General features: G+C 31.7%; 4 protein-coding genes and 1 long non-coding RNA gene across 5 annotated transcripts; 2 read left to right on the top strand and 3 right to left on the bottom strand.

Annotated features, from left to right (window-relative positions):
* The first annotated feature begins 14,395 nt into the window (after positions 1–14,395).
* LOC120079763 lies at positions 14,396–16,953 on the top strand. Its single transcript, XM_039034137.1, has 4 exons — positions 14,396–15,137; positions 15,229–15,343; positions 15,458–15,572; positions 15,747–16,953. Exons 1-4 carry the CDS (start codon positions 15,037–15,039, stop codon positions 16,685–16,687), a joined length of 1,272 nt encoding a protein of 423 aa, XP_038890065.1. The 5' UTR covers positions 14,396–15,036; the 3' UTR covers positions 16,688–16,953.
* Positions 16,954–17,107: 154 nt separating this feature from the next.
* On the bottom strand, positions 17,108–20,770 carry LOC120079764 (umecyanin-like). The gene is made up of 2 exons (XM_039034138.1): positions 20,552–20,770; positions 17,108–19,693 (listed from the first exon to the last, which is right to left on the bottom strand). Exons 1-2 carry the CDS (start codon positions 20,736–20,738, stop codon positions 19,380–19,382), a joined length of 501 nt encoding a protein of 166 aa, XP_038890066.1. The 5' UTR covers positions 20,739–20,770; the 3' UTR covers positions 17,108–19,379.
* On the top strand, positions 19,494–20,961 carry LOC120079765. Its single transcript, XR_005482346.1, has 2 exons — positions 19,494–19,629; positions 20,475–20,961. It is a non-coding gene; the product is annotated as an uncharacterized LOC120079765 (long non-coding RNA).
* A 24,643-nt stretch (positions 20,962–45,604) lies between these two features.
* On the bottom strand, positions 45,605–48,940 carry LOC120079516 (blue copper protein-like). The gene is made up of 3 exons (XM_039033724.1): positions 48,704–48,940; positions 47,159–47,647; positions 45,605–46,161 (listed from the first exon to the last, which is right to left on the bottom strand). The coding sequence occupies exons 1-3, from the start codon at positions 48,882–48,884 to the stop codon at positions 45,794–45,796; spliced, it is 1,038 nt and encodes a 345-aa protein (XP_038889652.1). The 5' UTR covers positions 48,885–48,940; the 3' UTR covers positions 45,605–45,793.
* Positions 48,941–56,740: 7,800 nt separating this feature from the next.
* On the bottom strand, positions 56,741–58,613 carry LOC120080394 (cucumber peeling cupredoxin-like). Its single transcript, XM_039035046.1, has 2 exons — positions 58,232–58,613; positions 56,741–57,344 (listed from the first exon to the last, which is right to left on the bottom strand). The coding sequence occupies exons 1-2, from the start codon at positions 58,410–58,412 to the stop codon at positions 56,884–56,886; spliced, it is 642 nt and encodes a 213-aa protein (XP_038890974.1). The 5' UTR covers positions 58,413–58,613; the 3' UTR covers positions 56,741–56,883.
* Between the last annotated feature and the right edge of the window lie 13,476 nt (positions 58,614–72,089).

Consider the following 72,089-nt stretch of genomic DNA (forward strand, 5'->3'; position numbering starts at 1 on the left):
GAACAAGCTGACAGATCAACAAGAGTTGTTGAGGTCGGAACGTCTAGTCAACCAGCTCAAGAGTTGAGACTGCCTCGGCGTAGTGGGAGGGTTATGAACCTACTGGAACGCTACATGGGTTTTACTGAAGCCCAAACCGTCATTACGAATGATGGGGTCGAGGATCCATTGTCTTTTAAGAAAGCAATAGAGGATGTTGACAAAGATGAATGGGTTAAGGCCATGAACCAAGAAATGAAGTCTATGTACTTCAATAACGTTTGGGAGCTTGTTGATCCACCTGATGGGATAAGACCTATTGGGTGTAAGTGGATCTATAAGCGAAAGAGAGGTGTAGATGGAAAGGTGTAAACCTTTAAGGCTAGACTCATGGCAAAGGGTTATACCCAGGTTGAAGGAGTTGACTATGAGGAAACTTTCTCACCTGTTGTCATGCTAAAGTCTATCAGGATTCTCCTGTCCATATCCACATTTTATGATTATGAAATATGGCAAATAGACATCAAAACTGCCTTTCTGAATGGTAATCTTGAGAAGACCATCTATATGACTCAATTAGAGGGGTTCATAGTTCCATATCAAGAGCAAAGAGTTTACAAGCTTAATAGGTCCATTTATAGGCTAAAATAAGCATCTCGATCTTGGAACATCAGATTTGACATTGCTATCAAGTCGTTTGGCTTTGACCAGAACGTTGATGAGCCTTGTGTTTACAAAAAAATCATCAACATCTCAATAGTTTTCCTGGTATTGTATGTGGATGATATCCTACTCATTGGGAATGATGTAGGATATCTTACTGACATTAAGAGTTGCTAGTTGTCCAATTCCAAATGAAAGATTTAGGTGAGGCACAGTATGTTCTCGGGATCCAGATCATTCGGGATAGTAAGAACAAATGGTTAGCCCTGTCTTAGGCATCGTAATTGATCAAATGTTGATCAGGTACAGGATGTAGGATTCCAATAGGGGTTTGTTACCTTTCAGGCATAAAATCGTTCTGTCTAAGGATCAATGTCCAAAGACACCTCAAGAAGTTGAGGAGATGAGACAGATTCCCTATGCTTCTACTGTAGGAAGCTTAATGTATGCAATGTTGTGTACTCGACCCGATATTTTCTATGCAGTAGGGATTGTCAGTCGATATCAGTCCAATCCAGGATTTGATCACTGGACGACGGTCAAAATGATCCTCAAGTATCTTCAGAGAACGAAAGACTACATGCTTGTGTATGGAGATAAGGATCTGATCCTTACTGAATACACGGACTCTAACTTTCAGACTGACCAAGATTCTCGCAAATCGACATCGAGATTAGTGTTTACTCTGAATGGAGGGACAGTAGTTTGGCGAAACATCAAACAAGGATGCATCGCGAACTCCACTATGGAAGCCGAATACGTAGGGGCTTGTGAAGAAGCTAAAGAGGCTGTTTGGCTGAGGAAGTTCCTTACAGATTTGAAAGTTGTTCCAAATATGGATTTTCCTATCACTCTTTATTGTGATAACAGTGGGGCTGTGGCAAATTCGAAGGAGTCTTGGAGTCATCGTCGGAGTAAACATATAGAACGGAAATATCACTTGATCAGGGAGATTGTGCGTCGCGGTGATGTGATAGTCGAGCAGATTGTATCGGAGCACAACGTTGCTGATCCCTTTATAAAATCCCTCACGACTAAAGTGTTTGAGGGTCACCTGGAGAGTCTGGGTCTGCGGGACATGTGGCATCTTATCTAGGGCAAGTGGGAGATAATACTGGGGTATGCCTGAGTTTATTGTATATTGTATTGTACATTAGTCTCCCGAGTCATTAGAAAAAGTGGGAGATTGTTGGGATTGGTGTCCTAATTCTCCCGGAGTCTTGTTGTTTTGTAAAGTTACACATTGTTCAACGAGTAAAATAAGTGTTATTTAATTCTGGCATTTACTCATATCCAATAAATAAAACTCCTTGGTTATCTTATGTGAACTTAAGCATGTATATGTGATATATAAGTGGATCATGCCTTAAGTGATAACCTAAATCGGTCTGTAGTATAAGGATTAAGGTGAGATACCTGATCCTAGTGACACTACGGATACGACTCTCTTTGTAGAGGTTTGTAGCTGTTGTAAACTACTACATATGTTAGATCCTGACCATTCGTGTGGAGGTGAAGCGGGGATGTCCTATACAAAGAGTTTGTATAAGACCTGGACCACGAGATGACTAGACTCTGTATATAACGCCGTTGATACTAGAGACTTGCATCTCACCTAAACAACCATAGTTGACACGACCTTAATCCTGAGTGTTTTGTGAACTCCTAACTTTGAGGACGGTCCTTTGATTAGTATGGGTGAGAGTGCCCAGATTGCCAACTCAACATGCCTACCTTTTTGGGGACTTGTCTGATCTGGGAGCTAGGAACTCAATTCACAATATGGAATTCACTCCTTTCCCGAAGCAGGGATAAGTAGAAAGATTGCTCCCTTAAGGGCTAATTCCAGGGCTTGAACATAGTGGCCACAACTTCTCTTTGGAAGAGAAGACTCAATCATAGTAGGACTATGATTTATGTTCATTAGAGGGATCGGTGGTACTTAAGGAGACATATGTAACTACAAGGGCACAACGGTTATTAGTCATGTTGTACTTACAAGGGATCTGTGAAGGGTTGTCGCGCTGCTGATTGGTTAAGATGGACATATAATATACTTGTAGTGAGGAGAGTTCAGCTATCGGTTTTTAGTGGAGTGCCTGGCAGTTAACGGATGGCGGATCCCGTGACTAAAGAGTTTAGTCAGTTATTCACGTACCGTTGAAGCTTCGGATCTACAGGTCCATGAGGTCCCCTTGGTAGCTTGGATTATGTCGAGGATCAGTTCTTGATGTTGATTTGAAATGTTCAAATTGGCAAGAGGTATTTTGATTATATGTGATATAATCGGTATGATGTATGAGATATATCTAGTGAAGGATTGATGTAAATGAGATTTACATTAAGTACCATGGAATAGAAAAAGAACTATGGTTTATATGTTTCATGAGATGAAATATTAAAATTATAGGTTATAAATAATAGATCAATTGATAAGTGGTAGCATTATATTATAATAATATTAATATTTAGATAATTAATACTTTTTCTTTTAATATAACCAAAATGAGTGGGGGTTATTGGATCATGGCAACGTGAGTATAAAGGAAAGCGTTCCTATTTTTTGAAAAAAAAAAAAAACGAAGAAAATTTTCACAAAAGTTTGAGAAAAGAATTTGAGTTTTCTCTCTTAGCGAAAAGAATAACTCAGTAAGTTCGTCAAGTAAACATACAGATTTACTAAACGACGGCTGGGCGAGTTAAACGATTCGATGACGGTGCTAGGCCTTAAATGATACAATGCAGTGTTTTACTAAACGATCGTTACGCAGCTGCCCAAGGTACAACGATCGTGATAGCAATCGACCGGATTAAACGGATTAAAGCTAAACGATCGCATAGCTTTTGGCTAGAAGATCGCATATTTTACTAAACGATTGTGGCATCATTATATGTGATAGTCTCCGACTTCTCCTACTTGCTATCGTAATTACGCGGATTTCATTGTTTCCTCCATTGGGTCTACCTCACACCAAGTCCGAACAGAGCCCACCCTCTTATTTCCCACACCAAGAATACGCAAGGTCGCCTTGGTTGGTAGTGTCAGACTCAACTCATCACCTTCGAGGTTTTCCGGAGGTCGTTCGTGGTGTTGTAGAGGCGTTCGCTATTGCGGAGGAGTTTGTGTTGTGGAGGAGATCGTGACCGAGGAGATCATTGAGGAGAGTGTGAAGTGTTCGTGCGGTGTTGCGGTCGTGTAGATTGGGCGCTCGTGGTTGCTGTGTTCGATCAGAATGTGCATTGGAGCGTGGAGACGCTTCTGCATATGTGTGTAGAGTTTCCCTCTGTACATTTGGTATTTGTTCATGCTGTAATTTCTCTGTATATTTGCATAACTGTTTGTTTTGAAGTCAACTGTAAATGTATTGTTGATTCATGATTGTAATTTGAAATAGTCTTGTTCCGCTGCTCATGGAAATCATCCCGATTTCGATTTCCTTCAATTCTTACCCTAAAAGGACTATAAGGAAGAATTTATATGGAGAAGGGATAACTCCTTTTCCAATTCTTTCCTAATTTACTCTTGTGCTCAGTTAATTAAATAACGTTTATTTAATTAATTAGCATATTAATTAAATAACAATCTATACATTAAATCCAATTTAACGTATATATTTAATTAACATAAATAAACATCGTATGCTAATACTATAAGTTATATGAGAGAATTATAAACTATAAGTTTTATTATATGTGATATAATAAATCATAGGTTATATATTATATAGGATACAATATATAGTTTAATTATATTAATTAGTTAATATAATTAAATTAAAATTGATTTTTGATTTTTGAATTCTAAATCAATAACTTTTAGGAGTTATTAATTAAATGGATTGGTGGAGGGAGTTAAAATAGCTCCCTCACTCATATTCTCTCATGTATGATGGTTTTTGGAAAAATGGAAGGGAGTGATACATTTTTTTTTTGGTTTTGTTGTTGAAGAGTTGTGCACTAAATCTCTTTCTCTTCAACTTCCTCCTTCCCTTTGTGAGACACATTCTCCCAAACAAAAATTCATTACCTTCAGCAAAATTAACTCGGAAGCTCACTCAACTTTCCTGTGATTCTCACCCTAAGAATAACAAGGAAGACTTCTTGTGATAGTGTCCAAGAAGTTTCGTATTGCTGTGTTCGTGACAAAGAAGAATTTCACCAATCATGATCTCACCGAAGAGGTAACGAGAAGAAGAGTTTTTCAAGGGTAAGTATTCAATCACCCTTTTCCTCTCTAAAATTACAGTAGATGCATGCTTAAGGAGGTATGCTTATCACATGTTTCCATTTCTTCTGTTTGACTAAGTTTTTGTAAAATGAATTTCTAAGACACCAGCGTTCATACGCTTCCGTTGTGGGAATTCCAATTCCTTCAGAACTAAGTTCACCTTGACACCTATTATAGTAAGTTTGAAGAAGAAAAGAGATATATATAAGAATATTTAGTAGTTTTTTTTTTCCTTTAGAAGTATAAATAGTTTTATGAATTATGCTAGAATTAAAGAGAGATTCCTATCGAAGAGAATTACATTTACAATTCTAGATAGAATTCACTTATTCAAACTAACAATATTGGACCAACATAAATACACATGTGTTTTTAGTAAATATATTTCAAAACATTATAAAAATAGGAAAATATTAAAAAAAAACTTGTTGGATCCATTAAAAATGGTCACATGGTAATTATATTTCTTAAAATAATTATTAAAAAATTATCTTTTTGTAGGCAGAGAAAAGAAGAGTATGAACTTAAATGCAGCCTTAAACTTTTTTTTTTCCCTAATACTTTTCACATTTACAAAAGAAGTTCATCTTCACTTTTATCTCTTGCTTTTTCAATTTATCAAGTATTTTCATCTTACTTTTTTAATCTATTTTTTGCAATTATCGAGGAACTCAATATTATAACTTTACACCCTAATTACAAACTTAGTAACGGCAACATATTAACATTACTAAGGTGACCAAATGCTCTACTAATTTAAAATTTTAAAAACAAATAATTTTTTCAAAACCACACCATCCGAAAAAAGTGATATTTTTGCAAATAGTTTAAAGAATGGTAATTTATTACAATTATTTTTATGAGAACTCATTAAACACGTAATCCCCTTTTATGGGTTAGGAGTTTCTATTGGTGGTGCATCCCACCAATTGATTCCATTCCAGTATTTTAGTATACACTATCGATGAACATTCTCATTCTTTGATTTTCATTTCATATTAAGGTATTGATACTTTTCTTTTAATAGTACTAGTTAGAGTTACGTGCATTGCACGTGTTTCATAATGTTGAAAATGAAATTTACATTTGTAAATTGAAATAAGAGTCTTATAGATTTAAAATGTAATAAAATAAACTTGAGTATTTAATGAGAAAAAAATTCAAGAAAACTATCCAATGTTGTCTTCCAAAAAGATAAATAATTTTTTTTTTATCAATTTAAATACTTGATATTAAGGGAATAAACAAACTTCCTTAAAAAAAACTAACTAACTAATAATGTTTGTATTTATAATTAAAAAATCTTTAAAATGAAACACATTTCTACTATATCTATATCTACTATTTGAGTTCACTGTTTTTTCTTAATAAAAAAAAACTATTTAATCTAAATCTCCTTCCCCTAGGTAGTTGATGGTTACCCTTGTTAAAAGAAAAAAAAAAACTGATAAGGTAAGAATTTTAGTCAACGATAATAGAAAAATTAGTTTAACAAGTGGCAAGAAAATGTAAAAAAAAAAAAAAAAAAAACATACATAGGGACTGATGCACCATAAATATAAAAAATGGAGAAAAAGGTCTACTATAGAGGTAGAAAGAAAAGATAAGAGAGTCGTTAATGAAATACTAAAAAAAACGTTTCTATGAAATCAGATTGGTGTAGGTATCTCAAACAGAACAAAAATGACATGGAGCTGGAAAAAGAAAATATGATAATGAAATATCAAAATAAGAAAATGAGATATTTAGAAAATCATGAGCAAAATTTAGTTAATTTATAATGTAAATTTAGATTCAAATTTAATTTGATTTAATTTTAATCAATCTCAAAATTATTAAAATATAATGATATTTTAAATATATATATATATAAATGTTATGCATTTAATTTGAATATAATGAGATTATTTAAAAATATTAGATAAAATGAGATTTTTTTTAAAAAAAAAATTAACGTGAATTAAATTATTTTTTAGTTAACATGAGATTTTTTTTTTTTTTTTTTTTTTTTTAAAAAAAAAGAAATCTTTTTCTTTTAGTGTAAATTTTAGATAAAAATATGTGTTTTCTGAAAAAAAAAAAAATCCTAATGTGAATTTGAGATAAATGGGTTTTTTTTCTTATCTAAAAATCTACTATCATTTACTGTGAATGATAGGTTTTTAGATACCATGAGAATTTTTTTTCTTTAAAAAAAAAAAGAAAATTATTTTAATGTGAATTTGAGATAGGATTTATTTTAATGTGATTTGAGTTATATTTTAGATAAGATATATATTTTTATTTTAAAGTAAGATATTTTTTAAAGATTAAAAACAATAAATAATTATAAAAATTTAGAACTTAATAATAAGTCTATAGTATAGTAATCAAAACGAGGATAAAAAAGATTATTTTGATTTTTTTATTACCCAATTAAATTTATTGGTGTGCATTTGTATTTATAATATGTGAGAATTAAGAGAATCAACAAAGCTATTTTCTCTATGCTCTTCATTATGTGAGAATTAGTAGTGGTCGTTTCTCCACGTACTTCATTATGTGAGAATCAGTAATAATTTTTTTTCCACCCTCTTCAATATGTGAGAATAAGTCATTGCAACAAAAGTGGGTTTTCATGACATAAGGGTACAATCAAATTGGGGGAGAATGAAAAAAAAAGTGTCATTAAATGAAAATAAACGAGTTTTTAGCAGAAAAAATGGAGTTCTCGAATTTTTGTTTTTCTGTGACAATCTTTAAATGTCATTGATTTATTAAATGTCACTAATTAAGTTTAATTATTTACTTTTTAAAAAATAAAATAAATGAAAAAAATGAACCTTATCGCCCGAGGCTACGATTAAAAACGGAGATCTCCTTAGATTCGACTTCAGCACCCTTCCATTTAGGGTTTCATTCCATCCTTACTTCGAATCTCTTTTGTCGTCAAAGTTTTAGCTCTGTCGATCGAGATTTCTTCTTCATCGCCACTGTCTCCTTCAGCGCTACCATTCTCCTTCATTATTCTTCAACAACCATTCTTTCTTCTTAAGTTGCAAGTGCGTTCTCCTTCATCACGATTCTCTGTTCGTTTATAGCGCTTCCTTCCACCATTTGTCTTCAACGCCGTCAGATGGTCATTCTGCTTCAAGCTGCTGTTAAACGTTTAGCATCGTCATGTATTCTGTTCGGAAAAACCTTCCACTTCTACTGCAAGTAGAAAATAACAGAGAAATTAAAAGGAAGTAATAAAATTGAAAACAAAGAATTTACTAAAAAGAAATCTATTTTGTGAAAAAATGTTACAATTACACAGAACAATTCTCTCTCTTGATCTCAATTATAATGGCGCTCACTTAAAGTTTTTGACTACTTACACCTTTTTTTCTACTCTTAAACTAGAAAACACAAAAAGAATTTAATTAGAGTTAGCATACTAAACTTAAATGTTTCTAACTAGACTGAGAATCAGAGACATGAACTCCTTTTATAGGCTTGGAGCCCATGACTTTCTTAAACATTTTTTATGGATAAACCCATAACTTTCCTAAACCTTTTCAATGCAGGGAAGACCAATGACTCTCTAAATCTTTTTTATTTATTTGAGACAACTGTACTTCTAATATTTTGCCAAAAACCTAACAAATTTTGCCTTGTCAAGATAATTAAAGAATCCACAACTTCTGCAACATTCATTGTCTTCATCAACAATGATAATTTTCAACTCAAAGAACTATAACTCAGTTCACCATAAAGAGTAGACCACTTGGAAAACCACCTCCTAAGATTTTCTTTTTTCATCACATATCCATAAACCTTCTAATATTTATGGTGTAACTTCCACCTACTTGGCTCACCTGGAAGTCCTTCAATCATCGACATTGAAGGAACTCTTATCAAAGAGAACCCATGAGCGGAAGTAAGATCGTTCCAAATTCATTGTGACAGAATTACAAGCATTCACAAACATACAAACTAGTTATGCATTTCAGAACAAATTACGACATGCTTTCAAACATAGATGCAAAGGAACGAGAGACATACCTTTTGAAGAACTCTTCTTGTAATTTTCTCTCGTTCTCGTAGATTCTTGGACCAACACCTTTTGTTGTCGCTGCAATCGTCTACCCAAAACTCTCGTTGTCGCTTAGCACACGAACAATCTTCTCCACGAACAAGTAGCCTTACGGACATCACCACTCAGTAATCTTGTTTAGAGGCTGAATATGATGATTGTTCCCTTTTTTTTTTTTTTCAGTATAACATTTAGCATTCAGGTAGAAGTAAATTTAACATGAATCTCAACAAATCCTTGTTGGACTACTGTAAATCCTTAAATTTATACCATTAATAAGACTAGAACGTCACAAAGTTGTAGAAATTTCACCCTCTCCAATTTACAATTAGTTAGAAATTTGTTAAAGATTCTTAAAATTTAGAAGGTAGCCAATCCGAATCCGAATCCGACGAATGTAATGAAACTTGTGAGGGCACAATAGACTGGTATTGCTAAAATCACACTTGATGAGGAGATAAGTCTTATTGAAGGTAAATAAATTAGAAGGAAGGCAATAGTGCTACCTGACCCTTGGTTCTCATGGTAGGATCAACACTGGAAAATACTTTCCCTATCATACGATCACTTTTAAGTTAAATATCTTACTTAGCTTTTTGGAGACATTTTTCAAAGTGTTTGTTCTTTGCACTCACACCTTCTTATTTTGGGATGTGGTGGTTAAAATACTTATAAAAATTTTAGCTCCACCCCTCTTGCGTACAAGTCTAAACATTATTCAAAAGAAAAGGCCTACCATATGACTTCTTCGGTTTTTAAGTATTAATATATTAAAGTATGTTAAGTTGATTTATTTATTGAATTTGATAAATTTGTTTAGTTGCTTGTGTTGTATGTTTATGTTTATGTATTTTGTTCAATGTATTCGATTGCTACTAGTCTTTTCTCTTCACTTTAATATGATTTAGTTGCTCGGGTTGGCAAGGTGTTTGTATGGTTTCAATTGAGTTCGCTTTAATTTATGGTTTTTTTTTTACCTTGTTGAATGAACAAAGTGGGATCACCTTGGGAAGACCATGCAGATTGTTTGTGCTAGTGTGTGTGTTGGGAGGAGGGGGAAAGCTAAGTAGATTTTGTTATGTGAGCAGTTATTTGATATGTTGGAAGTATGAATTGTTTTGGAATTGTTTTTAAGTGTCAAGACTTACATGCTTTGAGTCGAACTATAAAATGAATGTAGTGTTTTTACTAGAATTTGCATGAATCTACTGAAGTGGTTGACGTTTGGTTAGTGACAAAACTTGTTGTAATATAGTTACTCGTGGCAATACCTTGTTATATTTAGTTTCTTTGTAAAACTTTTTACTAAGTTTGGTTATTAGTTTGCTTGTATTTATCCCTTTGAGGACATTTGATCGTATCCTTGTATTTAGTTTCTTTGTTAAAAAAGTTATCATCTTTATTCTTATACATGAAAGATTTTATTTATATTTGTACTGATTTTATGTTAAAATATGATTAGTCGATAACAAAAACCATGTGTGTAATGACAAGGTTAAAGAAATAATAAACTTCCAAAACATGTATTTTATTGACAATATAAATGTGTCGTAATATAAAATTTTGTGACAATAAAAAATGTGACGTAATAGAACATTTGTTGATATAAAATATTTGTCATGGTTCAAATGTTTTTAACAATAAACTGTCATGATTTAGATATTCTTGATAAGAAAAAATGTCATTATATATTCTTTTTTAATATTTTATAGCTATCATTAATACTCAAAACGCTACAATAATTAGCAACTTTTCAGTCAATTGATGACAATGATAACATGTCATAGTAAACTTGGCATATTTACTGTCATTAAAAATCCAATTATGACATTTTTAAAAAAACTGTTATTGATGCTCATACTTTTGCAGAGGATACCATGATAAAAAATAATTGTCACAAATTTTAATTGTGATAATTTCTAAATGTTATGGAGTCACAGTTTATTGTAGTGAATAGCCTAATCCATGTTACCATAATTATGAAAAAGCTGAGTAGATTTTGTTATGTGGGTAATTGTTTGATATGTTGCGATATTGTATACAACTAAAGTATGAATTGTTTTTAGGTGATAAGAATTACATGAATGATTATTGTTGACATTGATGCTTTGAGTTGAACCCTAAAATGAATGTTGTGTTTTTACTAAGACTTGCGCGAATCTACTAAAGAGGTGAAGTTACCAAGCAAGTGGTTGATGTTTGTTTAGTGATAAAACTTGTAATATAGTTACTCGTGGCAATACCTTGTATTTAGTTTCTTTGTAAAAATTTTACGAAGTTTGGTTATTAGTTTGCTTGTATTTGTCCCTTTGGGGACATTTGATAGTAACCTAGTATTTAGTTTCTTTGTACAAAAAAAAAAAAAAAAAAGAATTATCAACTTTATTCTTATATATAAAAGTTCTTATCTATGTTTATGTCAATTTTGTGTTAAAATATGATTAGTTGATGATAAAAATTATGTTTATAATGACAAGGTTAAAGAAATAATAAAGTATCAAGACATGTATTTTATTAACAATATAAATGTGTCATAAATACGAAATTTTGTGAGAATAAAAATGTGTGTCGATATAAATATTTGTCATAATTTAAATATTCTTAACAATGAACTGTCATAGTTTAGATATTCTTGACAAAAAAAATGTCATTATATATTCTTTTTTTGATATTTTATAACTGTCGTCAATACTCAAAATACTATAATAATTAGCAAATTTTGTGTCAAGTAATAATGATCAATGACAGTTTATCATTCTCAGTATTCATTAATGACAATTATTTATTGTCTTCAATCATGACATTTTAAAAAAATTGTCATTAATGCTCATACCTTTGCAAGAGATACCATGCAGAAAATAATTGTCACGAATTTTAATTGTGATAATTTTTAAATGTCATGAAATGATAGTTGTATTGTAGTGAATAGCCTAATCCATGTTACAATAATTATGAAAAGATAGAAAAAACCTACCAAAGCATTTTAAAAAAAAAAAAAAAAATTGCATTAGATCACTTTACTTGTAGACCTTTAATACATATATTGCTTAACCTCGAGAATGATCGAGAAGAAAATTTGAAAAGAAAAAGAGAATGATCGAGAGGAAGATTTAAGACTTGAAAGATTGAAAAAGGGTAGGCTTATATAGACATAAAAAAAGATTATTTAACGTGAAAATTAAACATATAATAAAAAATGGGCTGCTTTTAAATATATAAAAATAAACTAAAATATTTATAAGATATAGCAAAATTTTAGAATTATCAATGATAGACACTGATAGACATGGTGTCTATCAATGATAATTCTAAAATTTTGCTATATTTTGTAAATATTTTCAACAGTTTTACCATTTGAAATAATTTCCCATAAAAAATCTTAAAATCAAAGACAAATAATTTATTTTGAATCAAACCTTTTGAATTAGTTTGTGATGGTTGGTTTTTTGTTTTTGAAAAAAACAACTATGTGAAGATTAAATAGAGAATTTTTTTGTTTAATGATTTTCATGTAAAATTACCTTATTTAACCCTAAATCAATTACTAAAAGGGACAAAATAGAAAATCAAATGTTTCTCCCTATAGCCCCTTTTAGATAGTGTAGGTTATTGTTCTTTTAAATTTAAAGTTAAAGATTCAAATTTCTTAATTTTCACTGAGTTTGATCCTTATACTACTTAAATTAGGGTTATTGCAACGTGTAACACTTTTAAGGCTAATAATTTAGTGTAAAATATTTTTAAAGAATTACAAATATAGCAAAATCTATCGGTGATAAACTCCAAACTATCTGAATTTTGCTATATCTGCAAATTCTTTTCATTGTGCTATATTTGCTAATACATTAGGTCTTAAATTTTGTTATATTTGCAAATACCTCTTAATAAGGACATACGTAGTGCCCTAGGTCCAAGATTCGAAATCCAAATTCGACACCTGATGGCTTTGACATTCTACGACCTGATAACGTCATCGTTGCTTATCTTGAACTATTTCTAAGAGAAAAGACTATCTCCACAACCAATACGAGTCTTTTCCGCATGTCTTATTTGCAGTTGCTATCAATTCTTAAATGTCTTTGTTAACTAAGCAGATCTTGGTTCATTCATATACATTGTTGGAGGAAATGATATATAAGAACTGAATATACTAGCAAATAGATTACACCTCAACTCAATACCTAATCGAGTCACGCTTCTGATAAACGTTGCCTTGAAGACAATTATTTGCTCTGAACGAGTTGCAAACAAACTACAATGATCTTCTCAACAGAATACAACGATAACTCTAGTAGAACTACAACCTCGAACTACTTGGATCTAGTAGAACTCTTGGATACTTGCTCTCAACTCAACTCAAGAACAAAAGAAAGAAAGAAAGAAAGAAAGAAAGGGAGAACTCTTCAATTTGGAATGAGATACAACAAATGAAGAAACAAATTGCTATTTATAGGCTAGCAACTTAGTAACTCTCTAAAATACAAAATGAAATCAAATAAATACAAAAATTGAAACATTTGTCAAATTTAACTAAATTGAGTTGTTATTGGACAAAAATCAAACATAACTCATTCAAATTGAAAAACTATAAATTTAACTTTCTTACATGTTAAATTTGTACATGGAACATTATCTTAATTTGAAGTTTCAATCCTATTTGAAAGTTTCTAAACAATGAATTTAATCTATACAATTAAATCCATTTTTATGTTTCAATATTTAATTGTTTCACTCTATATATATCCAATATATATTACATAAACTTGAACGTTACAACATATACCTCACTTAGCTTTTGTTCAACTATGCTCATGTTAACAATTTGTAAGAGTTAAAAGAGATACTTTAAAAATGAAATATTGTGCATATCCAAAACAAAGACGTTTCATTCTTGATTATCCAAAACCAATTAGCAAACATGCCTACTTTCAAGGTTCCCCAAGTTGAAAAAGGGCAAAGGGGACAGACAACATTCATAGAGAAAGAGGATGAGTTTGCCACTTGGGCAGTTTGAGCTCCCTGTAGATATGGACTTGTCATGAAAATGGGAGAAAAAGATAGGAATAGGAAGAAGAATGGCCGAAATGCAGAGGAAAAGGAAGAGTAAAAGAAATGAAAAACGAAAAATACTTAAATGCATCCTAAAGTAACATATATATTTATACATTCTATTAAATTGTTCAATCATAATTTGTTATATGATAAATTCTTCTCTCTTATTTTTTTTAATATATTTTATTTTTTTTTAACCATTATGAGAGTGAAATGCACAAAAATGGAAGGAAAAAAAAAAGGGTTTCGAGGGTCATTCATTGTGGTAGCTTTTTCGAAGTGGGGACATGAAATGAGACATGAGAGAGTGGGTATGGCATGCAATGTCAGGGCTGTGTCATTAGCCACTGCCACCACTCACAAAACACACAACACAACACAAAATTCCTCTTCATTCTTCAAAAACCAAAACCCATTACTTGTTTTGAAGCCAAGGTTGTGAATTGGGTGAAAATAGAGAGACCCAGAAGGGAAAAAAGTGATTTTTTTGAATGGGAAGTTAGAAAAATGGATTGAGATTTTGAAATTTGGTTTGGTTATTTAGAAGATAGATTCAAAGTTTGTGTATGAGATGATGGGAGGTCGCTGTTTCTGGGGGTGGTGTGGCCCATAGCACAAGGTAATTGATGTGCCAATTGCTGAATGTTGTGGCAGGGAGATTTTACAGAAGCACTTTTTGAAGCCCACCCCCACCCCCTCCACTCTATTTTCCCCAATAGGTGACACTCCTTATACACAAAAACAACTAGATTGAACATCAAACATTGGGGGTAAACTATCTTAAATTATTGAAGAAGACAAGGAATGGAGAAAGAAAGCTACCCTTTTTCTCTCCCTTTTCTCCAAAACCCAGCAAGAACTGTCCCATTGCTAACTGGGGAATGAAAATGGAGGATTAAAAGAGAGAGAGCAAATGCAAATCATCCAAACCCATCTTCAGTACTACCACTGATTTTTTGGGAGCTAAGAGTTTCGAATCTTTTCTTGATTTTTTCCTTTTTGTCTATTCGTCAAGGATTTTTGTGTTTCTGACTGGCTTAGCTACGGGGGAACGAAGATGCCGCGGCCAGGCCCCAGACCGTACGAGTGCGTGCGGAGAGCTTGGCATAGCGATAGGCACCAACCCATGAGAGGTTCCATTATTCAGCAAATTTTCAGGTTCTGGGTCTTGTTAATTTCGTTGATTCTCTTCGACTTTGTGTTTTGCTTTGTGCATTTTGGTGAATTTGCACACCATATGTTTGATCAGGGTTGTCAATGAGAATCATACCCCTGCTACTAAGAAGAACAAGGAATGGCAGGAGAAGTTGCCGATTGTTGTTTTGAAAGCTGAAGAAATCATGTATTCTAAAGCTAATTCCGAGGTACGTTTTTCTTTTTTTGCCCTTTACTCTTCTGGGTTTTGCTCACAATTCGGATCTTGTCGTGTTTCAAGCTTCGGATTTCATCCTCGTAATTTGCTTAGTTTGGTTGCTTAGGTTGAGTATATGAATCTTGAGACGCTTTGGGACCGTTTAAATGATGCTGTCAACACAATAATTCGAAGAGATGAAAGTAGTGAGAGCGGTGAGCTTTTGCCTCCATGTGTTGAAGGTAAAAACGTAGTTGCATTTCAAGTTCTTGGATCTAATGGTGAAACTGTGCTCTTCGTTTTTCTTTATTGGAAATGTATTAGGTTTGGTTCCTTTTTTGTCATCTGTTTGTATGAACTCAAGTTGTTAGTTATTCCTGTTTTGTTTTTCTTTGCTTGTTCTCTGTGGCATTCAGCTGCACTTAACCTCGGTTGTGTTCCGGTACGAGCTTCTAGAAGCCAACGCCATAGCAACCCGAGGACTTATCTTACTCCAAGGGGACAAGAACCAACATCTACTCTTGCCACTACGTTGAATAAAGCCACCGATGAAAGATGCCTGCCGATATCGTCATTACACCATGGCAACCAGTTGAACTTTGCAAGAGCCAAGACTATAAACTCCAGTTTTTTTGCTTCAGAGCGCAGTAGCCAAATAAAACAACATAACAACCCTACCATTCCAAGTAACCCTGCTTTCTTGATTGAGAATGTCCCAGTTGTTCATAACAACTATTCGATGACTGAGACCAACGCCCCACTTAATTTGGGATCTGTTTATCCATTGTATTATGGAATTCGTTGTCAAAATGAAGAATCCGACTTAGGTTCCCAGCTTTCAGCAGACGCCAATCAACGGACTATATTTTTGGGTAGACCAATCATATCAAGTGCGGAGCCTGCTGAGCACAGCCTTCGCTCGTGCAAAACTGGAAATGCTATGAGCAGATTCCCATCAGAAGTTATCACAGCCAGAGAAGAGAAACTACCAGACACAGAATGTGATTTATCTTTAAGGTTGGGTGTACCTTCCCAGCCATGTGTGAGCACTAGGAAAACTTGGGCTCTTGAAACTGGAGACATTGCTCCAAGCAGTTCCCATGAGAGGCGCAAATTCCATGATCAAACCATTTACGCGAATAAAGAATTCAGTTTTTTCCCAACCAGAACTGCATCTGATCCCTTCGGTTCTTGTACAAATTTGTGGAGTTCAGAGGGTGGTGGTCAGAATCCAGAATCTTCCACAAGAAAACGCAAAGAGCCATTTTGTAGCAATGAGGAGGATGAACCATTTTGTTTGCCACCTGAGGTTCCATCTTATTGGTTTGACAGTCAAACTAAAGGGTCAGGTTTGTAGACAGTTTTTCCATGTTGTGGCATATAAAATCGGAAATCTTAAAGTTTCCCATAATGTCGTATTGTCACCAATGAGAACTATTCCTTTTGTAGCTTTAGCTGAAATTTTATAATATTTGAGTCTCAACTACGCAGAACTGTATAATAGATCAGGCCCTCCAAACATGTAAGGTGATACATTGAGTTGAGTGAACCCTTAACCAACATGGTTAGAATAGAAATCTGAATAGTATAACTACGAACGGTTACTTTAATTGAGGCACATAACTAATACAAAGACAGAAGTGGATTCAATCTTGTTACAACCTTCTTTGTCCTACATGAGAATTACTTTTCATGAAGTGTTAAACCATGCTGTTTATGCTCGTTGAGAGTAAGATCATTTTCTTTGTCTTCTCTGAGACTGAGACCCAATGTAAATTAATTATGCCAGTTTAATTGAATTCTTTGGTGTTCAACTTTTTTTTTTGGTATTTTGTGATATTCTGACTTAGCTTCCCCAAGTAAACTGGACATTTCCATGCATTGCAACTTGGGAAGCAGGGTAGGGAAGTTATCGCTTGAATGGCTTTTCTATTGTCATATGCTTCCATTTGAAGAAAAATAGGAATTTCTATAGTTATTCATAAATCAGTCTAGTAAAATGCATAAATTTAAAATATGGATAACTTTGGATATTCGTGTGATTACGGGTTCAAACTTTAGTACCATTTATCTATGATATGAAATATCTTAGATACCAAATGTCACAGGTCTAGTGGCATTCTCATGGAATTAGTTGCAGTGTGCATAAAGCATATCAGTCACACAAGTTGTCAGAAAAAAAAAAAAAAAAAAAGTAAAGGAAATATATCATTGATTTTAATTCTTCAGAACCAGATATCTTGTTGTATCTTATCATTTTTTGTTTTCTTAGGTTAGACTATTTGTCTCCTTGTTTTTTGCAGTTTCCATTTATCCTATAAATACTGATTTCAATATATCACACACAGACACACACTGATACATGTACATGTATGTGTATATTTGTGAGCAGAGAGCTTAGGCTCGCCTTGCTTAGGTCTATATTTATTCTTTTCCCAGTTACATTGCTTAACTTGTAATTTATGTTGAGAGTTAATATCACAACTTTCAAACTGGGATGCATTTTCTGAAATTTGATGATTCATGTACTTATATTTGGTTTCTTCATATAGTTCAAATACTTTGAGTAACTATTTGTGTCATGGGATTAGGGTTGTACCTAACAAGAGAATATAAAAATAATTGCTTTCTTTCATTGAGGATGTCTCTTATCTCACTCTGAGCTGCCGACTGTTTGTCATTGATTTCTCTTTATTCTGGAGTTGAAGTTGCATCTTTTATGGGGTGAGATTCTGCTGGAACTTTACCTGAGTTTTTATAGAAAGAAATAAAAAAATCTTTTGAATGATGAGATTTTGTATTAAATAGTGCATCATAAGTGAAATGGTATTGGTATAAGTGATTGAGAAACATATACATGCATATAAACTTACATATATATGTGGTGTACATACATACGTATGTTTGTATGTATTTAAGTAGAACATGTCTACATTAGGTAAATTCTCATATTTTGGTTCAAATTCAACTAAACAAAATTACCTAACCTTCGAAGGGCTTAAAAGGAGGAAGAAAAAGAAGGCTGAAAGAAAGGTCAGTGAACTGGGAAAGTTGTCTTTCTTACAGATGTCTGTCAAAGATTATCCATATGTTATTTTTCTTATAAATGTACATTGCCTTTGATGGGAAATGGATGTGAATTTGCATAACATATCTCAGAATCTTTAGCATGTATTAATCCTCTATTACTTTATCCTTGATTTCATTGAATCTTTCAGTGCATATGACTCGATCCTTGTTCTAAGTGGGGTAATGTAAATTTATCAGGGCGAGGTTAACATGAGAGTATTGCTGCATATATTTAACTTTTTATTTAGTTTTAGTTAAATAAATGTTTGTGTTAGTCTTGATCTCCCAAATCACTTGATTCAATGCAAAATTTATTATAGAACTTTAAGCATTAGATGCTTGACAGGTTTAGTAAAATGGAAAAAACTGCATAAAGTTTGCGTCATAGCTTCAAGGAAATAATAAAACAAATGTTATGGAGGTTATTTGAAGAGGGAAACATGTTATGGTAGATAATTGGTACTTTTTGCTTCTAAGAGTTATGTGGTTAAAGATACCCCCCCTCCTCAACTCAACACAAATAAACATGGGGAAGCATATATAATTGCAACTTTTTGTTTATGGGAGCTTGCTGATTTAAACTTATGTTAATTTCCTTTTAAGTTAATGTATCTTTCCTGCCACTGACTGATTGATTGTTACCTTAATTATTCTCTTTAGCTTCCCCAACCCAGAGCCAAAGAAAGATGTAAACATTATGGAGGTTAGTGGAACAGAGAAACATGTCATGTGTGGGAACTTGCTGATATGAAATCTTCTGTGAATTTATTTACAAACAAAAGTTCATTTTTTTATGCCAAGGATGGTAAATGAAACTGAACGGAATTCAGAGAGGCTGGAAAATAATACGAGCCAGGAATCCCACTTCTTATACACATTTGTTTCATCACATAAAATGCATATATTTAATATTCTCAATCAAGGTACACTACTTACAACTGATGTAGAAGGAAGATGAGCCAAGAGATCTTGAAGTCTACTTACAGACAAGTGAAGAACATGCTAGTTATGGTGAGCATAGCTGCATACAAAGCATTTGCCAGGAGAGACGTGGGAGCAGAGCTTGGTGCCGATGCTGGTGGCATTGTCGATATATCAGATTCGACAATCACACTCAACTTCTGCCCGAACGAGCAGTGGGGTACGACAGCACAGATAAAGTATTTGGAGCCAGCAGTACCAAGAGAGATTGTCACAGGGCTCAATTCATGAAGTGGTGTTTCTCCCTCGGTACAGTTTCCATACTCATCCTTTCTTACCTCGACCACATTATGCGTGCCAGTCCATATGAATTCTGTAAACAAAAGAACAAAAAACCATATTTGACGTATGTAGCTCAGGTATGTGCTTGTGAAGGCTTGACCATTTATGCAGTTAGGATAGAACATAAACATAATGTTGAGAAAAGGAAACCCAGTTGAGTTTGAGCCAAATTGTACACGAGAGGGCTCATTAGGGTGATTGGAAAAGGTTCATCTTTAGTTCTATACTGTTTGATCTCAATAGTTTCACCTGTCAGTTGAAACATGACATTCTGCTGTCTTACTTCTAGTTTCCTTCGAAACTATTTGAAGTCTGATCATTCAACACAAGTTGTATAAATACACGTAACTTTCTTAGTTCTTCACTTCTTATTTGGCCCAAGGAGTTCGTGAGTCCCACAATTAAAAAACATAAATTTTATGTCTTATAAACTCTTTACAATATGGGTCCAGGAGTTTACAACTTTTTAAACTTGACAACTTCACTCGTCCCAAACACTTCCCAAAGAGTTATGGTTTGAACTTTCGTGCTTGTGGATTTGTTTGCCAGTATAAATTTAACTCATAAAACTTACCTTTTGCACTATCCAAGTACATAGGAGTTTCCATTCAGACTTTCCAATCCCAAATTCCATAAATTCAAGCTTCTTAGATCCTTGGAATGATCTTTCTTTTATAGTTGTTGAACTCTAGTTAGAAATGCAATTACCACGAAGGGGTTTAAAGGCAATTTTTACATGATTAAGATATATTCTATTGGTTGTATAGTTGTATCCTTTGAGTTCTAAAGAGTTGTAAACAAATACTTCTTAGGAAGCTACAACGAGAGAGGTGGAAGACGAAGACGAAAAAGACATTGACATTGGAGAAGGATTTAAAAAGCTTATTACCAAGTTTGTCACCAACAATGAAGGTCTTATTGGCAGCCCACCTGGTGTAAAACGATGGGTCGTCCTTCGGAAATCTCCAGCCTTGATCATCTCCCACCTTATGGATGGTTGAAGCAGTTGCAGTTGTAGCCATGACAGCCAATGCTAAAGCAATCATACACCAAACAAAACTCATTGTGCTGCCCATTTTTCTTCTGGCTTTCCTTCCTAATTCTCTCTTGAGACTTTTTGCTATTTATGCATGGCATGCATTTATATGAAGTTAAGCTGAAAACAAAATCATAAGTATTTTTAGTAAAGGAAATAATTAAAGAACTTGGATAACTATGTATGCATCTTCATATAATAGGAAGTTGCTCAAAACCACCCATTTTTTGGGGTTTAATGTTGGACATATCTGTTTATTGTTAGTAAGGTTTTTTTTTTCTTTCCCCCCCTTTGGCCTTTAATTTCTTTTGGGATTTAGGAATCAAGAACAAGAAATGAAAATATAAGCTCAATATGAGTTTTTTTTTTTTAAAAAAAAAAAAATTATATAGAAAATTTACATGGGCAATCCATTGCGAGTGATTTTAGATGATCAAATTTAATTTTTACAATTTTAATAGTTCCAAGAAGAAAAAGATTAGTACAAAACTTTTTTTTTTTCCAAAGAATGCGGATTATTAAAAAAAATGACTTAAAAATATTTAACCGAAAATTCGAAAATATATGGTTAGAGATATAAATATATTTATAATTGATTGAACTATTTTTGAATGTAGTTCTATCGAATAAAAAAATTTGTGCCTTTAAGATAATTTTGGAAAAAAATTTAAGATAGGGTGACATTTTATTGGAAATAATTTTTGGTTGTGGAATTGAATTTTTTTTTTTTTTTTTTTTTTTTAAAATTTTGGTTTTAGATTTTTAAAAGTTATTTTAGTTTGTTAAACGTTGAGATATGTTTCGTTTGGACCTTAACATTTAAGATAAAATAATAATTTTGGTCCTTAGTTGTTTTTTGTTTTATTTCTAACAAACTAATAACATTACTCAAACTTTGAGTATGTGTATTAATATTTTATATGTGTGCTCTCAAGTCACATAGATTAGAGATTAGCATTAGATAAGTAGTATAACAAAGATCAAAATGATTGTTTAAAAAATTTCAAATACAAATATGAAACTTATGAAAGTTTAGGGATCAATATGAAATAAATACAAAAGTTCAAACACCAACCCTAGGTTAGACAAGATTATTTTTTTCTTTTACAAATCACGATATCTTATGCACTGAATTATATTTGAAATTGTCAAGATTCACATTTTTTTTATCCATCAAATAAACCTTCTTTCTCAGAGGTCAATATTGCGAACTTAATTAAAAAGTTAAAAATCACTTTTGATCCCTAAACTTTAAGTAAAGTAACAATTTAGTCGATGAACTTTAACTGATAATGATTTAGTCTCTATACTTTCAAATCTGTATATTATAAAGATTAATCTTTACAATTCATAACAATATTTAGTTCCTGAACTTTAATAAGTAACAATTTAGTACCTATATATTGAAAATTGTAACAATTTAGTTTCTATGATGAAAAACCACTTTAAAATTAAGTGTTGATTTTTTTTATGTAACAACCTAATCTTTATAGTTTATAAAAAAAAATGTTGTTTGATCAATTTAATGATCTACACTTGTGAGAAATTTCATTAAATCTTAATAATATTTTTCACGATAAGGACTAATCGTTACAAATTGTAAAGTATAAGCACCAAATTGTTACTTATTAAAGTTCAATGACTAAATTGTTACAAATTTAAAAGTGCAATAACTAAATTGCTACCAACAAAAATTCAAGTACTAAATTATTATTTTAATGAAAGATGAGAGGCCAAAAGTGATTTTTGACCTAACTAAAATAATATTTAAAACTTTCAATAATATTTCTTAGTCCTTATTTATCATCTTTGGAGATTTAAATCTTCAATTTCAAAAGAGGATTAAGATTGACATTTTGTGCATCATAAAGTAATGATGATGTCAATTTTAATTAATCACATAATGACAATAGAAATTTGGTAAGACTGAGATCAATGGACATTTAAAAATTCAAAAGCATATTGTTAAATGACATGAATGATAGAGGACAAAGTCATAAAATGTAATTTAATCTCACTTCTCCCAAAAAAAGAGGAAAAAAACTCATTATAGCCATATTTATTGATGTCAATATGTCATTAATGTGTGAGTTTACAAAGATTGGAACAATAAATGAATCTAACAATTAAGCTGAGAAAAGTGCAGCTTCAAAGTTTCAAACATTCAAATTTGAACTTGTTTGTTCTTTTCTTTTTCTTTTTTTCTTTCTTTTTTTTTTCCTTTGAAATCTTAACTAAATTTTTATTTTTCTAGAGTAATATGTTTTTTGTGGAAAAAAGGTAACATCTTATGGAAAGTAGACTTTGAGAAGGTTGAACTATTCTTCAATAGTTTTTTTTTTTTTTTTTTTTTTTTTTTTTTTTTTTTTTTTTAAAAAAAAAAAAAAATTCAAGATCTATCTATATATTTTTAAATTCAAGTATTTTGGTTCTAAAAAAATTAAAGCTCCATTTGATAACAATTTGATTTTTGGTTTTTATTTTTTAAAATTAAGTCTATAAACACGATTTTCACCTCCAAATTTTTTCATTTATTATCTATTTTTACTAATGGTTTAAAAAATCAAGCCAAAATTTGAAAACTAAAAAAAATAATTTTTAAAAACTTGTTTATCATTTTACAATTTGGTTAAGAATTCAACCATTGTACTTAAAGAAAGATGCAAATTATTATAAGAAATATGGAAGAAAATAGATTTAATTTGCAAAAACCAAAAAAAAAAAAAAAACGAAAGGGTTACAAACGAAGCCTAAACTACCTATTTTTATGTTCAAAATTATGAACTTTTGAATGAGATCATTTTTTAAGCAAAATAATAAAAATAATAATTCTCTTTTGAAAAAAAAAAAGGCAAATTGTAAAAAAAAATAAAAAATAAATCACTCTCAAATATGGTGATAACTGTAATTATACCCTTAAATTTTTAATTTTAAAAATTGAACCCTCAAAGTTATATAAATGTTAAAATTGGGTCAAATTATAACTTCAAATGAACATGATTGTATAAATTGTAGCATTTATATAAGTTTAAGAGTTCAATTTTTATCATTTTTAGGTCTAATTTCTACGATTATTATAAGTTTGAGGGGTCAATTTTAACACTTGTAAATGTTTTGTCGCCCAATTTTTATGATTAAAAGTTTGAGAGTGCAGTTACAACTACCCCATATTTTAAGAGTTGTTTTAGCCATTTGAAAAAAAAAAGAAAAAAACAATGATTTTGATGTTTGTTTTATATTATGATAATTTATTAAAATATTTAAAGATGATATGCTATTAGTATGAACTAAAACAATTACTTTTTTGAGTTCAACGAGTGGAGTGTACTTCTGTTAAGGACACATGCCTTAACTTTTTGACAAGTTTTTATTATGAATGTTTTAAATTCAACCTTCTCCAGAAAGAGAAAAAAAAATTATTTGTTAGTGTTGTAAACTTGAGGAGTACATCGAGAACACAGATACTAATAAAATATAATATTAAAATAAATTAAACATAATATATAAATAAACAAAATAAAATAAATTAGCAAAATATAAAATAAGAAATGTATCTAAATTCTCCACTTTCTCTAATTGTCATATAATTTACCTTCTATGTGTCTTTCAAAACCCACTAAATGTCACTATTTATTGACAATTTGACAAGTAGGAAGTAGATTACATGTATACTAATAATGTGTAATGTTGAGACACATAGATAACATTTCAAGAAATGGGGGCATGACACATGGCCAATGGACACTAAGCATGAGCACATAATGGGCATCTATCATCATAATATTTATAATACTCCCCCTTAGATGCCCCTTATATATAAAATATGTCTCATTAAAATATTATTTGGAAAAAAACCCAATGGAAAAAAAATCCTAGTGAAGGGAAAATGGTACATATTTCATATAATTTATACTCCTAAAAAGTACATTTACTCCTCCTCGTAGAAACATCACTTGAGATCTCTGAATCGCCGCATTTCAATATTATGCACTAATTTTCAAAGATTGTGGCAAGTGATGCTTTTGTAAATAAGTCTGTTAGGTTATCTTTCAAACAAATTTGTTGTACAGTGATGTAGACATTTTCTTGAAGATCATGAGTGTAGAAAAGATTTGGTGAAATATGTTTTTTTCTATCTCATTTAATATATCATCTTTTGATTTGAGATATGCATGTTGTGTTGTCTTCGTATAATATTATTGCAATATTTTTATTAGAAGACAAGCCATATGTTTCATTAATGTGTTGAGTCATTGATCTTAGCCATACACATTTTCAGCTAGCCTCGTGAATTGCCAAAATTTTAGCATGATTTAAGGAAGTAGTCATTATAGTCTATTTCACTAACTGTCACGATATAACAGTTCCTTCACATGTGAATAAATAACCTATTTGAGATCTAACTTTGTGTGGATCAGATAAATATCCAGAATCTACATAACCAACTAGATCAAATTTTGATTTATTTGAATAAAACAAACTCATACCAATTGTTCATTGGAGATAACAATATACTTAATTCTGTTCCAATGCCTTTTTGTTGGAGAAGAACTATATCTTGCTAATAAATTCACTGAAAATGCAATATCTGGTCTTATATTATTAGCAAGATATATAAGTGCACCAATTGCACTAAGATATGATACTTCAGAACCAAAAGTTTTTCATTATCATCTCGAGATCGAAATATATCTTTCTTCACATCTAATGAACAAACTTCCATTGGAATGTTTAATGGATGTACCTTCTTAACCAACCAAGTTGTTTTTTTTACTATTTATTATTTTTATTATTCGAGGATTTTTATCTTTGAAACCCACTGGTCTACCATACTTCTGGTGTGTTGCAGACTCATTAGTGACAATTTTCTGTATTAGGATATCAATTTTTGATGGAATATTTGCAGCTGGTATATGTGATTTAGTTACTTTATTTGCATTTATAAATGCATTTGGTAACTAATTTGCTATATTTTGCAAATAAATTATCTTCTGAACTTCAAGTTCACATATACGAGGATCTAAATAGGACAATAACGATGCATTCCATGTAATTTATTTTTCTAACTTCTTAATTCCTCCCCTTAGTATTGAAAAATTTGTCTAATTAAATGACAATCAGCAAATCGTGCAGTAAATGTATTACTCATTAGAGGTTCAAGATATTTAATAATTGATGGGGAATCATATCTAATAAATATTCCTAACCTCCTCCTCCTTTGAGGACCCATCTTAGTATGTTGTGGTGATGCAATTGGAACATATACAACACATCAAAAAATACTCATATGGGCAATATTTGGCTCATGGTTATAAGCTAATTATAATGACGAGTACTTATGATAAACTATTGGCCTAATGTGTACAAGTGATGCTGCATGCAAAATAGCACGTCCTCATATAGATGAAGAAAACTTAGCTCTCATAAGCAATGGTCTTGCAATTAATTGCAAATATTTTGTGAATGATTATGCAAAACCATTTGTGTATGAACATGAGCTATAGGATGTTCAACACTTATCCCAATTGACATATAATAATTATCTAAAGCTTGGGATACAAATTCACCAACATCGTCAAGATGAATGGTCTTAATTGTATAATTAAGAAATTTTGCTCTTAACTTAATTATTTGAGCAAATAATCTTGCAAATACAAGATTTCGACTTGATAATAAACACACATGTGACCATCTGTTGGATGCATCTATTAATACCATAAAATATCTAAATGGTCTACTTGATGGGTTAATAGGCCCACATATATAACCATTAATTTGTTTTGAAAATGCAGTGAATTCAATTCCTACTTTGGCTGGTGTGTTGGGGTTGATACCCTAAATCTCGTAGGGTTATGTAATTTGTAATTTATTGTACAACGCTTTATTTATTTAATAAAATATGAGATGTTTTATTTGATATTTAGTAGCATTAATATTATAGGTTATATTGTATGTAATACAATATTAAACCATAGATTATATGTTAAATATGATATGATATATAGTTATATGCATATATAAATACATATAATAAGTTGGTTATTATATATATATAAATTGAAATTAATTTTTTTTTAGTTTTAATATTTGAAATTAAGGGAAGGAAATAACCTCCTTCCACTATTCTCTCTTAACCCACGTATTGTGTGGGTGGTTGAGAGATTTTTTTTCTTCTTCATTTGTTTTCACATAGATGTTTTTTATAGAAGAGTTCTGTAATTTGTTTCAGCCTCCCAATCTATCTTCTCCTCTCTCTTAATTCCCCTCTTCTTCCAAAAAGACAAAGCCCACAAAACTCCTGAATTTTCATCCCATAGAATACATAGGAAACCAATTGGTGGGGGTCATTTGGGTTAAATTAGGGTTTTGAGTTTTTGGTTTTTTTTCCTCCAGAGAGGAAAAACGTGAAGAACAGTTCTTCAAGAGTTGGTTTTCTATCTCCCTATTCTCTTTTCTCTTTTCTTAATTGTTTTATAGCATGTTGTAAAAATTTATTTCCAAATGCATAGTATTTTGTATTTTTCTGTAAATTTGTGAACCTATAAGATTTTGGGATTTGGGTCCGATCCCATTTCCACTCAAGAACCTTAACCGGTTCCTTCATGGTGATGGTCGAATTATTAATTTTCCTTGAAAGCAAGCATCACATGATAATTTATTAGATTGAAGAATCTCCTAGCTCTTCAATGGATGTCCATTTGAATTTTCAATACTTCTTCTCATCATTATAGATCCTTGATGACCTGATCGGTCATGCCAAATTGTAAATATGTTTGGATTCATGAACTTCAGGTTCATTGTTGCATATGTTTCAATTACGCGTATATGAGTATGATATAATCTAGAAGATGAACCAGACAACTCTTCCAATATACGTTTTTCATATGAGACAGTAGATATGATATAAAGATACTCCATATTATTCTTTCTTTCAGTTTCATTATGATAACTATTTGATGGGTTTATGTTCTAAAACTTTTGGTTTGTAAACAATAAACTTACTCTGTAAATCAATAAAGTTGTTATAGTTTGATTCAATAAAGTAGTTATTGAATATATGAATTGCTTATTTCGTTTTAGAAATAAGTCTAATAAACTAAAAAATTTATGACTATTACATGAGTACTTGAACTTTTGTTGGAGACATAAGAGTGAATCAAGTTCGAGTAAATAGTCAAAATGATCTATAATATATGAATAAGGTTGGGTGTCTTATAATGGTAACATTATCGGATGTGGTCCACTATGTAGTTATTATAATATGTTGTAAAGTGCTACAAATGAAGTGATCCTAATTCGTTCATGTGGTGACATGAGGAGTGGGGGCGTCCTGTGCAATGAGTTTGCATAAGATCGGACCAAGAAATAAGTCACTCTTACTTTATAACGATGTTTACTGTTTAAGACTACCTATGTCAAAGCGATGATCTAGGTAACTTAACCTTAATCCTGAGCTAACTATAAACTCCTGTTCATTCGAGATTATCCTTAGATTTGTATAGGTGAGGGTTGACTCAACAGCGCCAACTCAATAAGCGTCCTATTTCAGGGGTGAGACCGGATAGATAGTTGGGGACATAGGGTGCAAGATGAAATTCACTCATACCCACTTTCAGGGATAGTAGAGAGGTTGTTCCCTTAAGTGCTGATTCTGAGTCTTGAACTAATATTTGATATTAAATTAATAGAATTAATTAAATTATTTAATTAATTATTAATTTTATTAGAAAAATTAATTAATTGAATTATTTTTTGGTAAAAATAATTTTTTTTTATATTTTAATTAATGAATTTAAATCTGAAAATTGAAAAATCAATTTTTTCAAATTTCTCAAAAGTGGAATTTTCCCACCTTGAGAACAAGCACTTTAGTCACATTTCATTTACTAAATTCCACCTCAAATTGAATTAGAAGCTATGTGTTTTTTAGACAATCTAAGTGTATGAAGCTTCTGCATAAAAACACACAATTATTTAGCTGGAAAATCCCATGCAAACTTGCTGATTTTGCTGAAATCTTGAGGTTGAAGAAGAGTTCTTCATCCAGTTGAAAAACCAATACCTTTCTCCTAAATTCCCTTTAATCCAGCTTATTTTGAGTCATACAACTCAATATATGGCTCCTAGAGGATAATAAGGAAGCCTTAGTGGTTGTTCATGACTAGAAGAGGAGAAGGTTGCAGCTGATTTTCGAGGAAGAAGAAGATCAACATAGGTATTTATGAAACTCTCTTATTATTTGATGAACATGCTTAATTTAGAGCTAAAATTGATGAATTAGAGTGCTTAATGATTTTGTTTTCTTCCACTACATGTTTGTTAAAACTAACATCATTGCAACATATATTTTTAATACTAAGTAGATTTCTCTTTGATTGATTAAAGAACAATGCATTATCAATTGTAAATTTTCTTCCTCTAGACAAAATAATTTTTTGTCCAAATCCTTCAATCAGGTTTACAGAACCTGATATTGTATTGACTTTTGCTTCCAGCATTGTCAGTTTAAAAAAATATTTTCTATTTGTAAGTATTGTATATGTAGTTGCACTATCTGCCAGACATAGATATTCTTTACTCATTTTTAAGTCACCTAAAATATGAAAAAGGTCTCTTCATTAAAGAAAACAATTACAATAAGAAAAACAACATTTGGAATATACAAAGGTTAACATCTACTAAAAAGAAAAAAAAATATGGAGACGAATCAAGATATTTTCAAAGTCAAAAGAAACACTTGATGTTCCATCAATTCTACCAATTTTCTCTTCAGATGATTGAAAGAAGCCCATCACATCCAAATTTGTCATATAAGATGGGTCAAATATGTCATTATCCTGGTATGTAAAATTTGCTTTCGCATTTTTTTTTCTTTTTCCTTTAGGGATGTTTGATAAAGACCAACTAAGTATTTTGACGTACAACAGGCACGTGACCAATGCCCAGTCAGTCTACATCAGAAGCATTTATTTTCAACAATTTTTGAACTTTTATCTGTTGGGGATGATGTCCTAAACTCTCGTTGGGTCCTGTAGTTTGTAAATACTATATTGAATAAACTCTTGTGATGTAATAATTTATGATATTTTCTTCACTGTTGTCCATGAACATAGGATATTTTATTTGCTTTACTACAAACCAATAAACTAAGATTCCTAGTTGTCATTGTAACTAAAGCATGTATGTAGAGACATACAGGTGGATCATGCCTTAAGTGATAACCAAAATGGTATGTAGTATATGGATATAGGAGGGAAACCTTATCCTTGTGACACTACAGATGCGGCCCGCTTTGTAGAAGAGTTACAAGTATTGTGACTTGCTATAGATGGTCTGATCCTGATCATTCATGTGGAGACATGCAAGTGAGTTGGGAACTTTTGCCTTTGAGGGCGGTCCTTGATTTTCATAGGTGCGAGTGGCCAGATTGCCGACTCAAACCTACCACTTTGGGAATTTGTATGATTTGGGAGTTGGGAACTCAGCTACACAAGATGAAATTCACTTCTTCCCTGAAGCAGGAGTAAGTAAATAAATTGCTCTCTTAAGGGCTGATTCCGAGGCTTGAACGATGTGGCGCCATACACCTTCTCTTGGCCCAAGAGGTGTCCACATATAGTAGGACTATGTTGTATTGTTCATTCGAGGGATCAGTGATACTTAAGGAGTTAGATGTAACTATAGGGGCAAAACGATAAATTGGCCCAGTTGTACTTACGAGCATTTGTGAAGAGTTATCGTACTGTTGATTGATTATATCCGATGGGCACAGAAATATATTTGTAGTGAGAAGAGTATAGCTGTCGGTCTTCAATGGAGTGTCTGGCAGTTAATGGATGGTGGATCTCGTGGTTAAAGAGTTTAGTCGGCTATTCACATACCGTTGGAGCTTCGAGCTACAGGTCTAGAAGGTCCCCTTGGTAGCTCAATGGATTCAAGTTGAGAATCAGTTTTTGGGTCAGTTTGAAGTGTTCAAATTGACAAGAGGGAGTTTGAGTATATATGATATGATTAAACGGGTCCATTATATATGATATAGTTGACATGATATATGAGATACATTAATTGGAGGAAAAGGATATAAATATGATTTATATCTAGTGAAGGCGAAGAGAACTATAGTTTATATGTTGCATATGATGTGATATTAAAACTATAGGTTATAAATATAATATGATTATATTTATTTATAATTAAACAATTATAAGATAATTGTTGGTAGTTTTTCTCCATAACTGTATGTGATAGTGGGAGGTTGCATTCAGTTTTCATAACTGAAGGATAAAATGAAAATAGTTTTTGTTTTGCAATGAGATCGGACAATCGCTTCACGAATAGTACACTGCCTATCGTCTAGCTAACGAGAGCATACACGATAGCTCAAGTTTTCCTAAATGATCGTGTACACGTGTAGTAGACCTAAATGATCGTATAGCTTTTTTTTAAAAAAAATGATCGCGCATAAGAGCGAGATTTCCTAAACGATCGTCTAAATGATCAGCCCCGATTACCTAAACGATCATGCACCTTTTTCTAAACGATCAAGCATCCATCTATACGATAGACACCAAATTTCTCCCACTTGCTTGGTCGTTGTAAACGATCGTAGATTCCTCCTCCCCTCTACCAAATCCAACAGAGCGCACACCTCCTAGATTCTCACTTTGAGAATACCGAGGTTACTGAGTGGTGGTGTCCTCCTTGCTGCTTGTTCGTGTAGAAGACCGTTCGGTGGTGACCGACAACAAGATATGGTGGATGATGGCCTTGGCATGCATAGCGACAGCGAGAGCTGCTGCTATTGATGAGAGCGAGAGATCAAGAGAAGAAAAGTTCTTCAAAGGTAAGTCTTTTGTCCTTTGTTATTTAATTGTTAAAAGCATGTTGTAATTTGTTTGTAGATGCATAACTTGTTGTATGTTTGTGAATACAGTATTTCTGTCACAATGAATTTGGAAAGATCTTTCTTTTGCTCATAGGTCCTCTTTGATAAGAATTTCCTTCATTATTTTGTAGAGCTTTTCCTTTGTGATCATCATTTTGTGTGGTTCTTTTAAAATTTGAATAATTAGAACGACCACCATGAAAATAATAATTATTCCTTCCTTTGCCACGGTTACGACCTCAACCATGACCACGATTATGACCTCAACCACGATTATTATTTAAATTCACAACATTCACTTAAGAGAATGTTGTTGTTCTAGTTGGTCGAGATTCATGATTTTTCATCTACGATTATTAAAATTTATAATATTCATTTCAGGGAATGTTGTTGTTCTAGTTGATTGAGATTCATATTTTTTTTTAATCAATAACTCGTTATTTCATTCAGCCACGAGAAGACATCAGATGAGTGCAAAATATTTTTTTAAAAAAATTTATCTCGATATTGCTACTGTAGGAGCATATCCGAAATGTAGAAAAATTTCTTCTCTAACATATCGATTTAAAATTTTGGAGCCTCAAGTACATCCATTTACGATGAGCTTTATGGGAAAAAAAATGTTTTCTGTGATCACATTTTTATGGCATCCATGTGTATTTTGGCATCAAGCACTAACGATAATTATTACAATTAATATTAAATGCTATAAATTCTAATTTTATGATATTTTTCATAGTAACACTATTACAAAATATTATATTTATATTAGAAATTTAATATATATATCGAATAGGGTTATTTTTAAATATAGAAAATAAACCAAAATATTTACAAAATATAGCAAAATTTTAAAACTATCAATGATAGACGCTGATAGGACGCTGATAAACTTCTATCAGTATTTATCAATGATATTGATAGACAATGATAGAAGTCTATCAGCATTTATCATTGATTGTTCTAAAATTTTGCTATATCTTGTAAATATTTTCAACAGTTTTACCATTTGAAATAATTTTCGAATATTTAAAAAAAACATTTAATTTATTATTATAACAAAGAGAGAAAAACCGACATACTTTTAGGACCTACCTTCAGCAGGAGAAATGAAAGAAGCTCGTGTGTGGTATGAACTTAATGAGCATAACGGGAACATGGATACCAATAAAATATAATATTAAAATAAATATAATATAATATAATAATAAAATAAATAAATATTAAAATAAATTAACATAATATATAAATTAACAAAAATATAAAATAAGAAATTTTTTTTTCTAAATTCTCCACTTTCTCTAATTTTCATGGAATTGTCAAATGTATGTCTTCCAAAACCCACTAAATGCCACTATAGGGAATTTAGCAAGTAGGAGGTGGGTAACATGCACACTAATAAATGTGCAATGTTGAAACACATGGACAATACTCTTGAAAATGGGGCATGACACGTGAAGATAGCCACTAAATATCTAAATGAACATCTATTATCATAATGTTTTGTAATATTAGCTTAGAATAGTTGTATTATATGAATATTATAATAATAAAATATATGCTCATTGCTTAGTGTTCTAAAACCATGTGTCACCCTTCATGTTGTCCATGTGCCTTATAGTTATTGATGTTTGGTGTCCATGTAAGTTCACCAAAATGCCATTTTGCCTAAAAATAGTGGCATTTGGTGGATCTTAAAATTACATATATGTTGGTGAGAATTCAACTTCAAAATTCCACTAATTTACCAATTATCCAATTTTATAATTTTAGTTATTTTATGTTTTTAGTTATTTAATTTTATATTATATTATATATATTTAAGATTATTATATAAATATATTATAATTATATTTTTGGTGGAATTGGTGTCCTAATTCTCCTGATAGTCTCGTAGTTTGTAAATACTTTTGTAAACATATTGTTATTAATAAAATAAGGGTTATTTTATAAGCATTAACTCAATCCAATAAACTAAAATCCAACATTATTTTTGTTGGGGTTTGTGCCCTAAAGTCCTCGTGTCCTATAGTTTGTAAACAACTTTGTACGAACACCTGTGATGTATAATATAAATGATATTTACTTCACTACTTGACTTTGCACATTTAGATGTTTTTTATTTTACCACAAATCAATAAACTTAATATCCCTTGTTACCTGTATGTAAGTTAAGCAGGTATATGGTGACATACAAGTGGATCATGTCTTAAGTGATAACTAAAATGGTCTGTAGTATATGGATATAGGAGGAAAACTTTATCCTGGTAATGCTACGGATGCGACCACTTTGTGGAATGGTCAGAAGTGTTGTGACTTGTCACAGATGGTCTGATCTTAATAATTCGTGTAGAGGACATGCGAGCGGGGGTGTCCTATTCAAAGAGTTTGTATAAGACCTGACCATGAAGTGTATAACGTCTCGTCATATAACACCGTTCATGATTGAGACTTCACTTAACTAGGATGACCATAGGTAACATGACCTCAATCTTGAGTGAGTTGGGAACTCCTGCCATTGAGGGTGGTCCTTTGATTTGCATGGGTACGAGTGGCCAGAACGGCGACTCAAAACTACCATTTTGGGGATTCGTCTGATTTGGGAGCTGAGAACTCAGCTTCACAAGATGAAGTTCACTCCTTCCCTAAAGTAGGGCTAAGTAGATAGATTGCTCTCTTAAGGGTTGATCCCGGAGATGATCGATGTGGCGTCATGCACCTTCTCATGGCCCGAGAGGTTTCACACATAGTAGGACTATATTGTATTGTTCATTAGAGGGATCAATGATACTTAAGGAGGAAGATGTAATTACAGGGGCAAAACAGTAAATTGGTCTACTGTAATTACGAGCATCTGTGAAGGGTCATCGTACTGATGATTGGTTATATCCAATGGATATAGAAATATATCTATGACAAGAAGAGTTCAACTGTCGGTCTTTAATGGAGTGTATGACAGTTGACGGATGGTAGATATCGTGACTAAAGAATTTAGTCAGCTATTCACGTACCATTAGAGCTTCGAGCCATAGGTCCATAAGGTCCCCTTAGTAGCTTGAATACAAGTTGAAAACCAGTTTTTTGGTCAATTTGAAATGTTCGAATTGACAAGAGGGAGTTCGATTATATATGATATAATTAAACGAGTTAATTAAATATGATATAATTAACTTTATATATGTGATACATTAATTTGGAAGAAATTGGATATAAATATGATTTATATCTAGTATAGAAAAATATTATAATTAATATATGATATTAATTTATATATTATGAATATGATAAGATCACATTCATTGGACGGTTGTAAAGGAAATGGGAAGGCGCCTCTTCTGTTCTAAATAACGGATGAGTGCATTATAAATAGCAGACGGTGTGTTGATCTCAACGTGCACGGACATTGTGAAAAGATAGTATCATCATTTAGAAAATTAGAGCCTATACGATAGTGACTGCACAATCGCTTACATATACGATATTGCTAAACAATCGCATACCTATTACACCATCGCGCGGTATTATCTAAACGATCGTTTGGACGATCGCTTATTTAACTCTTGGTATTTACTAAGCCGTCGTATAGACGATTGCTTAGTTTTTTCCTACGCGATTGTTTGTACGATTGCTCACCCTTTTCCTACTCGATCGTTTAGACGATCACTTACTTGTCCTACACAATCATATACTTCACATAAACGATCAAGCATTTTGTCTATGCGATAGACGATCGCATCTTCCACTTGCTTGATTATTGTGTACGATCTCTCTTCCTCCTTCCCTCTACCAAATCCCAACAAAGCCCACACTTTGGATTCTCACTCCAAGAATACTGAGGGCTCTAAATGGTGTTGTCTTCTCCGTTTCCTTTTGTCCGAGTGGTGATTGTTTGAGGTAAACGGTTGAGCTTTAGATTCGCTATGAAGAATAAATCTTCATCTGGTATGATTTCTCGATCTCTTTAGCATTATGAAAGTATGTTTGTATGTATATGCGATAATTCTATCACAATGAATTGGAAAGATCCGCTTCCGCTCGTAGGTACTATTGAATAAGAGTTCCTTCAATCTTATATAACTTAGCATGTATGGGAGACATACAAGTGAATCATGCCTCAAATGATAACCTAAATGGTTTGTAGTATATAGATAAAGGAAGGATACCTTATCCTTGTGACACTATGAATATGACCCGCTTTGTAGATGTTACAAGTGTTGTAAAGTGCTACAAATGGTCTGATTCTAACCATTCATGTGGAGACATGTAAGCGATGGTATCTTATGCAAAGAGTTTGTATAAAACTGAACCATGAAATGATTAGTCTCTTTATATAACGCCGTTCATAATTGAGACTTACATTTCATTAGGATGACCATAGGTGACATGACCTTAATTCTGAGTGAGTTGGGAACTTCTGCCAATGAGGGCGGCCCTTTGATTTGCATGGGTGAGAATAACCAGATTGCCGACTAAAAAAGTCTACCATCTTGGGGATTCATCTGATTGAGGAGCTGTGAACTCAACTACACAAGACAGAATTCACTTCTTCCCCAAAGTTGGGGTAAGTAGATAAATTGCTCTTTTGGGGGCTAATTCTGGGTCTTGAACGTAGTGGTCACACTCTCTCTCGAGAAGAGAGGACTCATAGTAGGACTATGACTTATTATTCATTAGAGGAATCAGTGATACTTATGGATTAAATGTAACTACAGAATTGGCCCAGTTGTACTTACGAATGATTTTGTGAAGAGTCACCGCACTATTGATTGGTTATATAGACACAGAAATATATCTGTAGTACGAATAGTGCAATTATCGGTCTTTAGTGGAATGCCCGGCAGTTAAAAGATGGTAGATTTCATGATTAAAGAGTTTAGTCAATTATTCACGTACCGTTGGAGCTTCAAGCTACAGGTCCATAAAGTCCCCTTGGTAGCTCAATGAGTTCAAATTGAGAATTAGATTTTGGGTTAGTTTGAAGTGTTCAAATTAACAAGAGGAAATTTGATTATATATGATATGATTAAATTGATTCAATTATATGTGATATAATTGATATGATGCATTTGATACATTATTAATTGGAGGAATTAATATGAATGTGATTTATATTAAATGCCATAAAAAAGAAAAAGAAATATGGTTTATATGTTGCATATGATGCAATATTGAAACTATTGGTTATAAATATAATATGATAAGTTAGTTATTATATTTATTTATAATATATTAATTATATGATAATTAATTATTCTTTTTCTTCAATAACTGACTTGAGTAGGAGGTTATGCACGGTTTATGGTAACTGTGAGATAAAAAGAAAAATGGTTTTCCAAATCAGATGATTCATTTAATATATTGTTTTCACAAAAGGAAAAGCTATCGAGTAAAAGAGTTTTACTAAACGATAGTTTCTCACAGCCTAAACGATCAAGTATCGAGTTTATTATATGATAGCTACTCGTTGCTATACGATCGAGTAGGAAGTCTATACGATAGACTTCTTCTTCTACACGATTGAGTATCAAGTCTATACGATAGACTTCCTTCCTTTGTCGCATACTCGATCATTTACTTGATCATTTACCTCATTCATTCCTCTATCCAAAGTCATACAAAGCCCATAACTTCTGGATTTTCACACTAAGAGTACCAAGGTAACTCTTGCGGTGGCGTTCTTATTCCGTTCGAGACTCGAGGATCGAGTTGCACTCAATAGTGATCGAGGATTCTTTAGTTTGTGCCGTTGGTTATTCTGTTCGTTGCATTCGAGTTCTTCTTTGGAGGTGTTGTTGATTGATCGAGGGAATATTAGAAGAAGAAGTTTTTTAAAGGTATTGTATTCTCGATCCTTTGGGTTTAGATAAAGAAGCATACTTGTAATTTATTGTTTATGCATAATCTCTTCCATCCAATAAACAAAGATCCATGATTATCGTTGTAACTTAAACATGTCTGTGGAGGCATACAAGTAGATCGTGGTTTAAGTGATAACCTAAATGGTCTGTAGTATATGGATAAGGAGGGATACCTTATCCTAGTGACATTACGAGTGTGGCCTACTTTGTAGATGTTACAAATGTTGTAAAGTGCTACAAATGATCTGATACTGATCATTCATCTATTAGACATGTGAACGGGGTATTCTATATAAAGGAGTTTGTATAAGACCAAACCATGAAATGATTAGCCTCATTATATAACGTCATTCATAATTGAGACTTTCATTTCACCAGGATGACCATAGGTAACATGACCTTAAACCTGAGTGAGTTGTGAATTCCTGCCTATGAGGGTAGTCATTTGATTTTCATGGGTGAGAGTGGCCAGATCGCCGACTCAACAAGCTTACCATTTTAGGGATTCATCTGATTGGGGAGCTAAGAACTCAGCTACACAAGATGGAATTCACTCATTCTCCGAAGTTGGGGTAAGTAGATACATTGCTCCCTTAAAGACTGATTCTGGGGCTTGAACAATGTGATGTCACACCTTCTCTTAGCCTGAGAAGGGTTTAGTCATATTAGGACTATATCTATTGTTCATTAGAGGAATCAGTGGTACTTAAGGAGTTAGATGTAACTACAAAGGAAAACGGTAATTTGGCCCAGTTCTACTTAGGAGCGATTTGTGAAGGGTCATCTCGCTGTTGATTGGTTATATCCAATGGACACAAAAATATATCTGTAGTGCGAAGAGTGCAATTGTTAGTCTTTACTGCAATGCTCGATAGTTAACAGATAGTGGATAATATGATTAAAGAGTTTAGTTAGTTATTCACGTATCATTGGAGCTTCAAGCTACAGGTCCATAAAGTTCCCTTAGTAACTCAATGGATTCAGGTTGAGAATCAGTTTTTGGGTTAGTTTGAAAAGTTCAAATTAACAAGAGGGAATTTGATTATATATGATATAATTAAATTAATTCAATTATATATGATATAATTGATATGATGTGTTTGATACATTATTATTTGATTGGGGAAATTAATATAAATATGATTTATATTAAATGCCATAAAAAGAGAAAAAGAACTATGGTTTATATATTGTACATGATGCAATATTAAAACTATAAGTTATAAATATAATATGATAAGTTAGTTATTGTATTTATTTATAATTTATTAATTATGAGATGTTTGGGCCCGATTCGATGTTGTTTTAATTCCCGAAAAGGACCGCAAAGCAAAAGAAAATTTATAAATATCGAACTACTCCTATTACTACTAAAAAGTAGCAATAGTGGTAAGTCTGAGTCGACCCACAGAGAAGCACGATTGGTTTCGTTGAGTTAATTTTCTTACTAGAGCGATAAATGGGAGATTTTGGTGTGGAAGAGATAATATGTGTGAAATTAAAATAAAAGGGGTAAATACAATCTAGGGAAGGAGTCTATCTAATTTCTAGAATAAGAGAGAGTTCTTACGCAATTTCTTTCATTAAGCACCTATTAATTACACTGAATCTGTCAACCTCTCAACCTATTAGAAAATCTAATAGTCCAATTAGCCAATTTTGATAAAAATCTAAATAAGCCCTAATTCAGTTTAAAATTTTTCCTTCGTAGCGACATATAAGTTAAAACTGAAAAGCATTAAGAAAGGGTTCAATTGTTGGGACATACGACAAGCTGAAAAAGATTATACTAGTGCATACATGAGTTTGGCCAGAAAAAATCTAGACCCTAAACATACGATCCTATTACTTGCAACTAAATCAATCAATGATGCATAGGCTAGAATGATTTTGCAAACAAGAATTGTCAAAAGAATTAATCAAAACTCCATTAAGATTAAAAAAAATCCAACCAAAGAATTCGCAAGATTGCAGTTAAATTAATTAAGAAACCTTCAAGAAATTAAACATAGGGCTCTTGTTCAAAGAAACTAGATAGAGATTACCTCTCAATTCATAGACAAATCTGAGATACACATTTGTTCCATTTATTACAACCCAAAATAAAAAGCGAAACTAACCTAAAGATACTGAAAATTGAAGGGAATGGACGAAAGAACGAGTTTTACTTCGACCTCAATCAATTTGGCCTCCCAAATTCGGCATATTTTGACCTAAAGAGGAAGGGGAGTATTTATAGGAAAGATCGCAGTGTTGCAACGCTGAAAACATCGTTGCAACGCTCACTTGCGAACGCGCTAACCGTATCCATCTGTCAAAGTTCACAACACGTGACGCTGTAAAGCAACGTTGCAACGCTGCACATTCTGCCTTAGAGCGTCAGGGTAGAGCGTTGCAATGCTATGACAGTACAGTGGCAATTTCGTAATTTTCACTGTTTTGAATTCTGGCTGCTCAAATCACCACCAAATTGCTTCAAATCAGTCCCGCTTGTCTCCGATTTCTTAGTTCTACCTCCTCGGTGCATGATACCTACAAAATAAGACAATAAACATATAAAATCCATTAATGAGCCTAAATTAAGCTAAGAATAATAACTCTTTTTTAGAGCTAATATGAGATAATTAAATTTCTTTTTCTTCAATAACCACCCTTAGTGGGTGGTTAGACGGTTTTATGGCTAAGTGGGATAAAGAAAAAAAATGATTTTTTTATTCATTCTACAACACGACGACTGATCAGATCACTATCGAGTGACTACACGATTGACTATTAAGTTTACTATGATAGTACTCTTTACTAAACGATCGAGCGTCAAGTCTATGCGATAAACTTCCATTTGCTATACGATTCTTCTGTCCAATACTCGATTGTTTACTCCAATCTTTCCCTCTATCCAAAATCAGTCAGAGCCCACAACTCTTGGATTCTCACACCGAGAATACCAAGGTAATCTTGTGGTGGTGTCTAGTTCTGTTTGAGGATCGAGTTATATTCGTTGTTGATGTTCGAGGGAGTTTGAGTTCCTATTTGTTGTGTTCGAGTTTGATCGAGGAAAATACGTGAAGAAAGAGTTCTTCAAAGGTATTGTCAGTCTATCTTTTGTTTTTTTAAGAAGCATGCTATAATTTATCTATAATGCATAATTGTTTCTGTATGATTGTAAATGTTTGAATTCTTTCACAATGGAGTTTAAAACGATCCGCTTCTGCTCAAAGGTCCTCTTTAATTAGATTTCCTTCAAAAAGATCCCTGTATCTTGTGGAAAAATTTGAAAGAGAGGTATGATCATAAAAAAAACAGTTATTCGTCCTAAAGCTCGTTATGAGTGGATGCACTTGAGGCTACATGATTTCAAATCAGTAAGTGATTACAACTCCGCATTATTAAAATCATTTCAAAATTATTGTTATGTGGAGAAAAAATTATTTATGTTGATATGTTAAAGAAGACATTTTCTACATTTCATATCTTGAATATGCTCCTATAGCAGCAATAATGAGAGAAAGGTTTTAAACAGTATTCTAAATTAATTTCATGTCTTCTCGTGGCCGAAAAAAATAAAGAGTTATTGATGAAAAATCATGAATCTTGACCAACCGAAACAACACTATTCCCTGAAGTGAATGTTGTGAATTTTAATATAATCGTGGTCGATGTCGTGGTCGCGGTCAAGGTTGTGACCGTGGTGGAGGAAGAGATAATTATTATGTTCGTGGTGGTCATTTTAATCATTCAAATTTCAATAGAACCACACAAAATGATGGTCACAAGGAAAAAGCTCCACAAGATAAGAGTTCAAAAAGTGTTGAAAATATATACTTTCGATGCGGAATGACTGGGCATTGATCACGTACCTGCCTTACGTCAAAACACTTAGTTAATTTCTATCAAGACTCCTTGAAAGAGAAAACAAAAAATGTGGAAGCAAATTTTACATACCAGGATAATGATATATTTGACACATCCCATATGACAAATTTGGATGTGGCAGACTTCTTTGAATCTCCTGAAGAGAAGATTGACGTAGTTGATGGAACATCAAGTGTTTCTTTTGATTTTGAGAAATCTAGACTTAAGGTTATTGTTTTCTTTTACCTATCTTCATGTTTTTCTTGGTAACTTTTGTATATTTTAAGTGTTGTTTTTCTTATTGTAATTATTTTCTTTTAATGAAGAAACATGGATCATTTTCATATGTTGGGTGAGTAAAAAATGAGCAAAGAAGATCTATGTCTGGCAGACAGTGTAACTACACACACAATACTTACAAATAAAAATTACTTTTCTAAATTGACAATGCTGAAAGCAAAAATAAATACAATATCAGGTTCTGTAAACTTGATCGAAGGTTTTGGAAAAGTAAATATTATTTTCTCTACAGGAACAAAATTTATAATTGACAATGCATTGTTCTCTAGTCAATCAAAGAGAAAATCTTCTAAGTTTTAAAGATATACGTTGCAATGCTTATCATATTGAGACTGGTGGTAAGAATAATGTAGAATATCTATATAACATATCCACTATCTCAAATGAAAAACGTATATTGGAAGAGTTGTCTGTTTTATCTTCTGGATTATATTATACTCATATACGAGTAATTGAAACATATGCAACAGTAAACTTGAAGTTCATGAATTCAGACATATTTACAATTTGGCATAACCGATTAGGTCATCCGAATTTATAATGATGAAGAGAATTATTGAGAATTCAAATGAACATCCATTGAAGAGTAAGAAGATTCTTCAATCTAATGAATTATCATGTGATGCTTGCTTTCAAGGAAAATTGATAATTAGACCATCATCAGCTAAAGTAGGGACTAAATCACCTGCATTTTTAGAAGAATTCATGGTGATATATGTGGACCTATTAACGCACCAAGTGGACAATTTAGATATTTTATAGTATTAATAGATGCATCCAGTAGATGGTCACACGTGTGCTTATTATCAAATCGAAATCTTGCATTTGCAAGATTACTTGCTCAAATAATCAAGTTAAGAGCACAAATTCCTGATTATACAATTAAGACCATTTGTCTTGATAATACAGGTGAATTTACATCCCAAGCTTTTGATTATTATTGTATGTCAATTGGGATAAGTGTTGAACATCTCATGTTCATACACAAAATGGTTTAGTATAATCATTTATAAAATATTTGCAATTAATTGTAAGACCATTACTTATGAGAGCTAAGCTTCCTTCATCTGTATGAGGACATGCTATTTTGCATGCAACGTCACTTGTACGCATTAGGCTATTAGCTTATCATAAGTGCACGTCATTACAATTAGCTTATGGGTCATGAGCCAAATATTTCTCATATGAGAATTTTTTAGTGCGCAGTATGTGTTCCAGTTGCTCCAACACAATGCACTAAGATGGATCCTCAAAAGAGGTTAAGAATATATATTGGATATGATTCCCCATCAATTATTAAATATCTTGAACCCCTAACGGGTGATATATTTACTGCACAATTTGCTCATTGTCATTTTAATGAGACAAATTTTCCAATATTAGGGGGAGGAATTGAGAAGTTGAAAAAAGAAATTACATGAAATGTATCATTATTGTCTCATTTAGATCCCCATACAGATCAATGGGAACTTGAAGTTCAGAAAGAAATTCATTTACAAAATATAGTCAATCAATTACAAGATGCATTTATAGATGCAAAGATAGTAACTAGATCAAATATACTAGCTGCAAATGTTCCATCAAAATTGATATCTCAACACAACAAGTTGTTACTAATGAGTCTTGAATACACCAGAAGTGTGGTAGACCAGTGGGTCCAAAGATAAAAATCATCGAAAACAAAAAATAACTAATAGTAAAAAAGACTTGGTTGAGGATGTAAATACCCATGAAGAAATCCTCGACATGACTAGTGAGGAAGGTGAAATACCTAAAGATAATAGTGGGATTTCAATAAACTATGACATGTCAGGAAAAAGATAGAATTGTACTAATTTAATTATTGACAATATTTTTGCGTATAATATTACTCTTGATATTATATCTGAAAATGAGGATCCTGAACACAAATTTGTTGAAGAATGTCGACATAGAAAAGATTAGTTTCAGTGGAAAAGAAGAAATCGAGGCAGAATTAAACTCACATTCAAAACGTCAAGTTTTTTGACAAGTAGTCTTAACATTATAAGATGTTAAACCTATAGGATACAAACGGGTATTTGTGAGGAAAAGAAATGAAAATAATGAGGTCACAATATATAAATTAAGATTAGTTGCAAAAGTTTTTCACAAAGACCTAGTATTGATTATGAGGAGACATGCTCTCCAGTGGTGGATGCAATTACACTAAGATATTTAATTGGTTTAACTATGTACGTATAAAAGTCTGGATATGCATCTTATGAATGTAGTTGCAATATATTTATATGGATCTCTTGATAATGATATTTATATGAGAATCCTAGGACGATTTAAAGTACTTGAAACATATACATCAAATTCCCGGGAATGGTATTCAATAAAGTTATAAAGATCACTATATGGATTGAAACAATCCGGATGGATGTGGTACAATTGCCTTAGTGGATATTTATTGAAAGAAGGATATCAAAATAATTCAATATGTCCGTGTGTTTTTATAAAGAAATCACAATCAGGATTTGTTATTATAACTGTATATGTTGGTGACTTGAATATAATTGGAACTCCTTAAGAGCTTTTAAAGGAAATAGAATATCTTTGAGATGAAAGATCTCGGAAGAACAAAATTTTGTCTTGGTTTGCAAATTGAGTATTTAGTAGGTGGAGTATTTATTCAACAATCAACTTATATAGGAAAAAATTTGAAAAGATTTTATATGGACAAAGCACATCCATTAAATATTCCAATGGAAGTCCATTCATGGGACATAAGAAAAGATATATTTCAACCTCGAGAAGATAATGAAGAACTTCATGGTCCTGAAGTACTATATCTTAGGGCAAGTGATGCACTTATGTATCTTGCTAATAACAGAAGACCATATATTGCATTTTCAGTAAATTTATTAGCTAGGTATAGTTCTTCTACAACAAAAAGACATAATTAAGCGTATACTTCGTTATCTCCAAGGAACAATCGATATGGGTTTGTTTTATTCAAATAAATCAAATATTGATCTAGTTGGTTATGCAGATTCTGGATATTTATCTGATCCACACAAAACTATATCTCAAACAGGTTATCTGTTCACATGTGGAGGAACTGCTATATCATGGCGATAGGTGAAATAGACTATAATGGCCACTTCCTCAAATCATGCTAAAATTCTTACAATTCATGAGACTAGTCGAGAATATGTATAACTAAGGTCAACGACTTAGCATATTCGTAAAATGTGTGGTTTGTCTTCTAATAAAAATCTTCCAACAATATTATACGGAAACAACACAGCTTGCATGACCCAAATCAAATGAGGATATTTTAAAAGAGATAAAACAAAACATATTTCACCGAATCTTTTCTACACTCATGATCTTGAAGAAAATGGAGACATCACTATACAACAAATTTGTTCGCATGATAACATGACAAACTTATTTACAAAGGCATTACCAACTGCAACTTTTGAAAAATTGGTGCAAGTGATGTTTTTGTGAGGGGAAGTAAATATATTTTATTCTTTTAGGAGTATGTATTATATGAAATATGTACTATTTTTCTTAGATTTTTTCTCATTGGATTTTTTTAGTAAGGTTTTAACAAGACATATTATATATATATATAATGAGCATCTAAGGGGGAGTATTATATATAGCATCTAAAGAGAGTATTATGAATATAATAATAATAAATAGATGTCCATTGTTTAGTGTTCTAAAGCCATGTGTCACTCTTCATATTGTCCATGTGCCTTGTAATTATTCATGTTTGCATTTTGCCTATAAATAATGACATTTGGTGGATCTTAAAATTACATATACATTGGTGAGAATTCAACTTCAAAATTCCGCTAAATTACATGTCATCCTATTTTATAATTTTAGTTGTTTTATTTTATATTATATTTTATATATATAATATTTTCTCCATACTCATATTTTTGTTGTGCTCCTCAATTTCATAACAGCATAAAAATTCTCAAAGTTTGATTTTTTTTTTTTTTTTTATGATTTCCGAAAACCCAAGAATATGAATTCACACTGTAATATAAAAAATTTAAATCTGTGTACATCAACCAATACAAAATAAATAAAAGCTCTATAATTATATATTATTTTCTTAAAAATATAACTATACCATCAATTACGGAGACGAAGAAATCCTAAAAGAAAAAATCTCTGCGAAAATGTCGGACCCGAATCGATTATTTAAGGCGGCTAATACACCAGAGCGACGGCAACGGCGAGAAGAGTGGCGGAGAAGGCAGAGGCTCGCAGCGATGTGGCAGCGTTGGGAGGTGGAGGAGCGGTGGTAGGAGACGGAGTTGAAGGGATGATGTCAGATGGAGGCGAGGCGATTGAGGACGGAGGTGTGGTGGCGCCGGCGGTGACGTTGACGGCGAGCTTCTGACCGAGGCTGCAGTGGCCGGAGAATGCGCAGATGAAGAAATGTTCGCCGGGTTCGGAGAGAATGATTCTGACCGGCGGGTTGGGGGAAACAGAGATCGGCGATTCGCCGTTGCAGCTGGTGAAATTGTCCTTCGTTACCTTCGCCACGTTGTGTCTTTGAATCACGAAGTTGAATTCTGCAAATGTTCGCCGGAGAAGAAGATGAGGCTTAAACTTCAGTATGTAATATTCAAACGTTTTGGGGTAAATTTATAATTTTAAAAGTAAAATTCAAAAGTTCAGGACTTGATTTATAATTTTAAAAGAATTGTTCTTTTTTTAAATATAACGAGATTCTCTAGTTTTTAAATAAATAAAATATTACATTAAAAAAATTCGACTTAAACCTAGTTGAATTAATTAATACATAGCCATTTAAAAAAAAAATTAAGCTTAATTTTTTCTCAATCTTTTATTATGATTGTCATATTCCAAAAGAGTCGAATTCTTAATCAAATTCTAAATTGTAAAAATAAGAGTTCAAAAACTACTTTTAAAAGTTTGAAATTTTGATTTTGTTTTTAAAAATATATGTAAAAAGTAGACAACAAAGAAAAAAAATTAAAAGTGGTAGGATATTTGTAGAAAAAAATAAAAAAGGTTACCAAATAGGGTCTCAAAAATAAAAATTGAAAGGAGCATTTATAAATTTAGTTTTCAAAAACTTAAAAAAAAAAAAAAAAATCTAATAGTTACCGCCTTTGATGATTTTAAAAATTAAGTTAATAGATACCACTTTTACCTCTAAATTTAAAAATCAAGTCAAATTTTAAGAATTAAAAAAACAGTTTTAAAAAAGTTGTTATTAATTTTTAGAATTTAATTAAGAATTTAACTATTATATTTAAAAACGAGATAAATTATTATAAAAAATTTGGATGAAATAAACTTAATTTTCAAAAATAAAAATAATCAAATGATTATCGAACGAAATCTATACAACTATTTAAATATTATGTTATTTATTAAAAAGTCCGAGATTCTTAAACTAAATAGGTAATAAAATCTAGCCACCAAACTTATAATTTAACCTAATTTAAGATTTGAGTTACGTTTTTATTTAATTTATTATCCAATCTATAGGATAGAAGGATTATATATATATAAGGTCAGAAGGTAAAATTTTATTCTTACCGAGAACATCTCCGACGACGAAGGTTTTGCCCTGAGCCCACGAGTCGTAGAAGGTGGGACTGGTAGGGATATTCCATCCGAACGAGTCTCCGACGACGTACGTCATGGGTTCTCGAGACGGAGCAGGCGACGGGACAGGTGACGACGGAGAGGAACTAGGTGACGGAGAAGGTGACCGACCGGAAGAGGATGGTTCGGGAGCGAGAGAGGGAGTGGGGACGGAAGCGGGAACAGGGACGGCGGAGGGTGACGGAGAACTAGGCTGCGGTGCCGGAGAAGATGTTGCTGGTCTCACGGTGATGGACAACTTTTGGCCATTGCTGCAATGGCCGGGGAAGGAGCAGATGAAGTGGTGGTCGCCGGCGGAAGTGAGTGTGATCCTCGCCGGACTGTTGTTCTCAACGGAGATGGGATTGCTGCCATTGCAAGAATCGGAAGCACTTTTTGTCACTTCTGTTACGTCATGTCGTCCGCTTGCAAAGTTGAAAACTGCAAAGAAAAAATCAAACTACTTTCAACTACATGTCGTTTCCCCAATTTTTTCCAAACTATTTTAGTAATTTTATTATGAACAAACTTAGGTGCAGTTGCACCTATCTATGTTGTAGTCCCTGCTCCACCCAATTAAAATCATCTCCACATTTTCTTTAAAAAATAAATAAATAAATAATTATTTTTTATTGAATTATGTAAAAAGATGGATAGCATATTATCTAGATGTAGTATCATTTTCTAAAATATAATAGGTCAAAGTATCAATTTCTTCCCTACTTTGTGTTTTGTTTTTATTTCACTGATTTTCAAAAGTTCTAACTTTCTTAAAAGTAGTTGTACTAACGATTTAATTTCAAGAAATTCTTATAAATTGAAAAATTTTAAAAAGTATTTACACTTTATAGCAAAAAGTTCTATAAATACTTTGTATATTTTGAATTTGTTTGCTACTAAATGTAAATAATTTAAAAATGTTCCTTTAATTCCTCTATTTTTAAATTTATAATAATTTAATCCTTAAATTTGAATGAGTAACAATTTATTTCATATACTTTAAAGTTGTGTAACAATTTTTTTGGAAAGAAAATTTTATCAATTTAGTCCCCATCTTATAAATTTTCTTCAATATTTATTGTTATCTTTTATTATGTAACTACTTTATCCTTGTAGTTTATTAAAAAAAATTGATTTCCAATTAATTTATCAATCCACATAAGTAAGAAATTTCATTAAAACATAATAATATTTTTTATAATAAAGATTAAATTGTTACAGTTGGTAAAGTATAACATAATAATATTTTTTATAATAAAGATTAAATTGTTACAGTTGGTAAAGTATAATAATTAAATTGTTACTTATTAAAGTAAGAGACTAAATTATTAAAAAATTTAAAATAAATAGACTAAATTGTTACCCAAGTTGAATAACAAAATAATTTTAACCTTTTAGAAGATTTAATCATATAATAATAATAATATTGAATATAATAAAACCAAATTATGGAACAAACTTCAAAAAAATAATAATAATTAAACCATTTCTTCTTACCAAGAATATCTCCGACGACAAAAGTTTTTGTAGAAGCCCAATCGGAGTAGATAGTAGGATTGGGTGGGACAGTCCAACCCAACGAGTCACCGACGGTATAAGTGGCAGCGGAGGAGCACCGCCACAAAGCGGCGGCAACGAGGAGGAGGAAAATCACCGTCCGATTGAATCCCACGGCCATGATTTTGTGTTCTCAGATCTCCCTTTTGTTTAAACTCTTTGAGTAATTTTGTGCTTTTTGGTGGAAGAAAGAGGAGAGATTTTGAGTATTTATAGAGCATAGAGACTCAAACAAGGATAGAAAGTAGGCCATTGGATGGACGCCACGTGTGAAAGAAATGCACGATGGTGATTAAGCCGCCGCCGGTGTGGGTGTAGAGAAATTTGGGCTCCGCCGCGTTAGATCACTTACCAAACCATTGGTGGGAGTCTTTGACTTTGTCGCGTTGACTGGTTGGCTTTCACATGGAGAGAGGTGGGAATCGTTGACTAGTCACATTCAATTTTTTTTTAAAAAAATTATTAATAAATTTCACCTTTTATTTATCCATTTGTATTTTAAAGACAGTTTCAAACCCCTACGGAATTTGTTAATTAAAAAAAGAACCATCCTCTAATTTATAGCGAATTTCAAGGAGTGGATATTACGATATCGTGTATGTAAAACAATTTAACGAAAGACCATGTTTGTTTCGGTTAATTTACTTCTCTAAAACTTAATTAGACTTGGTACTTATTTTTTTGTATTGATTTCAAGGACAGCGATGTTTTTTAATGAAGCGAAAGGACGAAAGTCCCACAAAGGCCTATGATATGATATAGTAAAAAAAAAAAAGTACGAAAATCGGTACGTTAAAATTAGGAAGTAACTTAATCGTTTACAAAAGGAAAGGCATTGGTATGTTCGAAATGAAATCAAATTAGCACTTCTCGAGTCGAGATAGGTCTCTCTAATAGAGTGGAGCATTTCCAAACTTCTTTTAACTTGGAAGTAAATTTCTTTGAAATCTTTCGATTACTTATATGAATATATTTAACTTATGTATTTCTTGAGATATAGAATATCGAATATATAAAAATATGGGTCATACTTATATTTGTGTAAGTTTCTATTTTAACAAATTTGAATGAAGTGGATTAAACTTAGACATTAATGGTAGAATTCGTTGAGGGTTTGAAAGATGGTAACAAAAATGGATATTGGTATTTCGAGTCTATCATCTGATCTTATTCATAAACTTTAAATAAAGTTTCGCTTTAAAAAATTCCAAATTACAAGCTAATAACGGGTATACTTGATTGATTATAAGTTGATGTAATTTTGGAATCCCAATTCACATTTATTTACTTTTTTTTAGTTATTATTATAGACTTTGATGTTAATCTTTCTACGTTTTATTTTTTTTTTCTGTAAATTGTAATAGTTTTGGGTGCATTTAGAATATTTTTCATAGGTTTAATTTTAAAAAATAAGTTATTTTAGAAAAAAATTTAAATGTTTAGCAACAATTAAAATGGATTTCATAAAAATGAATTTGTAAAATAAGTTGATTTTAGAATAAACATTTAAAATCAACATTTAGAAAAATAATAGGGTTAATCTCTTCGTAATTTCTATAATTCTTAAAATTATCCTAGTGTCAAAAAAATCATCTACTTCACTTTCATTATGTTATCATCGCTACTACTGCCTTTCGCGAACCAATTCCTATGACCACCGAGACCAACAAACTTCGACGGCCAACTCCTGACCACTACCATCGACGACGAACTCTGACCACCACTTCCTGTGACCACCATTCAATGCCCAAATCTGTCGACGATCACCTCCGACCACCATGACTAGCGGCCATCTTTGATGACCACCACTAGTCGCCACTTCTAGTGACCAACTCCAGCCACCATCTTTAGTGGCCAACTCGGGCAATCACCTCTGTGTGACTACCATCGATGGCTCCCATTGTCTGCGGCTAATTTTAGCAACTGCCACCTCCAGCAACCTTTGTCGGTGAAGGAGCCCATTGAAGGGCCCTTGAGCGGAAGTTAATCCAAATAGATCCTTAATAACATAACATTTATGTTCTTGTCTTTCTTAAAAAATTTCTCACTTGATTTGTATGTTGGAGAGCTTTATTATCTTAGGTGAAGGATCCCATTGAAGGACCCTTGAGCGGAAGCAGGAACGTCCCAAATCCTTTTTTCTTTTAAAGAAAGAAATTTTATAGAATAAATAAACAGATTATGCATTTATAAAATTAACTACAACATGCTCAACAACAAAAAGGAAATTTAGAGTTTCATGAAACCTCACCTTTGAAGACTTTCTTCAAGAAATCCAAGAAATCCCTCGATTTGCAAATCACGAACAAAACGAAAATGGCCAAATACCATAAACCACCCACTTACGTGGATGGAGAGAAAAGAGGAGAGGGAGTTGACTCCCTCCCTTATTCAAATTAATTAATTTTAAAAATAAGATTAATAAAATTAATTTATTTAAATTAACATTTAATATATATAAATATGATAATTAACTTATCATATAATATATTAAACTATATGTTATATCAAATATAACATATAACCTATTATTTTAATATTGTATCATATACAATATACCTTATAGTTTCTTTTTTCTCACATATGACATTTAATATAAATCACATATATTAAATTTAACAATTATGAATCCAATTCATATAAATAATATTTTAATCATATTCAAATATTTATTTCTTCTCACAAATGATAATGTATCAAATACATTATAATAATTATATCACATAAAATTAAAATAGCTTAATTATATCATATATAATTAATTCCTTTAATTAATTTGAACAATTCAAATTAATGCAAATGTTGATTCTCATTTAGTCCTATTGAGTTACCAAGGGGACCTCATGGACTTGTAGCTTGAAGCTCCAACGGTACGTGAATAATTAATTAAATTATTCACAATTCGTTAACTATCGGACACTCCACTAAATACCGACAGCTGCACTCTTCATATTACAGACATATTTCTGTGTCCATTGGATATACCTAATCAACAGTACAATGACCCTTCACAAATTGCTCGTAAGTACAACTATACAAAATTACCATTTTGCCCTTGTAGTTACATTTAACTCATTAAGTACCACTAATCCCTCTAATGAACAATAGATCATAGTCCAATTATGACTAAACCCCTCTCGGGTCAGGAGAGGGTGTGGCGCCACATTGTTCAAGCCCTAGAATTAGCCCTCAAGGGAGCAATTTATCTACTTATCCCGACCTTAGGGAATGAGTAAATTCCTCCTTGTGTAGTTGTGTTTCCAGCTCCCCAATCAAACGAATCCCTAAAATGGTAGGCTTATTGAGTCGGTGATCTAGTCACTCTCACCCATACAAATCAAAGGATCACTCTCGTAGGCTCTCACAACTCACTCAGGATCCAGGTCATGTTACCTATGGTCATCCTAGTGAAATGTAAGTCTCTATTATGAATGACGTTATATAATGAGACTAGAAATTTCGTGGTCCGATCTTATACAAACTCATTTGTATAGAATATCCCCACTCACATGACTATGCATGAATGATCAAGATCAGATCATTTATAGCACTTTACAACAATTATAGCACTAACAAAGTGAGCTATGCTCGTAGTGTTACCAGGTTAAGGTACCCAACCTTATCCATCTACTACAGACCATTTAAGTTATAACTTAAACATGATCTACCCGTATATCTCTATATACATGTTTGAGTTACAAGATAACCTTGGATGTTAGTTTATTGGTTTGTGGTTAATGCAACTAATTTTGAAATAAAACATTATATATTTTATTAAATAAATAATAAGTTTGTACAATACAATTACAAACTATAGAACCCTACGAGATTTAGGGTATCAAACCCAACATTAGACTCGTTTACTTATAGGTAAATGTAATCAATGCAAGGCAGTTTATGAAGGTGGGTCCTATCTTTGAGGTTGTTTACCCAAATCTGCAATGGGAATTAATTGTGGATCTCACTATTTTTTATTACACCCCATCATGTAATCGGATTGTTCCCATTAGGGGTGATAGCTGGTTTAGTTTTATGATTTTGGGGCCAACCAAGAATTAACTAAATTGATCGATTTTATAAGAAAATGATCCAAACCAATGTCCAATAAGAACAAAACTAATGGATCGATTTTTATTTAATTCGGTTTATTATCGATTTGGTTCTCGATTTTTTGCATCATCTTTTTTCTTCCAATTTTTTTTTTTAATTTTTATTTCTACTTTTTTTAATCAATCATTTTTTTCTAATTTTAAATTACAATTGAGTTTGTTCTTTTTCTATAGATTGATATGGTAAAAGATACCTAATGTTAGAGTTTATTTTTAAGGGTATATATATACCCTCGATTTTGATTGGTCTTTCCAATAAAAATTAAATCGAACTAATACTTTTTGGTTTTCTCCAAATACAAATCAAGATGTCTAATTTTATATTAAAAACCCAAATCAAATCAATGGATTAGTGAGATTGGTTTGGTTTGATTTCTCTTTTTTTTTTTTTTACGCTCCTAGATGCTGCCATAGGTGGTATTCTTATTGCTATTGCAGATTACATGAGACACACACATATTTTTTTTTCTTGTTCACTTTACACAATTTACCATCTCTCTCTCCTTTAATATTTTATTATTTATCATTTTTTATGTCTCCTCTGTTTCTCCCTCCCTCTCTTTCACTTTTCCTTCTCATTTTTTCTTAAGTTTTTAAAACAAATTCACTCTATCTTCTCTCTTATCTATAATTTTTTTTCTTTTCATCCTTGCACTTTCCATGAATTCCTAATTTTCTTCTTTTTTAATCCATATATTAAATTCCCCATTCTTCCATCTCTTCTAAACACCCTAAACAAACCCCTTAAAAAGTTTTGTAAAGTTTGGATTTCCAATCTTAAATTCGCTCTCCATTCCGCTTTCTCGCTCTCGCTCTAACTCTTGCTTTTAGTCAAAACTAAACACGTTAAGTACTCTTTACTTTAGTTTAAGATTGGAGAGAAAGATTATTATTATTTTTTAAAATAAAAAAGAATATATTATTCATCATTTAGATTTTATATGATTAAATATTTTATTTGATTTCTCACTCTCTCGCTCTTGCTCTCACTCATGTTTGATCTCGCTCTCATTCCAACTCTTACTCTATAGCCAAGTACACTAGGTACTTCTCACTCTAGTTTAAGATTGAGAGAGAGACTATAAATTTTAAAAACCAAAAAAGATTATTGTATTCATTATTTAGTTTTGAATTAGATTAACAAAATTTAAAATAACTATTTTTTTAAATTTTACGTTCTTTTTATTTAATAATTAAATTTAGTTAAATATAAAACTCATTACAAAATTAAAAAAAATGAATAACTATATAAAAAAAACAAATGAATAGGGCATCATAAAAGGATATTTTGGTAATCATTCAAATTTCAGTCTCATTGCACCGAGACCACGTTTACCCCCACTTAAAAAGTAATAGATCAATGGGAATAAAAAAAGTCAGCCCCATGCATTTGATTACTTTTGGTGTTGTTCACTTGTGTTATGCATTTGTACTAACACATAGGCCTCACATTCAAATATGTAATGAAATAACGCAATCTGATTGATGAATAAAGAGTATTCAATTTGATTGCATCTGAGAATTACGTCCTATTGTTATTGTTACCGATATAATTACCATTACAGCTATCATTACTGTTACTATTATAGCTGAAAAATTATCAATTTTGACACATTTACTATTACCGTTACCATTACCGTCTGACCTTCAAAGGTAGAGGTAAAAGTAACACTAACAATAAATTTGATAAAATTCACAATTTAAGTAAATGCGATCAAAACCAATCTAATTACATTTGTAATTAAAACTCATTACAATTTATCCATCGATGAAATTTTATTACGATTACACTAATTTTCATTACAATTTGGTAAACGTGACCTGAGAAGTAAACATCATCCATGGATTTTTTATTACAATTCAACTAATTTACATTACGCGTTGGTAAATATCATGAAAGGTAATCTAATTAATTACCATTACAATCTATTTCCTTTATAATGTAATCTACTTACAATTACACCCTATGTACCAAACGGGAAAGTAAACGAGGCTCTATTTCAAACTCTTTAATAATATTTGATGTCTATCACAATTATTCAATTACATGCCCATTCAACTCTTTTGACGATTTTTGTTTTCATTGCAATGGAGTTAAATTATTAGAAGTGCTTTCAACAAAGCACACAAAGTTCCAAACTAATATTTGATAGTATTCCAAAGGGAGCATAAAGAGCCAAAGGACATTATTGCTTATTGGGGGGCCTACCCTTTGGGTAATATAAGTATATATATATATATATAATATATATATATATATATATATATATTATTTCTTATTTATTTAGGACATGTAGTCTCCCTTGACATTTTTTTTTTAAAAGAAAATAATTGATTGGCATTAGTAATAGGATAGATCTTTGTCCAATTTTATTAGGTCTAATCTTTCAAATGTGTAGGTCACCTAAAACATAATAGTACTCATCGTTTTTCATAACCAAAGCATGGATATTGAAATTTAAATATTAGATTAAAAGTAAAATTTTTATTTTGGTGGTTTTAGATACCAAAATTTGAATGGAGAAAAAACGTACTTGTCATTCACGTGATAATAACTATGAGTTTGTTAATCAATGAAGAACTTAACCTACAAGATGGAAAGATCTGCAAATAATTGTAGTACTTGCCACACAAGCTCCGATGCTTAAGTCAGAAAAGGTATATATGTAGCAAGTAGTGAGTATAATATTATAATAAACTTATCTCACCAAGCTATCATGACCGATTTACAAGTATAGTTGACCTGAGTCTTTCTCAATAGGATTGTTTCAAAGTTTCATTGGGATTATCCATAACTCATGGGTTTGAAACCCAAACCAACCCCTTCCCTAAGCCCATTTTGGTTATAGGATGTCACTTTGACCCAAAATTCACTACAATAAAATCTATTTTTAGTGACAAATATTTAATGGCGCAAGCAAATTTTGTTACTAAGCTTATTTTTAGCAACATGTTTAAAACCATGTTCCAAAATATCAATTAATAACAAAATCTACATTGGCGTTGCTGAAACAATTTGTGATGTATTAACGAGTGTCGTTAAATATTAAAAACTTTTAGCAATATATTAGATTGTCATTGAAAGTTCACAATATTTCATAAAAAATTAATAAAAAAATTTGTAGCTCCGCGACTAACGTAAGTATGTCATTGAAAGTATGTTTGTCAGTAAAAGTCACGTTTTAGTGGTACACAGTAAGTATGTCATTGAAACTTTCGACTATGTAGCTACCACAACATTCATAGCGACACGCCTCTACGCGTTGCTAATATTTTTAGCGACATTTTTACGCTTTTAGCAATGTGTTTTATTCGCCACTGAAAGCTATTCTTCTTGTAATGATTTGTTATGTTCCTGGCTTTATCGTTTATGTTCTGGCTTGATATCGGTTATGCTCTTTTGTAAAAGATCACCTATAACACGTGGTTATATAAATGAGATATGTCCCATTTTGATCATTTTTTAAGAAAATTTTAATTTTTCTAAAATTTTAAAATATCTATTTAGTCCTTACATCTTTTCTTCGTAGAAGAATATTATTTAGTCTTAGAATTATTTTCTCAATAAGGATTAAAATTGGTATTACCATTTTCATTTCAACTCAAATGATATAATTGTTTAAGTCAACTTTTATTAACAAAACTTTAAATTAATGTATCAATCTAAATTGTAAACCTAATATGCCTAAGTGGATAAAGATTTACTCAAAGTTTCATGGCTCAATCCTTGATTGTTGAACAAAAGAAATATTTCTTTAAATTATAAACTACTAAGACAAAGTCTAAAAATTTACGTGACTAAAATTAAATAAATATGAAAGTTTGTTACTAAAGTATCCTTTAAACCATGCTTTCGAGATGAAAAACAACTTTATTTAAATTCCCAATTGGGAAGAATACCAAAAAGAAAAAGGAAAAAAAAAATTAAAACAGAATCCCAAAAGTAATATGAAAATTAAATTAAAGTACACACAAAACGAATCCAACTTTCTACAACAACAATGGCGATCTCTAGTAAATTAGAGCAACCACAATCGCCAAACCGGCGGAGAGGGAGAGTCCGAAACCGGCGAAGGAGTTGGCGGAGTTGGGCGGCGGCGGAGTAGGAGCAATGTTTGACGGCGGCGTCGGGGCTGTTTCCGGCGGAGAAGTGGCTGTCGGAGGAGAGGCTTTCGGCGGGCGGCTGGAGTGTGGCGACGGCGTCGGAGAAACGGGAGAGCTGGATTTGGGGGAGGGTGAAGGGGCGGTGGTCGGCGGCGAAGAAGATTGTGATCGGACGGTGACGGTGAGCTTCTGGCCTAAGCTGCAGTGGGTGGGAAATGAGCAGATGAAGTGGCGGGTTCCGGCCGCCGACAGTGTAATATTCGCTGGGCCGCTTCTCACGGCGGAGATGGGGTTGGTGCTGCTGCAGGAGTCTAATGCGGCCTTCGTCACTTCCGTCACGTCGTGCTGTCCGGTGGTGAAATTAAAAACTACACCAATTTTAAGAAAAAGTTGCAATTAAAATTTTGAAATTTTCTTATAAATTTTTTCAAATTATTTTAAAAAAATAGTAAAAAAAAAATACCAGAGAAACATAAAAGTTTATTAATGAAAGAGACGGTTGGAAGATACAAACCTATGTAAGTCTTATATATTAAATTTTACTATTTTGTATAAATACTTTCTTTATTTTTCTATTTTTGAAAACTTTCCTAATTTTAATATGTAATTTGCAATTATTTATTTATTTATTTCTTTTTTCTTATATATATGAGAGAAAGTTATTAGTAATGATGATGAAATGTTTAAATATTTTTTAATCATAATTTATTATACAAGACTTCTTTTTTTTCAAGAATATTTTTTTAAAAAACAAATGTATTTTTATATATGTCACTCTCATTACATACATAAAAAAATATTTAAAATACTTAAAAAAAGTAAAAAATATTTATTATATAACAAATTATAATTAGACAATTTAGTAGGTCGTATAAAAAAAATATCTTTCCTTAAAAAAGAAAAATGTGTTTGTTTGGTACACCCTAATATATAATAAATAAATGAACATGCATTATGTTTATGCTATCTCATCCATCTAAAACAAAATGTCGCAAGAATCAATAATAATTAAATTTGAAAATGATTATAGTTTAAGATAATAGAATCAAACATTTTTTTTCACTTCAATAATTACAACAATGAACAATAAAATTGGTTTAATTTTAGCTTTTGTATTATCCATAATCTAATTTTAACCTTTATATTTTCAATAAATTTTAAATTAAGAATTATTTTATTGTCTATAACATTTTTCACATATTTTATTATAAATACAAGATTAAAATTGAACATATTTAAAGGAAAAAGAACTCACAGAGAATGTCGCCGACGAGAAACGTTTTGGTGGAGGCCCAATCGGAATAAGTAGAAGGACTAGAAGGGATGGTCCAGCCAAGCGAATCGCCAACGTTGTGAGTTGCGGCCGCCGTCCTTCGCAGAGGAGCAACCACCACCAGTAGCAAAAACACCGCCGCGAACATCGATTTCGCCGCCATTGTTAGTTTTTGTTTTCTCAGATCGCCGCCGTTGATTTTTGAGATCCGAAAGGTAGTTGGTTATTTATGGAGGGAAAGAGCCGTCTGATGGTGAACACGTGTCCATCTGATCACTGATGTGCAGATCAACCGTTAGTTGAAATTATAAAAATATTATCAACTTGCTGCTTGAGTTTTTTGGAGTTTTAATGTTAAAGGGTTGACGGGTCTTTTTTTTCAACTAATTTTTTTTCTTTTAGTTACCATCAACTCATCTTTCACAAAATATGAAATCTAACATTCTACTTATGTCAGAACATATTACTGTATTTTATAATCTATCGTAATAGAGATAATCATGTCTATTGTTAACTTAACAGATAACAGTAGAGATGATCATGTTATCCCTAACGTGATATGTTATAAAATATTTTTTTATAGTCGGTTGGAATCTATTAAAAAATGAAAATTACAACCATCCTCATATTAAGTTCACAATAAACATATCATCTTTAATGTAATAAATTATAAAATGCAATAGTACATCTTGATATAAACAGGAAATTAAATTTTATTTTTGTAGAGGATGAGTCATCAATTATAATGATTCTTTCAAAAGGATATCTTAAAAAAACTATTAATTTTATATACATGTTTTTTGTTTTGGATTTATTAAATTTTTTTTTTTTTTGGGTGCTTTGGAATCAGAACAACTTTTATGGGAGAAAAAAAAAAGGAGGAGAGATAGGGAGGGAATAAATGGGGGAGAGAGAAAGTGGTGGGAAGCTTGTTTTCTTTTTATTTTTTATTTTTTTAATTTTTTTAAGGATAATTAAAAGGATTGTTTTTATTAGAGAGGTGGGTAGCACTAGCTAGCTGTCTACAAGTGTACAATTTGTGATAAAATGTCAAAAATGGTTATGGTGAAGTTTCACATGGGGAAGAGAGAGTTTTAAATTAAAGACTTTTTCTTTAGGGTTTAGAATAAATATGACTTGAAATATTATAGGAGTTGAAAATTCAACTGATGTGTTTAGATTATATTGTTAAGTGTTTAATTTATAAAGTAAATCAATTTAAAATAAATTAAAGTGTTACAACTATTTAAAATAGTTTTTAAGTATATTTTAATTAATTTTATCAAAAATATTTAAATAAAAATTATTTTTTAAAAAAATATTTTTTCTTAAGTCAATCTACATTGGACCAAAATCTTTAAGGATAGGGTTCTTAATCACTAAGCCATGAGTAAGAAGAGACTAGAAACAAATTTATGAAAAAGAAAAAACTTATAGAGTATGTTTGATATATAGAAGAATACACCTCCTCTTGATAAATAGAAAGAAGTTATTTGAGTAGTTACCAAACACTCTGATTTCTTTCAAAATGATTTATTTTAAAATTAAATACTTGAAAATGTATTCTAAACACACTCTAAATCTTATGAATGTTTTCAAAATTAAAACCACATTTTGAAAACTAAGAAAAAATAGTATTCAAAAACTTGTTTTTTAAAAGAAAATTTGGCTAATAATTCAAATCTTAATATAGAAAATATGAAAATCATAATAAAAATGGTGAGAAAACAAATACAAATCTCAAATATACCAAACGAATATATATATATATATTTTGTAAAAAAAAAAAAAGGAAAAAAAAAGGGTATTTTGTTAAAATTTATAGAAGTGGGTAAAGGAATTTTTTTGACCCATTGAATTGTTTTTTCTGTCTAGAACCTATCATCAATAATTAAAGGTAATTTAAAAAGTTTTAAATATAGATTTAAAAAATGCTTAAAACATTCTTAATGAAAACATTAAACTAATTTTCTTCCAAAAATATAATTTTTATATAACAACAAATCATATTAAGGAAAGTTCAAACACACACACTTAATTCTTTGTGTGTATTAATGTATGTGAAGTTGGGACTTTATTAAATTAAAAATTGAAACACATCTCATTTAAGACTCATATTTCTCTAAACATTTACAACTCAGAAGTAACAAATAAATTTGTAAGCAAAAGCAAGAAGGAGAAATATTTATATCATATGTATACAATGAGGGCAAAATTGTAAATCACTTAAGTATCCAATCTAATCTTAACTTGGGCCAAGTAATATCCAAAAGCTCCTATACCTTTCTTAGTTAAAACCTACCCAACTACAGATTTTGGTCTCCATTTGATTTAGACAGTACCAAAAAAAAAAAAAAAAAAAAAAAAAAAAAAAATTCCTCTTTAAAGTATTATTTTAGTGTGTATTTTTTACTGTTTGTAATTTTAATTTTAGTTCATTTTCATCATTCTACTTTCAATTCTAGTTTATTTTGGTGCTTGAACTTTCTAAAAGTGATCTTTTTTAAACTATAGGACCAAACCAAACACTTTAAAATTAAGGATGAAAATATTCGTCTATATATCGATGTATCCGTAAATCGAATGATTCGATATCGATATTAAATATCCATATATATCTCCAACATCTTTTATTAATTCTTGTAAAACATAAAAATGCCATCTATTTAGTCCAATATGAACTGAATACTAATAACAATATTGATAACTTAATTTGAAAGTAAAAGCAATTAATTATTAATCTAAATAAATTTGATAAAAGTTCGTGGTTACAAATATATCGATATTTTAATCTTTATTTAAAGTATATGGGAATATTTACACTTTTTTTTCCCAATATTCACTTGATTAGTTTTATATATTTCCTTGGTGCATGTTTAAAATTATTAAAAAATTTCTAAAAACATTTAGGTGGATGATAATTCCAAATCTATAAAATAACATTTCTTTTACATGAAAAATTATATATAAGATTTGAATATTAGTTTTGAAATAAATGAATAACTTTTAATTAGTTTTGAAATTATTGATAAAAAAAAATGTTGGCCAACGAGGGGAGTGGAGGACACGACACGTGAACAACTGGATTTATGTCAACATTCGTCGATATTATTAAACATCATTAAAACCCATCATCTTTTAATTAATTTTTAGATTGCAGTTTAATTATCAAAATATTATCTCTAATTTCGTTTAATACTCTCTTACATATTATATTTAGAAAAAGTATATATATATTCACCTACTTTCTATTTACTTATTTATTTATTATTGTTATTTTAAGTTTCAAGGTAAGCTTGAGCCTTTTTATGATTAAGAAAAAGCTATATAGCGTTGTGGGGACTATACATATGTTTTTGTCCGGTTAGATGATTTTTCTGTCTAGACTTGAAATTTGAGTTGAATTTGAATTTGAGTTTTATTTTATTTTATTTTATTTATTTGACTTTGTGATTTTTTTTTTTTTTGACTATATAGGGTGGGAAGAATCAAATCTACCTGTTTTAGATAGTAAAATAATTTTTTTGTCATGTGAAGAAAAACAACATACTTTGATATATTTAAAAAATGTTAAATTACAAATTTTGTTTTGAGTTTGACGTTTATGTATATATACCATTCCTCAACTTTCAAAACTATAAATTAGTCCCGGAGCTTTCCCAGTTTTTAAAGTTGAAGTATCTACTAGTTACAAGAAAAAAAAGTTTTTAACCTAAAATAAATAAAAAAAGTAAGAAATACATATGAAAAATCTCAAACCCAACTTTTTTTTCTTTTTTAAATAATGTTATTTGAATAATTATTGACAAAAATAAAGTTAACTAAAAGTATTGAAAAAAATAGGATAGTGAAATCGTGGACTCGGTACACAATTACTGAGTAAGCAGCCGAATCGTGAATGGGTCCACGACTTCCTTCTTCATCACTTGAATCTGGCACCTAGATTGCCACATGTCAAAGACTAGGCAATCGTGGATCGGGTCCACGACTACCTAACTCGTGTACCGGGTACACGAGTTAGTGGTCTCAAATCCCTACCCCACGATCTCTCCCTTATTTATTCCCCATCTCCAATTTTCTTTCTGCCTTTCTACCTCTCTTCTCCCAATCCGTCGTCCGTTGTTCACTGTCTGCCACCGTCTACCGTTCGTCGTGTGCTCTATTGTGCGCCGTTCTCCCCACCGCTGCCAATCGTAGTTTTTTTTGTTGTTCAATGTATGAGGTTGTGCCTTGAATACCCATAAATCTAGTATTTTAGTTAGATATATGCATGAAAAACTAGAGTTTTGAACTATTTTGATTAAAATTTTGGACGGTCTAGTGTGCGAAGTTTGTTTTGTATATGATTCGATTTTTTTTATATAGTTTAATATTGTAAGTTGGACGGAAGATTTGGACTGATATAAGGTGTTTGAAAAGTGTCTTTAATTTGTAGTTTATTATTGTTTTGTCTATGATTTGAATTATGTTGGATTGGGCTGTAGGTTTATTATTTTGGTTTTAAAAAAAAACTTTTTGGATTGAATTATAAAATAGAGTTTGGATTATCTTTTGGACTGATGTTGGATTGAGTTGTTAGTATTTATGTATTAAGTTGGACTAATTTTTTGTTACCTATAACAGTTGTAAGCATTTGAGTAAATATATTGATGCATCATGAAGATTTAGTCATTCTTGAACTTGAAAATTCTGGGGACAGTGATATGTAGAACTTGATGAATTATTTGGAAACGATAGAAGTGCAGAACATGATCTTGAGTTGGTATCATCAGAGATATTCACCCAAATAGATTGGGACATTACTAACTCAACCTGTGAACGAGGGTTGACGTTGGAGGGAAGGAGTAGATGTATAAATAGTTCTAGTTTAATACAAAAAGGAGTGTTATTTGACACTAAGGAAGATCTACAACTAGCCCTTAAAAAATACTACGTGACAGAACACTATGAGATTTTTTTAGTAGAATCGAACCAAGATATTTGGTATGTGAGATGTAAATAGTGGAAGGATGGTTGTGATTGGAGGTTACGGGCTTGTGAGATGTTTGAAATTACTAGATTTGAAGTGAACCACTCATATTTGTACTCAGAATTGACACAGGATCATTCATAGCTTGATTCAAATTTTATGAATACTGAAATCCAAAATATGGTTAGAGCTAATCCTGGGGTTTCTGTGGCTTTACTCTAAGAATCAATTAAAAAACAATATGAATATAATTTAATTATAGACGTGTGTGGCAAGAAAAGAGAAAAACATTGATTGTTGTGTTTGGTGATTGAGAGAAATCATATTCAGANTAAATAAATTTGATAAAAGTTCGTGGTTACAAATTTTTTTTTTTTTTTTTTTTTATTTAAGATTTCACTCAACATTTGTAATATTTATTTTAAAAATGAGTTAGTTAAGTTTTATATATTTCCTTGGTGCATGTTTAAAATTATTAAAAAATTTCTAAAAACATTTAGGTGGATGATAATTCCAAATCTATAAAATAACATTTCTTTTACATGAAAAATTATATATAAGATTTGAATATTAGTTTTGAAATAAATGAATAACTTTTAATTAGTTTTGAAATTATTGATAAAAAAAAATGTTGGCCAACGAGGGGAGTGGAGGACACGACACGTGAACAACTGGATTTATGTCAACATTCGTCGATATTATTAAACATCATTAAAACCCATCATCTTTTAATTAATTTTTAGATTGCAGTTTAATTATCAAAATATTATCTCTAATTTCGTTTAATACTCTCTTACATATTATATTTAGAAAAAGTATATATATATTCACCTACTTTCTATTTACTTATTTATTTATTATTGTTATTTTAAGTTTCAAGGTAAGCTTGAGCCTTTTTATGATTAAGAAAAAGCTATATAGCGTTGTGGGGACTATACATATGTTTTTGTCCGGTTAGATGATTTTTCTGTCTAGACTTGAAATTTGAGTTGAATTTGAATTTGAGTTTTATTTTATTTTATTTTATTTATTTGACTTTGTGATTTTTTTTTTTTTTGACTATATAGGGTGGGAAGAATCAAATCTACCTGTTTTAGATAGTAAAATAATTTTTTTGTCATGTGAAGAAAAACAACATACTTTGATATATTTAAAAAATGTTAAATTACAAATTTTGTTTTGAGTTTGACGTTTATGTATATATACCATTCCTCAACTTTCAAAACTATAAATTAGTCCCGGAGCTTTCCCAGTTTTTAAAGTTGAAGTATCTACTAGTTACAAGAAAAAAAAGTTTTTAACCTAAAATAAATAAAAAAAGTAAGAAATACATATGAAAAATCTCAAACCCAACTTTTTTTTCTTTTTTAAATAATGTTATTTGAATAATTATTGACAAAAATAAAGTTAACTAAAAGTATTGAAAAAAATAGGATAGTGAAATCGTGGACTCGGTACACAATTACTGAGTAAGCAGCCGAATCGTGAATGGGTCCACGACTTCCTTCTTCATCACTTGAATCTGGCACCTAGATTGCCACATGTCAAAGACTAGGCAATCGTGGATCGGGTCCACGACTACCTAACTCGTGTACCGGGTACACGAGTTAGTGGTCTCAAATCCCTACCCCACGATCTCTCCCTTATTTATTCCCCATCTCCAATTTTCTTTCTGCCTTTCTACCTCTCTTCTCCCAATCCGTCGTCCGTTGTTCACTGTCTGCCACCGTCTACCGTTCGTCGTGTGCTCTATTGTGCGCCGTTCTCCCCACCGCTGCCAATCGTAGTTTTTTTTGTTGTTCAATGTATGAGGTTGTGCCTTGAATACCCATAAATCTAGTATTTTAGTTAGATATATGCATGAAAAACTAGAGTTTTGAACTATTTTGATTAAAATTTTGGACGGTCTAGTGTGCGAAGTTTGTTTTGTATATGATTCGATTTTTTTTATATAGTTTAATATTGTAAGTTGGACGGAAGATTTGGACTGATATAAGGTGTTTGAAAAGTGTCTTTAATTTGTAGTTTATTATTGTTTTGTCTATGATTTGAATTATGTTGGATTGGGCTGTAGGTTTATTATTTTGGTTTTAAAAAAAAACTTTTTGGATTGAATTATAAAATAGAGTTTGGATTATCTTTTGGACTGATGTTGGATTGAGTTGTTAGTATTTATGTATTAAGTTGGACTAATTTTTTGTTACCTATAACAGTTGTAAGCATTTGAGTAAATATATTGATGCATCATGAAGATTTAGTCATTCTTGAACTTGAAAATTCTGGGGACAGTGATATGTAGAACTTGATGAATTATTTGGAAACGATAGAAGTGCAGAACATGATCTTGAGTTGGTATCATCAGAGATATTCACCCAAATAGATTGGGACATTACTAACTCAACCTGTGAACGAGGGTTGACGTTGGAGGGAAGGAGTAGATGTATAAATAGTTCTAGTTTAATACAAAAAGGAGTGTTATTTGACACTAAGGAAGATCTACAACTAGCCCTTAAAAAATACTACGTGACAGAACACTATGAGATTTTTTTAGTAGAATCGAACCAAGATATTTGGTATGTGAGATGTAAATAGTGGAAGGATGGTTGTGATTGGAGGTTACGGGCTTGTGAGATGTTTGAAATTACTAGATTTGAAGTGAACCACTCATATTTGTACTCAGAATTGACACAGGATCATTCATAGCTTGATTCAAATTTTATGAATACTGAAATCCAAAATATGGTTAGAGCTAATCCTGGGGTTTCTGTGGCTTTACTCTAAGAATCAATTAAAAAACAATATGAATATAATTTAATTATAGACGTGTGTGGCAAGAAAAGAGAAAAACATTGATTGTTGTGTTTGGTGATTGAGAGAAATCATATTCAGAACTTCCGTATTGGTTGAGTGTTGTTGTGCATTACAATCCTGGAACACGATCAGATTGGTATTTTCTTCTGTCTTATGTGCCAAGTATGACTAGTTTTGTCGAGTTTTTATTTTTATCGAGTTTTCTGGTCCTTCGGTCCTACAAGAGAAAGGTTCAAATATTATAGACCATTAATTCAGATTGATGGGGCTCATCTCTATAGAAAGTATAAGGGGAAATTATTGACTACCTTATCTATTGATGCAAACAACATATATTTTTCCTTGATTTTGCTATTGTTGAAAGAGAAAACTCATCCAGTTGGTCATGGTTTCTATGGGCATTGCGTGAATATGTTACTAAACAAGATGGTATTTGCTTGATTTCTGATAGACATAAAGGCGTTCTTGCTGTAATTAACAATGAGGAAATAGGTTAGAGTGAACTTAGAGTGTACAATCGATATTTTCTTCATCATATTGCTAGTAATTTCAATACAAAATAAAAATTGAAGAAACTAAAAGATTTGGTGTTTAAGACAAGAAACCAACACCAAAGGTGCAAGTTTACTAGGTTCATGAAAGAGTTGAAGCAATTGAACCTTGAGTGCTAGGGGTGTTCATGGGTTGGGTTGTGTTGGGTTGAAGGACATTTTAGACCTAACCCAATTGTTCAATTTGTTAATTTCTTCAACCCAAATAACTCTTATTAAAAATTTATCACATTCATGTTATTTATTTAAATTTATGCTTTAAAAAGAAGTAGGATGTTAATATGGAAAAAAATATATATTTAATTATTTTCATTTATTGAATTAAGATTTGAACATAATTTCAATTTATATAATGAATTTTTCTTTCCAAAGTGTTAAAAAAATATTTTTAGGAGTTATTGGAAAATAAATTATAAAAAACCTTAAATAAATATATGTATATATAATTGTACCATAAGTTAATATATATATATATATATATATATATACACACTAAAGTTAATAATAAGCTTGGGTTGGTTCGGATTATTTTAGGTGAACTCATATGAAGGAATTCTTATACAAGAGTACCTATGAGTAGAAGCGGATCTTTCCAATTCATTGTGACAGAATTTCCACATATACATTCAAACATACAAATATGCATTCACAACGCTAAATTACTGGTATGCTTAAAGGATAAATAAATAAGAGACCGAGAGAACATACCGGTTGAAGACTTTTCTTCACTTGAAATCTCGCTTTCTCCACGAACGACCTCTTGCTCTCACTAGACCAACAAGTAATTGTCCAGCGACAACCTGGTCGTCTACACGAATAACTTCACACGAACACAAGGAAACGAGGACGACATCACCACTCGAGCCCTCAGTATTCTCAGAGTGAGAATCCAAAGGGTGGGCTTTATTCAGATTTGGTAAAGGGGAGGAGGAAAATATATCGTATACAACGATTAAGCAAGTGGGAGAAAGACTCGTCTATCATATAGACAAAATGTTTGATCGTTTAGGTGAAGTATATGATTGTGTAGGGAAAGCTAAGTGATCGTCTATACGATCGTTTAGTAAAGCTCTGGCGCTAAACGATCATTTAGTAAAAGATAAGCGATCGTTTAGTAACTTCATGACTCTGATCGACCTACTTACGAGTGTAAGCAATCATTCAGTAAACAACACTATCATATAGGCTCTGATTTACTAAGCGATGACTCTCTTTTAAATCGCAATACACCTTGAGCTATTTAAGCGTCTCAAAATGATTCTTCGTCTTACTCATCAGTTACGAAAACAAAAGAGACGCCGACCAATTATCCCATAATTGTCCAATTAATAAATAATAAATATAATCACATTATATTCACAACCTATGATTTAATATCATATATTAACCATAGTATTTTTTTCTCCACAAGATATAAATCATATTTATATCCAATTTCCTCCAAATTAATGTATTTCATACATAAAGTCAATTATATCATATATAATCGAACTTCCTCTTGTCAATTCGAACATTTCAAACTGACTCAATAAGCTACCAAGGTGACCTTATCGACCTATGGTTCGAAGCTCCAATGGTACGTGAATAACTGACTAAACTCTTTAGCCACGATATCCACCATCCGTTAACTACCAGACATTCCACTAAAAACCGACAGTTGAACTCTTCCTACTACAAATATATTTCTATGTCCATCGGATATAACCAATCATCAGTACGATAACACTTCACAGATGCTCGTAAGTACAACTGGGACAATTTACCATTTTTCCCCTATAGTTACATCTTACTCCTTAAGTACCACTGATCCCTCTAATGAACAATACAACATAGTCCTATTATGTGTGAACACCTCTCGGACCATAAGAAGGTGTGTGACGCCACATCGTTCAAGCCCCAGGATCAACCATTAAGGGAGTAATCTATCTATTTACCCATGCTTCGGGCAAAGAGTGAACTCCATCTTGTGTAGCTGAGTTCCCAGCTCCCAAATCAGACGAATCCTCAAAGTGGTAGGTTTGAGTCGGCGCTTTGGCCACTCGCACCCAAGCAAATCAAAGAACCGCCCTCGATGGCAGGAGTTTCCAACTCAGTAAGGATTGAGGTCATGTTACCTATAGTCATCCTAGTGAAGTGAAGTCTCTGTCACGAACGGGGTTATATGACGAGACGTTAACAATTCGTGGTCAGGTCTTACAAACTCTTTGTATAGGACGCCCCCGCTTGCACGTCCACACATGAATGATCAGGATCAAATCATTTATAGCAAGTCACAACCTTTGTAACTATTCCACAAAGCAGGCTATATCCGTAGTGTTATCAGGATAAGGTTTCCTTCCTATATCCATATACTACAGGCCATTTTGGTTGTCACTTAAGACATGATCCACTTGTATGTCACCACATACATGCTTAAGTTACATAATGAAAACCAGGGATTTTAGTTTTTTGGTTTGTGGTAAAGCAAATAAAAGATCAAATATGTAAAGTCAAGAAGTGAAGTAAATATCATATATTATACATCACAAACGTTCATACAAAATGTGTTTACAAACTACAGAACACGAGACTTAAGGCATTATCCCCAACACCATGAACTAACCCAACCTACAAAATTTTCATTTTTTGAACTCAACCTAACCCAAATGAGTTGATAATCCAACCTAAACCCATGGATTAGGTTGGATTGATCGGTTTGATTGGGTCATCGAGTTTTTTGAACACCCTTACTGAGTGCCTTGAATATTTTTCTGATATTAACTTGAAAAATTGGAAACAATCCCATGATGGTGGGTACTACTATAGATGGATGACAAACAATGTAGCTGAATGTACGAATGAGATCTTTAAAGTTGCTAGAATGTTACGGATTACTTCTTTGGTCAGGCTAACATTCTATCACACAATACTATATTTTGAACATCAAAGATAAGAGATAAGCGAAATACTCAATCGTGGGGGCATATATACAAAATATGCCATGAAAAAGCTTAAGAGGTGAGAAAAACGAGCATCTGTACATATAGTGACATCTATTGATAGAGAAACCCAAACTTTTGAAGTACAAACTGGCATAAGTATGATTTATCTCTATAAAGGCCAACACACACAAGTTGCGAGCTTGAAAGAAGGGGCTTGTTCTTGTAATAAATGACAGTCATTGAAGATTCCATGTTCTCATATAATTGCGGTTTATAATTACATGTGTTTGACATACCTACCTCTTATTGATGAATGCTACAAATTTCAAGCGATGCTACGAATGTCACTTCCATCCAATACAACATCCAGATTATTGGTAAGGACTATCATTTACAGAAGTTCGTTCAAATGTGGACTTACTAAAAGATTAGGGTCGCCTAAAAAGTACGAAAATTCATCATAAAATGGATTGGAGAGAGACTAGCCAAAAAATTTGATGTACAATTTGCAAAGGAGAGGACATAACAAGAGTACTTGTCCACAATGTACAAGATGCTTCCTCTTTGGGCCATTGATGACCTTGTTATGTAATGAACTTTTTTATGTAATTGAATTTGTTATGTAATGGATTTTGTTATATAATTAAATTTGTTATGTAATGGAACTTTTTATGTAATTGAAATTGTTATATAATGGATTTTGTTATGTATTTGAATTTGTTATGTAATGGATTTTTTTTATGTAATAGACTTTGTTATGAAATTGACTATATTAATATATGTTTATACTCTTTCAGTGTTTGTGCATCATGGATCCTAGTCCTTCTAATCCTTTGTAACTAAATCAACAAAATATCCATCGTTCACAACCAATATAGGATAGTTCTTCTACTGTTGTTTTGGACTATCGAAGAAGGTAGCATCTGCACAACGTACTATACCATTTGATACACGTATTATGCCTTACGTACAACAGACTGGTTTTCTTAGGGTTGCACAAATTGGATTTATCTAACTGGATTGACACCCCATTACTACTTTAGTAGAGTGTTGGAGACCTAAAACCCACACATTTCACATGCTTGTGGGAAATGCATAATTACATTGTAGGATGTTGAAATTAGTTTGGGCTATGAATGGGCGGAGAACTTGTGAAAGTTTCATTGTAATATGATTGAAAAATTGTTTGTGACAATCTTTGGGGCGTTCGACCAGATGATATGAAAGGCTCAAGATTGAGTATCCCTTGGTTAGTGTCTAAATTTTCAAATTTGTCTCCCGACGGCAACAACATTAGCTTACGGAGGTATACACAAGCATATATTATGCAGTTTATTGAAGGATTTTTGTTTGTTGACAAGTTAAACACTATGGTACATCTTATGTTTCTCCGCTGCTGGTTGATTTCGAGCATGCTGATACGTACTCCTGGGGTGGTGCCTGTATTGCATGGCTTTATAGAGAACTATGTCGAGCTATTAATGCACAAGTTTTGAAAATAGCGGCGCCACTGATACTTACAAGTATGGGTTATGAAAGATTTAACATTATAACACCACAAGTTCAGTTACAGGCCCCAGATCATCGTCCACTCAGTGTCATATATATATATATATATATTTATTTATTTATTTATTTATTTATTTATGCCACTATCATTTTATGTAATAAAATAATTTAATTGTATTTTTTTAAAAAAACTTTAAATGGGGTGGTGTATTAGCTGCATTTGAATAGTCATCAAATATGTTGCTAGTATACAGAAAAATATTGATTGATGCACAATCAGGTAAAAAATGAATATACAAATGAATATTACATACTTTTTAGGTGTTTAATTATTTTTTTTTCCAGATTAACTGGACACCATACACACAAGCTATTTGGTCATTACTATCTGATTACTGTTGTGATGGTCAAGACATTTGGTTGACTATTAGCCCTCTTATATGCTTCCATATAGTAGAGTGACATCAAGATCGTGTGTTGAGATAGTTCGATTTACGACAACTAGTACCATCGTTGTGCTATAACGTCCCCGACACTATGCCAGATTGATTTGAGAGGTAAACACGAACAAGATTGACATCAAATTCATGCATAATAATATCGTACTGGCGTGCACGTCATGATTATTGTGCACAAGGAGAAATAACAAATGGACAACTATATCAGATGATTATTTTTCCTAGTACGATTCAATCTCGGGACAATTTATCATACCTGAAGAAACTTACTATTGATGCATGGTAAGAGTTTTATTGTCTTACATTTCCCAAATGTATGATATGAACATTATTTAGTATTATTTTTTTCATCATACAAAATAACTATGCCCAAGATATACAGTAGTATTCAGTATAACACAGTTTACTAGAGTTGGATTCAATGTATGACCAAACCTTAGTAAATGTAGAAAATATTATTTAGTAGATAAGACGACTCAATGTTGTTAACATTGATCGAAGACATATTCGTCGTAGACGACAACGATAATAAGGAGAAGTTAATCTGGAAGCACACGAAGATGACCACCATGTGGAAAATTGAGTGACTTGTAACTCAAACTTTTTTTTCAGGTGAACTTC

The sequence above is a fragment of the Benincasa hispida genome, chromosome 6 (genome assembly GCF_009727055.1).
Source record: "Benincasa hispida cultivar B227 chromosome 6, ASM972705v1, whole genome shotgun sequence".
NCBI classification, from domain to species: Eukaryota; Viridiplantae; Streptophyta; class Magnoliopsida; order Cucurbitales; family Cucurbitaceae; genus Benincasa; species Benincasa hispida.

Coding starts and splice junctions, on each gene's coding strand:
- LOC120079763 (XM_039034137.1), top strand. CDS start 15,037: ATGCCGCGGCCAGGCCCCAGACCGTACGAGTGCGTGCGGAGAGCTTGG. Junction 15,344..15,457: donor ATTCTAAAGCTAATTCCGAG/GTACGTTTTTCT, acceptor TTGGTTGCTTAG/GTTGAGTATATGAATCTTGA. Junction 15,573..15,746: donor TTTGCCTCCATGTGTTGAAG/GTAAAAACGTAG, acceptor TGTGGCATTCAG/CTGCACTTAACCTCGGTTGT.
- LOC120079764 (XM_039034138.1), bottom strand. CDS start 20,738: ATGGGCAGCACAATGAGTTTTGTTTGGTGTATGATTGCTTTAGCATTG. Junction 19,694..20,551: donor CATTGTTGGTGACAAACTTG/GTAATAAGCTTT, acceptor TTTTGTTTACAG/AATTCATATGGACTGGCACG.
- LOC120080394 (XM_039035046.1), bottom strand. CDS start 58,412: ATGGCGGCGAAATCGATGTTCGCGGCGGTGTTTTTGCTACTGGTGGTG. Junction 57,345..58,231: donor TCTCGTCGGCGACATTCTCT/GTGAGTTCTTTT, acceptor AAATTGGTGTAG/TTTTTAATTTCACCACCGGA.
- LOC120079516 (XM_039033724.1), bottom strand. CDS start 48,884: ATGGCCGTGGGATTCAATCGGACGGTGATTTTCCTCCTCCTCGTTGCC. Junction 47,648..48,703: donor TGTCGTCGGAGATATTCTTG/GTAAGAAGAAAT, acceptor TTTTCTTTGCAG/TTTTCAACTTTGCAAGCGGA. Junction 46,162..47,158: donor CGTCGTCGGAGATGTTCTCG/GTAAGAATAAAA, acceptor GAACATTTGCAG/AATTCAACTTCGTGATTCAA.